Source organism: Culex quinquefasciatus, chromosome 1 (assembly GCF_015732765.1).
Source record: "Culex quinquefasciatus strain JHB chromosome 1, VPISU_Cqui_1.0_pri_paternal, whole genome shotgun sequence".
NCBI classification, from domain to species: Eukaryota; Metazoa; Arthropoda; class Insecta; order Diptera; family Culicidae; genus Culex; species Culex quinquefasciatus.
Genome location: NC_051861.1, coordinates 127,968,334 through 128,040,422, shown reverse-complemented (window position 1 = coordinate 128,040,422; position 72,089 = coordinate 127,968,334). Strand labels below are relative to the sequence as shown.

At 31.3% G+C, this 72,089-nt stretch overlaps 2 protein-coding genes across 3 annotated transcripts in view; one reads left to right on the top strand and one right to left on the bottom strand.

Moving 5' to 3' along the window:
* Nucleotides 1-26,746: 26,746 nt before the first annotated feature.
* Nucleotides 26,747-64,021, bottom strand: LOC6053145 (adenomatous polyposis coli homolog). The gene is made up of 9 exons (XM_038260985.1): nucleotides 63,680-64,021; nucleotides 56,362-57,463; nucleotides 49,147-50,511; nucleotides 43,313-44,686; nucleotides 38,901-39,899; nucleotides 34,171-35,061; nucleotides 30,411-31,244; nucleotides 29,433-30,078; nucleotides 26,747-28,341 (listed from the first exon to the last, which is right to left on the bottom strand). The coding sequence occupies exons 2-8, from the start codon at nucleotides 57,355-57,357 to the stop codon at nucleotides 29,479-29,481; spliced, it is 7,059 nt and encodes a 2,352-aa protein (XP_038116913.1). The 5' UTR covers nucleotides 57,358-57,463; nucleotides 63,680-64,021; the 3' UTR covers nucleotides 26,747-28,341; nucleotides 29,433-29,478.
* Nucleotides 64,022-67,359: 3,338 nt separating this feature from the next.
* LOC6051948 (broad-complex core protein isoforms 1/2/3/4/5) overlaps nucleotides 67,360-72,089 on the top strand; it is a 14,003-nt gene continuing 9,273 nt past the window's right edge. For both annotated transcript variants that reach the window (XM_038266933.1, XM_001868260.2), the window contains exons 1-2: nucleotides 67,360-67,523; nucleotides 67,643-68,121. In XM_038266933.1, coding sequence (XP_038122861.1) covers nucleotides 67,920-68,121 — 202 coding nt within the window. In that variant the 5' untranslated portion in view covers nucleotides 67,360-67,523; nucleotides 67,643-67,919. The remainder of the gene's footprint in view (nucleotides 67,524-67,642; nucleotides 68,122-72,089) is intronic.

Here is a 72,089-nt window from a genome sequence, read left to right as displayed (position 1 = left end):
AATTTTATTTGAATAAAAACAAACCAAATATATGCAAGTTTTTATATTATTGCAGTAATGCCATTTCAATTATTATTAAGTTTATTGCAATGTTGCCATCTAAACAAAAATAAATTTAAAAAAATGTAAACAAATACTCATTTTAAGTTACTTTTAACCCAAAAGTACCCCTTTTTCACAAAAAAAAAAACTTTCCGTTTCCAATCGAAGCAACCAACTAGCACGGCGCTGCTGCACCCGCCGTCGCCTGCTCGGTTAAAACAAAGTACACTTTGGTGGAATTTAAACCACTTAACCGAACCTCCCTGCCAACTTCCTCTCAGCTTCGTTCCCTCTTTTTTACTTTTTATTTTTGGGGAGCACATTTTCCCGCCACCAAAGGTCAACAAACACAGGGCCTGCTTCGATGCGATGGAAGCACACGCTAAAAGGAGAAGTAGGTAGAAATCTATTAGGAAATTTCCAGTGAATTTAATTTGAATATCGGGAAACGGCGAGTTTTTGAAAAGGGGAGAGGGGGGTTTCTCGATTAAATTTTCCCCATTTTCCTGTCCGCGTTTTGCCGCGTAAAGAGGCGGCTGCCATTGTGCTGAAAGAGAGAAAAGTTTAAGAGCTTGTCCTCGACGTTGTCGGCGTCGTTCGAACCAGATTGGAAAAAGAAGAAGCGTGGAGAGGAGTTCCCCCTTTTCCATTTAATGGCATATTGTGGTTTTGGGACCATTTTCTTTCAACTTGACGGTACTGAGCTCGAACCAGTCTTTAAAGGGGAGGGGGGTCGCACTCACCGGATAAAATTATCATAAAGTTAAATGGAAAGTACAAAGACTATAGCGGAAACTGCCAAATGATAGCAAACTTCAAACAAGAGAAGAGGAAAGACGTGTGGTGGTGGGTTAAAAATGGTGCGGTTTTCGGACAAGAAACGACCAGCGTGTAAATGCTTCAGTTTTCAAAAGTTTAAAGGAGCCCTGTCAGTCGGAAAATTGCTCTCGCGATATTATTAATTGGTGCTAAGTTAAAGGAAGGGCCCTCTCTCTCTCTCTCTCTCTCGGTTTGGCAGTAATTTCGTAATAGATTTTATTGTGGCCGCCGGATTCGTCGAAATTGTTGGCAGGCTGGCAGACTTTGGTTTGGAATTTTTGGCAAAAAGGGAGGGGAATGAGGCAAATATTTGCAGATTAAATAACTTGACGTTTGTGCGGTTCGGGTGACTTATGAAATTGAAATTTAACTGGAGGAATTTTTCCGGCGATTCCGAAGAAATGTTGTTGGTTCTGATTGAAATGTGATAAATATTGGGCACCAGCAAAAAAAAAACGAGACAAAATGGTGCTTGGAGTGAGTTTAACGGCCAAAATGCGCGTTTTAATTAAAGTTTTGCGCTTTCTGAGCTGGGAAAGTTACTTAAATTCATCGAATTTGGTTGTATATAATGCAGAATATGGTGGAATTTCGAGTTTTGGCAAAATATAAAGTTTTGCTCAAAGTTTAACTTGTTTTATATGCTTTTTGAAAGTTTAGACTAACTCTTCAAACTTCATCAAAAAGCTTTCTTACATCTATGAGCAATTTTTGATTGATTTTAAGTCAAATGTGACTATTAGCAGCTTTTAAAGATAATTTAGCAAATATGTTTTTGACGGTTTCAGCAAAATTATACGACAATCACAAAATATGTCTAAAACATTGAATATTTCTGTTCCTGATATTACTCATCTGTGAAAATATTGCCAAAATTGTTGTAGGAAGTGAACAAATTTCAATGTTGGCAACATATAAAGTTTTGCTCAACATTATGTATCATTTATCTACTTTTAAATAGTTTAGATTAACTCTTGAAACCTCAGAAAACCAGTTTCAGTCGCAGTTTCAGTTCAGTTAAAGTTCAGTTTACAGAAATGTGACAAAATTCATGAATTTCCACAATTCGTAAATAATAAAATTCACGAAAAAAAGAAAAAAAAATTTCGAAAACGAAATTTTCTGAGGTTTGAAGAGTTACTCTAAACTTTTCAAAAGTAGATAAATGATGTATAATGTTGAGGGAAACTTCATATGTTGCCAGAATCGAAATGTTTCCACTTCATGCAACAATTTAAACCATTTTGCTGCATACCAGTAGTATCGGTAACGGAAATATTCAATATTTTCAAAATATTTTAAGATTTTCGTGCTATTTCCATAAAAACTTCAAAAATTGCATTGCTAAATGATGTTTTCGTGTCTCATTTTACTTAATAATCAATCGAGGAATGCTCATAGATGTAAGAAAGCTTTTTAATAAAGTTTGAAGAGTTAGTCTAAACTTATAAAAAGTGTATAAAACAAGTTTAACTTTAAGCAAAACTTTATATTTTGCCAAAACTCGAAATTTCACCATATTCTACATCACATGCAATTAAATTCGATGAGTTTAGGTATTTTTTTCCTTACTCAGAAATCGAGAAACTTAAAAAAAACGCGCATTTTTGCCGTAAAACTACGTAAATTGTGCTTAATTTTTAATCTTCATTCTGAAACCTTCAAATCAAGCAAACCCCAGTCAACCAAAACTAAAATATTAAACATAACCTCATTATTCAGCCATTTATACCCCAAAATCATCCAACCAAGTTACTTCCATGCTTACAATTGCAGCATAATTTACCATAAGAGGCTCTAGCATTTGCGTCCAGTCTCAAAGCTCTAAATTTCCTTCATCCATTATGCACTTTGCTGCACCTCCCAAAACCAAACTTGGGTTAGAATATACCCCTTTGAGAGGGTAAATCATCGCCCATTTTGCACACACACACACACACACTGAATTATGTAACTTCCTCATGTTCGTTCTTTTTCTTTTTTGCTCGCACACAACAAAACTGGTGCAACTAACCTTAAAACATATACCAAAGCCAAGCAACTGCACATGAAAATTCTAGCCTGTGTTCCCTTCCCGGGGTCCGACAGCCAACGGGGTCCAAGCAAGCCCTGGAAACTTGTACGGTTAATAAATTCTGCAAGCTTGACTCTCCTCCAACGAAAACGAAAAAAAAGCAAGCGAAACGGTCAAACTAAATAAACTAAAGCTCAATCGGCCTACTGCGCCCGGCGCAAAGTGTGTCGCAAGAAGTCCAGCATTGAACAGAAATTCCCGCCAAGTTGGCCATGGCAAGTGGTGCCCCCATTATAGGCGAGCTCGTCGTCGCCTACTTGGACGTTCTGGAAAAGTCACACTACCCGCGGCCCCAAAATCGGTCAAGCTTTATATTAGTACACGTAGGAAAAGTCAAAACTTTTGCATGTTCCCCACTCCCACAATTATTTTCGCTCATTTTTTTTCAGTCCAAAAACCCCAAAGCAAACTCGTTTGTTTGTTTAGTTGTTGTGTTTTAAGGCAAAACTCGGCCCATGTACACACAACAACACCGGTGTGAGGTGTTCTGTGTTTATATTTTATTACAACGAACTTTTTTTTTTGTCTGGTTCGAGTTTTGCATTTGGAACAGTTTGTAAATCATGCTACACCGGGGCCGGAGCCCTCCCCCGCGGTGTTCACCTGTTGTCCGGCCCATAAATCACTTCACTATCGGAAAAGTTTCTGGCTACTGTCCGCCTCACGGCGTGGTTCACGGTGAAGGCACAATTTTGTGTACTGCTTCAGGTGGAAGAATTGGGGCGGTTTTTTGTTAGTGCTGGACGGTGGTTTTGAATGCCAGTGGAAGTTTGGTGAAAAAACGAGACAAAATGGTGCTTGGAGTTAGTTTAACGGCCAAAATGCGGGTTTTAATTAAAGTTTTGCGATTTTTGAGCCGGGAAAGATACTTAAATTAATCGAATTTGGTTGCATATGACGCAGAATGTGGTAAAATTTTGAATTTTGGCAAAATATAAAGTTTTGCTCAAAGTTAAACTTGTTTTATACACTTTTTAAAAGTTTAGACTTACTCTTCAAACTTTAGTAAAATGCTTTTTTACATCTATGAGCAACCCTTGGATGATTATTAGTTCAAATGTGACTATAAGCAGCTTTAAAACATTCAAAATGGTGCTTGGAGTGAGTTTAAGGGCCAAAATGCGCGTTTTAATTAATGCTTTGCGATTTCCGAACAAGGAAAGATACTTAAATTCATCGAATTTGGTTGCATCTGATGCAGTATGTGGTGAAATTTCGAGTTTTGGCAAAATATAAAGTTTTGCTTAAAGTTAAACTAGTTTTATACACTTTTTGAAAGTTTAGACTAACTCTTCAAACTATATTTAAATGATTTCTCAAATCTATGAGCAACCTTTGACTGATTATTAAGTCAGATGTGACTATAAGCAGCTTCGAAACATCATTTATCAATGACATTTTTAAAGTTTTAAGGGAAATTACACGACAATCACATTATATTTCTAAACTATAGAATATTTTCGTAACTTATATTACTCATCTACAAAAAAAAATGTCAAAATTATAGCAGGAAGTGAAACAACTTCGATTTTGGCAACATATAAAGTTTTGCTCAACATTACACATCATTTATCTACTTTAAAAAAGTTTAGAGTAACTCTTGAAACTTGAGAAAACAACGTTTTCGAGCTTAAAATTAATCTTTTTAAATCATTTTTTTAACCGCAACACAGGACTCATGACCCAGAATCAACCCACTTTAACACACTTTTCAAAAGTTTAGTACAACTCCCCATTTTAGAACTCGTCCCCTTTAATCTGCTCACAGGATCAACTGCCCGCCGGCGATTCGTGACGTTGACCACTAATGTCGAATGTCATCGCAGAGAGGTGGCGTGCGAAAGCGCGCTCTCGGTTTTAGGTGTGAAGTACATGCTCTTTATTTGATTGAAATATAATTACCGGCACCATCGCAGCCCGTTAGTTGCACTCTGGCAGTGACAGTTGTGCGACCACGGGGGGGGGATGGGCACTTAAGTGTACTAAAATTTTGAATGATTTTTAGTTTTAGTTTTACAGCCTATTAATTAATTTTGCAGCATTTTAAGAAGAGCTCCAAATTGTACTAAATGCTACACAAATTTGAAATTAATTGAGAAAATAAATAAAAACTATTTTATCACTATTTTATCGAGTTGTAATAAACTTTTAAAATGTAGATAAATGTGACTTTAAAAACATAAAAAACTTTATATGTTGTATCTGTATTGCTAGGTGAAACAAAGTTTCATAACTCATTTTTGAAAAAGAAAGTTTGATAACACTTAAGTGACTTAAATGCTTAGTGAAAGTCAAATGTTCATTCTTGTTATCGTGGTTTATTTTTGGGCTTGAATTTCGAAAGGTAAGTGTTTTTAAGAAACAATAACTAATGTAGTTTAATAAAATAACAAAATAATAAGCATCTAGCAAGTTTGCAGAGTTGTACTAAACTTTTAAATAGTAGATAAATGTGAGTCAAATCACTTAAAAACTTCATATATTGCATTTATTTTGCTTGGTGAATCACACTTTCATTACAGACACTTGCAAAAGAAAGTTTGGTAATATTTAAGTAACTTAAATTCTTGATATATGTGCAATGCCTGTTTCTAGATGATTGTGAATCACTATTAAGAATGCAATTCAACAAATGAAGTGCTTTTTATAAACGTTGTGTAACGTGAATCAATAAAACAAAGAATTTGAGCGTTTCTAACAAGTTGGCCGAGTTGTACTAAACTTTTAAAAAGCAGATAAATATATTTTGATCAATTCAAATACATTATATTTAACATTCATTCTGTTCCCCAGCTCATTCTCTTCCCTCAGACCACCGGGAAACCCAAATTCCACCCCACTTAAGTGCTTTTATTGCACATTCCTCGCGTGCAGTGCGAGCATGCCTGCCAATGATGGATTAATTGTGCTCTACCCGTCACGATTCCCACGGCTGCCCACCGTGCATGCATGCAACAATGTTGTCCAAAACGGGTTTGGGCTTTACCCAGCGCTACTCGCCTTAAAGTGCCCACCCTCGGCCGATCATGCTCTGAAACTGATGTCTTTAATAATATCTAACAGCTAAATAATCGAGAGGTAGATGCCAGCCTCCACGCAAAGTCCACTCTGCCGTAAACGCAAACAGTTTGTCTAATTAATCAGACAAGTGTCAATAGTGTGAGTGCTGCGATGTGTGTGTGGTGAGGAGATCAATTTATTGGTTTTATGTAAATTCGATGTGGCGTGACACCGGGAGCAGAAAGTGGCCTGCCAGCGGCAGTCGGTGGTGGTCCTCGACAATGTTCACTCGTGTAATTTTATGTATTTTTAGAAAGTACTAGTATAACCAGGGTGAAAATTTCATGCAAATGCGTGCGGTGGCTGGGGAGATATTTGCATTGAAAAGAGAGAGAGAGCGTGGGGCTGGCAACACTGCCCAGGCTGATTTTGGTGAGCTGATTTGCTTGTCTGAGCACTATTTATTGAGTTTCGTAACAAAATGCATTCAAAGCATTTCGTACGCAACATATAAAGCATAAAACATGCAATTTAGAGTTTTGCAAGAGTTATACTAAACTTTTCAAATGTATATAAAAGTGTCTTCGTTAAGTAAAAAACATTGTATAACTGTTGAAATTAGTTCTATAAGACCTTTTCAACATATTGCTCAAAATTGGATTGTACAAAAATAATTATATTTAGCAAAACTAGCCTTAACTACAGAAAAAGTCGTAAAATTTTGAATCATACGTTATTTATGCAGTTATCAAAAGTATTTTCAGTTGAAATAAAATTTTGATTGAAAACCACAATCAGAACACATGGTTTTAATATTGTTTTAAATTAAAATTCATTTTGAAAAGTCTACAAAAAGTATCGATAGTTGTACTAAACTTTTGGAAAGTATATAAAAGTGATTTAGTTCAACTAAAAACATTGTATAACTGTTAAAATTAGTTCTAAAAGAACTTTTCAACATATTGCTCAGGTTTGAATTGTACAAAAATAATCATATTTGGGGAAACTAGCGTTGACATTTAAAAAAGTCGTAAAATGCTAAATCATATGTTATGTATGTAGTAATCGAAAGAATTTTCAGTTCAAATAAAATTTTCATTAAAAATCACAAACAGAACACATCGTTTTAATTTTGTTTAAAATGAAAATGTATGTTAAAACAGTCTACAAAAAGTATCGATAGTTGTACTAAACTTTTGAAAAGTATATAAAAGTGATTTAGTTAAACTAAAAACATTGTATAACTGTTTAAACTAGTTCTATGAGACCTCTTCAACATATGGCTCAGGTTTGGATTGTACAAAAATAATCAAATTTGACGAAACTAGTGTTAACATTAAAATAGTCGTAAAATGTTTAACCATACGTCATATTTGTAGCAATAAAAAGTTTTTTTCAGTGCAATTCACACGTTGATTGAAAATCACATCATTTTAATTGTGTTCAAAATTAAAATTCATTTCAAAACAGTCTACAAAAAGTTTCAATAGTTGTACTAAACTTTTGAAAAGCCCATAAATGACCCAATTCCCATCGCTAAACTTTATATACCGACGGAACCCAACTCGCACGACCACACTGCGTCCCGCACACGTGCAAATATTCCGGAAACTCGCGCGAGTAAATCTCTGCGAACATCATTTTTCACTCGAGAGATTATGCATAATGCCCGGGACAACATCAATACTCCACAAATCAACACCGCCCCCCAGCCACCCAACCAGCCACTGATAAAAAAAGGGGAGTTTATGATCATAAATAAATCCCTGGCCAACCAGCCAGGGAGTGAACAAAACGGACCGAAAAAAAATAACGCGAGGAGGAGACGGGGACGACAACAACAACAGCAGAAATAATCGTAAAGCAAAGTTCATTCACAGAGCTGCTCTGCACGAGCTTTGTTGCATATGGTGCAACTTTTCCAGGCTGGCCCCACTGGTAAACAAACATGCAAAACATGGTGGCGAAAACAAGTTGGTCGGGATTAAATCACTTAGTTGTACTAAATTTTGACTAAATAGAAGAAAATCAACAAATTTGATTCAATTAGTGTACGCGAAAGAGGTCTACGAGCCTTAATTTATTTTATAATTTTATCAAAAAATCAAAGCTTTCATCAAAAATAACAAAAAAACAGTTTAACAAACTTTGCGGGTGCGGAAAATTTGCACGTTTTGTATCGGAATTTACGCTTGCACAATTTGTCCACTTTGTGGGTGCGAGAAAAGCCGGACAAATTCCGACGTGAGTGTGTCGGCGTGTTGACATCGTTGTTCTCGTGGGGATTTGACCTGATGCAGGAAAAAAAATAAACATGTCGGGATGACCACAACGGCAAACTTGCTTTCCGGGAGGCGTTGAAAGAGTGGAATGTGGTGGATTTGAAGAGTTGTACTAAAAATTTCAAAAGAGTTAAAACTGATTTTATTGGCGTCTTATTTGACATATTTGAATTAAATATCTTAAAATTTTATGATTTTTTTTAAAAATAATGTCATTAAAGTTTGCTATAAAGTGCTTTGGATGATTTGGAGAGTTGTACTAAACTTGTTAAAATTATTTAAAGCTGATTAATTCTTCGGAATAAGTTGAAATATTCTCTTAAATATAGGTAATCACAAAATTTAATTGACATTTATATGAATAAGCTTATAAGCTGGTGAATTACAGTATGCTATAAAATGCTATAAAATTTTATTTGAGTGTAATGTGAGGATAATAAATTGTCAAATGTAGTAGATTTCGATTAAGGAGCGATTCCAGCTCGAGAGAAATCTTTTACGACCAATTTTAAAAGTTTAACTAAACTTTTTAAAAGCAGTTAAAACTACATTTATTTGCATAAATACATAATATATTCAAATAATCAGAGTTTTCACCTTCTAATGCTCAGTTTAACGGTGCACATCAACCAGAGCTTTTGCACCCAGATTTTTGTTACAGACATTTAAGTATCTTTAAAATATGAATAATAAGACAACAACTTCCTTCGTTGCTGTGCACCCTTAAAGTTTGATCTATGTTTCTGAAGAGTTGTACTAAACATTCCTAAAGTGTTAAGAAAACTTATTTACTTACAGCTTGCTATAAAGTGCTTTGGATGTTTTATATAGTTGTACTAAACTTTTGGAAGGTATTAAAACTGGTTATGTTGTTGAATAATTTGACATATGAGCTAAAATATGGGTAAAAATAGTGCTATAAAGTGCTATAAAATGTTATTTGGATCTAATGTGGAATTAATGTATGGCCAAATGTGGTTGATTTCAACTAAGGATCGATACTAACTTGATAGGAATAATTTATAATCAATTTAAGAAGTTTGACGAGTTATACTAAACTTTTAAAAAGTTGTTAAAAGTACTTTAATTTGCATAAATAAATTATATATTCAAATAAACGGAATTTTCACCTCAGTTCAAAGGTTGATTTAAGTTTCTGAAGAGTTGTACTAAACATTCCTAAAGTGTTAGAAAAACTTATTTACTTACAGCTAGCTATAAAGTGCTTTGGCTGTTTTATAAAGTTGTACTAAAATTTTAAAAGGTATTAAAAACTGGTTCATGTTGTTGAATAATTTGACATATGAGCTAAAATATAGGTAATGGCAAAATTTAATTGATATTTATACCTGTTAGCTTCTTAGCTAGTGATTACATAGTGCTATAAAATGCTATAAAACGCTGTTTGGGTGTAATGTGAAGGTAATGAATGGCCAAATGAGATAAATTTCAATTTAGGATCGATACTAGCTTGATAGAAATCATTTACAATCAATTTTAGAAGTTTGACGAGTTATACTAAACTTTTGAAAAGTAGTTAAAACTACTTAAATTTGCATAAATACATTATATATTCAAATAAACATAATTTAAACCTTCTAATGCTCACTTTAAAGGTCCATCTAAGTACTCAAACCACAACTCAATAAAATTCTAGCCCAATAACAAATTATCTACCAGCCAAATCGACCCGCCACACGTCGCCCTTGGCATCCAAATACCTCGCGCGGCCTGCCTTGATCTCCACACCTTCGCTTCCTAATGATAGGCGCTTAATTAACACTCTCCGTGTCTCTCCGTGAAACGCCATCTCCGAAGAATTGCCCTCGCCCTTGCGGAATGCACCTGCGCCGCCACTTTAGTCCGTCACCATTAAACTGATTAGTGGCTAATTTGCGAAACGTAACCTAGGCCTAACCCCAAAACCAACGATTTCTGTCAGCTGAGCCCGACTGGGCGGCGATCGAAGCAGGCGCTGCTGAGTGGTGCTTGCACCCACCACAATCGGGTGGGAACTTTTGAAAAGGGCTTAACTTTTTTGTTTTTGAAGAAAATGTTATTTTATTTTGAGATTTTTATGGCTAAAAAAAAATATTTTCAAATTTATCATGTGACACAAATAAAAACGAGTTTCGATCACGAAAATTGCAGCTATCGCGCCAAGTAGGCGGGTTATAAAACTTTTCCACCTGTTGTCAGACGGCTGAAATTTCCTCGACCACGGTTTGCGGTTAACCTTTAGACTGCTAACGAACGTATGCGGCCCCACAGTGGGTGGCTTACCCTGGGATTATGGATAATTGATTCGTGTGGAATCGATGTGTGTTTTGTGCGGTTTGGTTACCGGTTGGGGTCATAACCTCACTTTCCGGGGATTTTCGGTTATGCGGACAGATTCCGGAAGCGGGAATTTGATCAATTGATGAAATATTTTAACGTCTGCCATAAAAAATATTTTCCAAGCAGAATTTAACAAGATTCATCGGCAACAGATGACAACAATGCAGGAATTCAAACCAATAAATCTCAACATTCATTTCACAAGCCATAAATCCGTTTCCGATTGTTTTGTTGAACAAGATTAGAATTCCTGTTGCTTGTGTTTCAAATAGTTTCCAAGAAGCTCTCTACGCTCTCCTTGTCCGGACAATCAATTGTAAGCTACACCAGGAGGTGCTTCTGCACAAAGTCCCTGGCCACAGGAGCTTACACCAGTCGGTATGCCAAACATTGCAAATTGTGTTGAAGAAGTGGAAAACTTCAGCTTTCGGTTAGGAAATTTCCTGCACGGAAACTAAACACCAAGAAAAGTTGGTCAGTTCCAATCGTAGTGTAGTTGACAGTTGCGCTGTCAACTTTACACGCTTGAGAAAGTTTATCCCTTTTTTTTGCCTCCAACTTTTCTTCAAATTTCTTTCTGTGTGATTTTGTCAAGCGATAAAGTCCAGAATAGAGCTGCAATTTTAAACCGAGTCGCAAAACTCCACTTGCGAAAATTTTGCATACATCTTCCCCGTTATCTTGAAAATTAAGAACATTTCTTCCCCTTAAGCTGAAGGTGCACATTTTGCGGCACATGGCATGCTATGAACAACGAAAGGCGGCTATTATCTCTACGTAGGTTCCTCCACGGCAAAGTCTGGCCCGGGTAGGTGTGTTTGTGCAAGGCAAATGAGGGAGTAAACTTCCCGGAAGTGATTTTGAGGAGCATGTGTTTTGTTTGACGTGAGTGTGTGTGGGTGAAGGATCATCATCATTGTAATTTGCACAAACACAAAAGGACGTGGGACGGAGAAGGCATAGACAAACAAATCATCTTGCAGAAATAATTTTGAGATAATTAGATTTAAGAATTTGTAGGTTTGTAAAATTCTTAAAATTCTTAAAATTCTTAAAATTCTTAAAATTCTTAAAATTCTTAAAATTCTTAAAATTCTTAAAATTCTTAAAATTCTTAAAATTCTTAAAATTCTTAAAATTCTTAAAATTCTTAAAATTCTTAAAATTCTTAAAATTCTTAAAATTCTTAAAATTCTTAAAATTCTTAAAATTCTTAAAATTTTTAAAATTTTACAATTCTTGAAATTTTAAAATTCTTAAAATTTTAAAATTCTTAAAATTCTTAAAATTCTTAAAATTCTTAAAATTCTTAAAATTCTTAAAATTCTTAAAATTTTAAAATTCTTAAAATTCTTAAAATTCTTAAAATTCTTAAAATTCTTAAAATTCTTAAAATTCTTAAAATTCTTAAAATTCTTAAAATTCTTAAAATTCTTAAAATTCTTAAAATTCTTAAAATTCTTAAAATTCTTAAAATTCTTAAAATTCTTAAAATTCTTAAAATTCTTAAAATTCTTAAAATTCTTAAAATTCTTAAAATTTAAAATTCTTAAAATTCTTAAAATTCTTAAAATTCTTAAAATTTTAAAATTCTTAAAATTTTAAAATTCTTAAAATTCTTAAAATTCTTAAAATTCTTAAAATTCTTAAAATTCTTAAAATTCTTAAAATTTTAAAATTCTTAAAATTCTTAAAATTCTTAAAATTCTTAAAATTCTTAAAATTTTAAAATTCTTAAAATTCTTAAAATTCTTAAAATTTTAAAATTCTTAAAATTCTTAAAATTCTTAAAATTTTAAAATTCTTAAAATTCTTAAAATTCTTAAAATTCTTAAAATTCTTAAAATTTTAAAATTTTAAAATTCTTAAAATTTTAAAATTCTTAAAATTCTTAAAATTCTTAAAATTCTTAAAATTCTTAAAATTCTTAAAATTCTTAAAATTCTTAAAATTCTTAAAATTTTAAAATTCTTAAAATTCTTAAAATTCTTAAAATTCTTAAAATTCTTAAAATTCTTAAAATTCTTAAAATTCTTAAAATTTTAAAATTCTTAAAATTCTTAAAATTCTTAAAATTTTTAAAATTCTTAAAATTCTTAAAATTCTTAAAATTCTTAAAATTCTTAAAATTCTTAAAATTCTTAAATTTTAAAATTCTTAAAATTTTAAAATTCTTAAAATTCTTAAAATTCTTAAAATTTTAAAATTCTTTAAATTCTTTAAATTCTTAAAATTCTTAAAATTCTTAAAATTCTTAAAATTCTTAAAATTCTTAAAATTCTTAAAATTCTTAAAATTCTTAAAATTCTTAAAATTCTTAAAATTCTTGAAATTCTTAAAATTCTTAAAATTCTTAAAATTCTTAAAATTCTTAAAATTCTTAAAATTCTTAAAATTCTTAAAATTCTTAAAATTTTAAAATTCTTAAAATTTTAAAATTCTTAAAATTCTTAAAATTTTAAAATTCTTAAAATTCTTAAAATTCTTAAAATTCCTAAAATTCTTAAAATTCTTAAAATTCTTAAAATTCTTAAAATTTTAAAATTCTTAAAATTCTTAAAATTCTTAAAATTCTTAAAATTCTTAAAATTCTTAAAATTCTTAAAATTTTAAAATTTTAAAATTCTAAAATTCTTAAAATTCTTAAAATTTTAAAATTCTTAAAATTCTTAAAATTTTAAAATTCTTAAAATTCTTAAAATTTTTAAAATTCTTAAAATTCTTAAAATTCTTAAAATTCTTAAAATTCTTAAAATTCTTAAAATTCTTAAAATTCTTAAAATTCTTAAAATTCTTAAAATTCTTAAAATTCTTAAAATTTTAAAATTCTTAAAATTCTTAAAATTCTTAAAATTCTTAAAATTCTTAAAATTCTTAAAATTCTTAAAATTCTTAAAATTCTTAAAATTCTTAAAATTCTTAAAATTTTAAAATTCTTAAAATTTTAAAATTCTTAAAATTCTTAAAATTCTTAAAATTCTTAAAATTCTTAAAATTTTAAGATTCTTAAAATTCTTAAAATTTTAAAATTTAAAATTCTTAAAATTCTTAAAATTCTTAAAATTCTTAAAATTCTTAAAATTCTTAAAATTCTTAAAATTCTTAAAATTCTTAAAATTCTTAAAATTCTTAAAATTCTTAAAATTCTTAAAATTCTTAAAATTCTTAAAATTCTTAAAATTAATAAATTTTTAGATTTTTAGATTTTAAGATTTTAAGATTTTAAGATTTTTAGATTTTTGGATTTTCAGATTTTTAGATTTTTAGATTTTTAGATTTTTAGATTTTTAGATTTTTAGATTTTTAGATTTTTAGATTTTTAGATTTTTAGATTTTTAGATTTTTAGATTTTTAGATTTTTAGATTTTTAGATTTTTAGATTTTTAGATTTTTAGATTTTTAGATTTTTAGATTTTTAGATTTTTAGATTTTTAGATTTTTAGATTTTTAGATTTTTAGATTTTTAGATTTTTAGATTTTTAGATTTTTAGATTTTTAGATTTTTAGATTTTTAGATTTTTAGATTTTTAGATTTTTAGATTTTTAGATTTTTAGATTTTTAGATTTTTAGATTTTTAGATTTTTAGATTTTTAGATTTTTAGATTTTTAGATTTTTAGATTCTTTTAATTGTCTGTGAAGCTTCCTCCACCTTCACGAAAAATGATTTATGAAGCTTCTAGCACCACAATTATGTCAGATTCCCGCAAGAGGTTCAAAACTTACCAGTCTGTGTAGACAACAGAAAATCTCCAATTTGAAACATGAGGTAGCTCGAGAAAATTTTCTTGACGTTCGCGGCAGTGTTCACCTTAACCACACACACACACACGTTTCGAATAAATTATGCAGAAAAGCTCTTTATTTGCTCAACCCCTCCCTTCTTGCTCACTTTTGTCTTGCTACAATTTGCTTCCGTTCACTTTTTTCCTCGCAGAATTCCTGCAGATAACGATCTGGTTAAAGAATTGCGCGAGCAAACAAAAAAAAAAGTTCTTCCTTTCACGTCTCTTGCGGATTTTATAGAATCGTTAACGTCAGCGCACACTGAACCAAAGCTCTGACAGTTCGCGAGTCGGGGCCAAACCTCCGCCATCTTTTTAAAGCACTCCATCGATCAAAGTGACTTATTGTGTCACTACACGGGGTATCAAGCCAAAAGGGAGAGGAAATAAGATATCTGCGTTTTTATGCGGGTTGTTTTGATCAGATTATCGGTAGGCCGCATTCAGCGTGTAAGGTGACAGCTGGGGTTGCGTTTTCAATAGGGCGTAATCTTTGTTTACTAGATCATCCTAAATAGCTTAACATTCAATTAGTTGAGAAAATCAGTTCAGACTTTGGTGAGTGAAATTTACTCAAAAATTGAAATTTATCCCACTTACTCATTTTGGAGTATGATTTGTGAAAATTTGGTTAGTCTTAAAAATAATCTTAAAAAATCCTAAATCCATTTTCTAAACCCACAATTTCTCGCATGACTACCCTCAAATTAGGGCAGCGAATGACCAAGAAGGTTAAAGCTGCCAGAAATAAATGAATTAACAACAACAACAACCCTCAAATCACACCCACACTAAACCCAACCCGAAAATCGCCACCGTCAAGTCCCATGAACGAACAAGTTCGTTAAGAAGCCATCTGACCTCCCTCTTGCGAAAATCTCGCTCGTTCGAGACATGTATGAGTGCATCGTGCAAGGTCGTCGGCCAAATGGTGCAAACAAACGGCAGTTTAAGGACTTGCTAGCACGAGAAAACATCCCCAAATTTGCTGCAAGCTTGTTTTAGCGTGTAGAGAGTTGGTTTGCTGGTGGAACATGTCAAAAAAGGGTAATTTCAATTTACGGTACAAGTTTGACAGCTGTCAAAACATTTTCGATGACAGATTACACTGCAAATCGAGTTTAATGACATTTCGCTTAAATTTGTCCCTTTCAAAGTGCCACTTTCGAGAAACTTGCCACTTTTTCGATGTTCGGAGGGCGTGTGAAACGTGATATCGAATAATTTCCGACTTTTGCAAGTGCATCTTCCGAACAAGGGCCACGTTGACGATGATGATGATGATGCTATCGTTTTCGGGCATGGTGTGCTGCGGTTGGGACTTTTCTTGGTCGTTTTTCGGGACAACTTTTTTGAGAGAGTGTATCAAAAGTGATTTCCAACGAAAATGGAGTCACAATCTTGTTTTTTTTTTCATTGGCGGTCATTCGGAAATTTGATTTTGTGTCTGGCAGTGGGTTTTCCTTTTTTTTCGGTGACGATGATGATGGTGATGGCGGAGAACGATTTGGATTGGGAGATTGGATCTAGGTTAGTGGTCTTGATTTGGCCGAAAATTAATGTTTGAGTTTAAATGTGTTTTGTGTAATAAAATTCTTATCAATTAAAGTTTATATTTAGGTTCGAAAAGTTAATTTAATTTTTCTCATCATGTTATCAACCACATGAAAATTGTGTTAATTTATACTCAACCTTAATCAAACAGAGTTATTCGTGTAAACAAGCGTACAAATGTCAAAAGTACACGCTTAATCAATTCATTTAGGTTTTGAAAAAAAATTACCCAATTTGACAATCCCATCGTAATGAAAAATACAATCAATAATAAATTTGCTTTAGTTTTTTCTTAGATAAAACAATATTGATACTGTTTATAACTCTGCCTTGAAAATAACAAAAACTTCCCAGACCCATAATTCCTGCCCGATCCATTCATAACGACAGTTCCCGAAAAAATATTGCGCACATTAACGCGAAAAAAGAGCAATCAAAATTCGAGTAGCTAATTATCGCGTAATCGCACAGCTGTTCCGCGCGTAAATCCTCAATTGACAAACCCCCCTCGGTGACGAGGGGTCTCCTTAATGTCATAATTAATTCAACTCAATAACAATATTTTTTATTGCTTCTTTTTTATTTTCGCAAACTCTCAAAAGTCACAACCAACACGTGTTCGAAACAGGCTCTTTATTGACGTTTCCTTTATGACAGTGTGTGCACCGTGAAATAAAAGTCGTTATTTTTGTGTGTGAGAAAAAAAAACAAGAGAACATCGAGGAAACCAGAGCAACATGAATAATAAAAAGACAATCGACAACCAGCCCCCGTGATAATGGCAATGAGGGCGACACGCAGAAATAAATGTGGCAAGGTCGGAAGCTGGATCGAAACTCGTTTTGACACTTGATTCGACGCACAAAGAATGAGGACAACAGTACACTGAAAATTGTTTTGAATTGTTTGATTAAAAAACTCCTAAAATAAAAATTGCTAGAATTCTTATAATTCTTAAAATTCTTAAAATTCTTAAAATTCTTAAAATTCTTAAAATTCTTAAAATTCTTAAAATTCTTAAAATTCTTAAAATTCTTAAAATTCTTAAAATTCTTAAAAATTTTAAAATTCTTAAAATTCTTAAAATTCTTAAAATTCTTAAAATTCTTAAAATTCTTAAAATTCTTAAAATTCTTAAAATTCTTAAAATTCTTAAAATTCTTAAAATTCTTAAAATTCTTAAAATTCTTAAAATTCTTAAAATTCTTAAAATTCTTAAAATTCTTAAAATTCTTAAAATTCTTAAAATTTTAAAATTCTTAAAATTCTTAAAATTCTTAAAATTCTTAAAATTCTTAAAATTCTTAAAATTCTTAAAATTCTTAAAATTCTTAAAATTCTTAAAATTCTTAAAATTCTTAAAATTCTTAAAATTCTTAAAATTCTTAAAATTCTTAAAATTCTTAAAATTCTTAAAATTCTTAAAATTCTTAAAATTCTTAAAATTCTTAAAATTCTAAAAATTCTAATAATTCTTAAAATTCTTAAAATTCTTAAAATTCCTAATATTCTTAAAATTCTTAAAATTCTTAAAATTCTTAAAATTCTTAAAATTCTTAAAATTCTTAAAATTCTTAAAATTCTTAAAATTCTAAAAATTCTAAAAATTCTAGAAATTCTAATAATTCTTAAAATTCTTAAAATTCTTAAAATTCCTAATATTCTTAAAATTCTTAAAATTCTTAAAATTCTTAAAATTCTTAAAATTCTTAAAATTCTTAAAATTCTTAAAATTCTTAAAATTCTTAAAATTCTTAAAATTCTTAAAATTCTTAAAATTCTTAAAATTCTTAAAATTTCTAAAATTCTTAAAATTCTTAAAATTCTTAAAATTCTTAAAATTCTTAAAATTCTTAAAATTCTTAAAATTCTTAAAATTCTTAAAATTCTTAAAATTCTTAAAATTCTTAAAATTCTTAAAATTCTTAAAATTCTTAAAATTCTTAATATTCTTAAAATTCAGAAAATTCTTAAAATTCTTAAAATTCTTGAACTTGAAATTGCGTCACCAAAAAATCCTTGAAAAGTTACAGTAAGTCAAAGCAACCCTTGAGCTCTTCCAACGCCGAGCATCTTCCAAGAATAGAAACCGCCTACCGTTCTGACAGCTCCGAACGCAGTGTTGCCAGAAGCTATTTTTATAAACAATGCCAGCGACAATGAAATGAATCTCAATTTCACGAGAAACGTGATTATGATCAAAACTTTGTCCCGTCCGCTCGTCCACCCTCCCAGCTCCTTTAAGGAGGGGTTGGGTAAACATAACCTCAAAATTTTCCCTCGAAGACGGGACGGGACCTGGCTTCGGTTAATTAAGAGCTAAAGCCGCGCGTCAAGGTGCAAATTTTCAGGTCGTGTTTGGTGTAAGAAAGGATTATGCCTTGCTGGAGAGAGTGCCAGGGCCAAAAGGGACGAGAATAATTTAATTACGTTCAAATTTCAATTAGATTATGCGTGCTGATGGAGTTGGAGTGCGGTCCCCGACAAGTTCTGCTTCATCGAGAAATAATAATGGGAGCTGGAAAGGGAAAGGTGCCTAGGGAATGCTGGCGGTGCAAGTTTGCCGGAGTAATTTGATTATGGAAGGAAAATATTGAGTCAATTTGTTTAAAAAGTCACGTTTAAATTCAGTTCAATCGACTGGCAGCACAGGATTGTTAAACTGTCAAAGTAATTAAGCCAAACGTCAAACCAACACGCTTATCTGAAATGCTATGCATATATTTAATATTCATACACTCCAAATTGATAGTAATGACAAAACATTAATCCTGAATCTGACAGCTAATCTCAAACGGCAATCAAGCGGCACGCTCTGACATTGAAACCCCCTCAAGATAAGCTCAACTTTCGCTTCCTTCTCGCGATAATTGTCGAGCTAATTAATCATAACCTCCCGCCGGGCGCCTCTCATAACCGGGAATCAATTCCGATACCGATCTGAGCTGCACTCCCCCACCATCGTCAATGAAGTCGCCTACTGCGCGCGCGACCCATTCTCCTGTCAAACCGCACACAATGCGTGTTTGACAGATCGGAAAACGGCACCAACGCGGCACTCCTTCATTTTCGTACACAGCGGGTCGTCCGGGCCTCATGGCCTGCTAATACTAGCTGGTAGTGCAGATCGAATTCCAACCGACCAGAAGCGTTAAAACAAATGATTTACCCATCAAGGGGTAATAAATTTTCAGCGTGTATCACTTACCCACCGAGTTTGACAGTCACGATCTAGTTGGCGCGCGTCAATCAATATCAATTAATGCGAGGCAGAGAGGGGTCCGCCAATGGCAATGTTTATTTAAATTAGCAGCCAGAAATCCAGGATCTGATAGGTGGCGCCTCTGCGGTTGTGAGGAGGAGGGGCGAGGGGACCGTTTTTGACAGGTGTGGGTGGGTGTGGCCGCAATCTCCGGTAAGCCGATGGCGAATTGAAGGTAATGCGATAAAGTTATCTAGATTGAGCGTGAATGTAGGTGTGACAGTGTAACTTCCCTGTTTTGATAGCTATTGTCGAAAAAAGGTCTTCCAATTTTCAAAAAACTAAAAATTCTTAAAAAATTTAAAATTCTTAAAATCTTTTAAAATTTTTGAAACTTCTTAAAATTCTTAAAATTCTTAAAATTATTAAAATTATTAAAATTCTTAAAATTCTTAACATTCTTAAAATTCTTAAAATTCTTATAATTCTTTCAAACAATTGAGGTTGTACCGTATATTTAGTTTGGGCATTCTTGGGGCATTCTGCGGCATTGCACACGCTAAACCCATTTGATACGATTCGGATTTTGGTTTAAAGCTTGACAGTTATCCAGCGCAAAGCCACAGAACGTGTCTTTTCGTAAACAGCCGGAAGGTGCGTTGGAATAGGTCACGATTCGTGGTGTGAAGCTTTAAATCTAATTTCGAAGTGTTTTTTTCATCAAATTAACGTGCAAAATTTGACAGTTTAACGTTAAGTGTTGCCAGCTTATTTGATATCGCTTTCCAAGTTGGTTTCGAACTGCTTTGATTGTGATATTTCAACAGATCCAGTAACTAAGCCCCATTGTTAGGTTAAAGTTTAACAAATCACCGATCTTTCCCTGCCCCGCATCAACGTCATCACCACAAGCGCCACTTCTAATTTATGGCTTTTCCGCACTTTTCACAATAGCTCGTGAACCAATTTCCAGGAGAGTTGCTGTTGATGTTGGCCAAAACTCGACCCAAAACAACCGTACAAATTTTCACACCTCGTTTCCACACCACGTTTCAACAAAGCTAACCTTAAATACCAGATTGTTGTTTGACTTTTGTGGCCGGAGAGTTGGAAACTTTTCGTTTCCCCTTTCCTAACCTCACATTTCAACGAATTTCGGGAGGAATTAAATCAGAGTCGAGGCAAATTTTCGTGCAATTTTTTCGCCCCATTCGTTTCGATCTAGGCAGGCTTGGAGGCGCTTATCAGTTTGACAGCTCGGCGTGGCTGACCCCTTGCGGCGAAACGGCCTACTACGATGACCAAAAAGAGAGAAAAAGGTGGGGGTGCTCCAATAAATCACCTCCCAGAATTGGTTGAGGTTGGGGGTGCTTTGCTCCCAGATTGGAGATTTATTGCCATTTTGGTGTAGTTTTCGTAAATGGGTTTGAATTTCTTTAGCTGTGGTCACTTTGATCAAGTTTTGGGTTAGAGAGGTTAGGTTTTCGGTGCGGTCTCGTTTGTCTTTGCGTGACGACAGTTACGCATGATTTGGGACGTTTGTCTTTGTGGTTATTCGGGTGACATTGGGTAGCCACTGAACTTGTCTTTTTTTGCCTTCATTACACTTAGAACAAAGTTGCTGAAAATATTAAAAAATTAGTTTAAAATTAATTTTAAGATTTTTTTACAAATTCAAGAATTTTAAGAATTTTAAGAATTTTAAGAATTTTAAAAATTTTAAGAACTTTAAGAACTTTAAGAATTTTAAGAGTTTTAAGAATTTTAGGAATTCAAAGAATTTTAAGAATTTAAATTTTTTAAGAATTTTAAGAATTTTAAGAATTTTAAGAATTTTAAGAATTTTAAGAATTTTAAGAATTTTAAGAATTTTAAGAATTTTAAGACTTTTAAGAATTTTAAGAATTTTAAGAATTTTAAGAATTTTAAGAATTTTAATAATTTTAAGAATTTTAAGAATTTTAAGAATTTTAAGAATTTTAAGAATTTTAAGAATTTTAAGAATTTTAAGAATTTTAAGAATTTTAAGAATTTTAAGAATTTTAAGAATTTTAAGAATTTTAAGAATTTTAAGAATTTTAAGAATTTTAAGAATTTTAAGAATTTTAAGAATTTTAAGAATTTTAAGAATTTTAAGAATTTTAAGAATTTTAAGAATTTTAAGAATTTTAAGAATTTTAAGAATTCTAAGAATTTTAATAATTTTAAGAATTTTAAGAATTTTAAGAATTTTAAGAATTTTAAGAATTTTAAGAATTTTAAGAATTTTAAGAATTTTAAGAATTTTAAGAATTTTAAGAATTTTAAAAATCTTAAGAATTTTAAAAATTTTAAGAATTTTAAGAATTTTAAGAATTTTAAGAATTCTAAGAATTTTAAGAATTTTAGGAATTTTAAGAATTTTAAGAAATTTAAGAAATTTAAGAATTTTAAGAATTTTAAGAATTTTAAAATTTTTAAGAATTTTAAGAATTTTAAAAATCTTAAGAATTTTAAAAATTTTAAGAATTTTAAGAATTTTAAGCATTTTATCATATTTTTTTTAATTTGGATTTATTCAAGAATTCAAGTTATCACTAAATGTCAACACTGTAGCATTATAAACCATAAGCAAATTTAATCAAAAACAATTTATATCCCATTAATATCACTTTCCTCGCGAAAACCAACGCCCTCAACCTGCCGCTGTCAGTGATAACAATGATTTATGGCACCCTTCACGCGTTTGGTCAATAATTCGAGCAATTAGAAAGTACTTGCCGCGAAACGAAAAACCGGACCCTATTATTCAGCCAACGCAGTAGCGGTTTTATCTCACAAGTGATTAGCAAAACCAACCAACACACTGCACGCAGGTTTATCGGAAAAGAACACCTGCATCGAAGTCTGAAGGGAGTCACAGACAAGTGGACTACTTTTTTTTAGTTTTGACTACCAACGGAAATTTTAAAATTTCTGCTTAGTTCGAAAAACTGCCACGAGAGTGGCGCTATCGCGCCAGCTGTCAAATTTAAGACCAAATTAAGCTTCTTTTTCTCCCTGGTTTCAGGACACTTTACGCAGAATGTATTTCTCACAGGCCAATTTGTAAATCAATTGCCGCCTTAGTCGACTTTTTTTTGCCGTAATTAATCCAAATTACAATATTCCGCATGCGGTAAAACAGCTTTTTTTTTTTGCTCTTCAACACCACACGCAGCAAAAAGGACTCATAAAATTAGCACTTCTTACGAGTTTTGCTGAAAGGGAGAGCGCAAGAAAAAACAGACCGCGTTGTGATTATAATAGTTGCCCGCCACACACTAATCCGGGGGTGAATAAATTAGAGGGAATGTTCTCTCTTATTTTTTTTTTGCATCTTGTTGCGATAAAATGAGTAATTGTGAATGTTGCGTTGGTGGTAAACTCGCGGCGGGAAGTTGTTGGTTAGTTGAACATGACATTGATAAAATGGTTTACTGATAGCTAATTGAAAAATAAGTTATGCTCAGAACATTGAATGATGATTTTGTTTTAACATATTTCTACTTAATATAACACAGGAATCAAGCCTTGATTTTTCAAAAAAATCTTACGCTTAAGAGTAACTTTTGCAGGAATGTTCTGATCGATTTAGTGTCTTCGGCAAAGTTGTTAGTATTGATGAAGACAATGCAGAACAAATAGACACACGGAAAATTAGTTTTTTTGCCGAATTTTAAATTAAATTTTGGCGCAAAAAAAAATTTCACAAAATCAGTACCTTTTCAACTTTTTAATTTTTTTGCAGTCGAAAAGTAATGTACGGAATTTGTGATAAAGTGCACCTTTTTCAAGATATAACCACATACAGTCTAATCTCAACTAAAAAAATACGTTTTTTAATTTTTTTTAAATTGTGTCCAAAAAAATCCGAAATTTTTAGAAAATTTCAAAAAGTATTTCCTAAAAGACAATGAAGTTTGGACCTCTGGTTGCCAAAATACAGCGCACAAAAGAAAAAAAACAAGAAAATTTCAAGTTTTTTTAAGTCTCTTTCAAACATTACCAGATTTTCTAATGTCAATATCTCAGCAACAAATGGTCAAATTAAACATTTGTGAAATTTTATGATCTCTTCGAAAAAAATATTTTGAAAATTTTGGAATCAAAACTAATATTTTAAAAGGGCCAAACATTCAATATTACGCCATTTTGAAATTTTTGGTCTTGATTACACAATTTTCAATTTTCTTGAAAATGGTGCACATTATCAAAAAATTTCACAAGTAAAAAATTGAGTTTTTGTAAACAATAGTAATAATAAAAATAGGCACTTTTTTCCGTGTACCTATTTTTTCTGAACAGTCCTCATCAAATCGATCAGAAAAAAATCCTTCAAAAGTTACAGATTTTTGCATGGACAGCTGCCAAAATTGTATGGAGCGTTAACACAAAAAGGCTTTTTTGTTCATAGGGAAGGACTTCACAAAGTTTGAAGCAATAAAAAAATATCAATAAAATCCAGTACGGATCTTATAAAAATCCAAAATGCAAAAAAAAACAATCTTAATTAAATCAAAGATGTTTGAAGATTTCAAAATCAAAAAATTCTCAAATTAAAACAATATCTAAATCAAAAAAATCAAACCATCCACATTAACGATCTCCATTGTTGTAGCGGAATACGTCCCGTAGATTGGTTCGATCCGAGTCGGAGAAGACGGAGAAGCTGAATTTGAAGGAAGGATTGAATTAAAACATGTCCTGATAAAATTGTTCAAAAATTCAAAATTATTAGAAATTTTATTTTTATTGAATTTTTTTTTAGATAAAAAAAAGTATCAATAAAGAAGATCTGCTATATTTAGGGCATTGATAATCGAATTGCTGAGAGCTGATTTCAATTTCTAAAAATTAAAAAAAAAATTAAAGAATTTTTTTAATCAAATCAAAAAAAATTATACCAAGTTTTTTTTTATTCTTTGAAATTCTTTGAAATTCTTTGAAATTCTTTGAAATTCTTTGAAATTCTTTGAAATTCTTTGAAATTCTTTGAAATTTTTTGAATTTCTTTGAAATTCTTTGAAATTCTTTGAAATTCTTTGAAATTCTTTGAAATTCTTTGAAATTCTTTGAAATTCTTTGAAATTCTTTGAGATTCTTTGAAATTCTTTGAAATTCTTTGAAATTCTTTGAAATTCTTTGAAATTCTTTGAAATTCTTTGAAATTCTTTGAAATTCTTTGAAATTCTTTGAAATTCTTTGATTTTTTTTGAAATTCTTTGAAATTTTTTGAAATTCTTCGAAATTATTTGAAATTTTTTGAAATTCTTTGAAATTTTTTGAAATTGTTTGAAAGTCTTTGAAATTCTTTGAAATTTTTTGAAATTCATTGAAATTCTTTGATACTCTTTGAAATTCTTTGAAATTCTTTGAAATTGTTTGAAATTGTTTGAAATTCTTTGAAATTCTTCGAAATTCTTTGAAATTCTTTGAAATTCTTTGAAATTCTTTGAAATTCTTTGAAATTCTTTGAAATTCTTTGAAATTCTTTGAAATTCTTTGAAATTCTTTGAAATTCTTTGAAATTCTTTGAAATTCTTTGAAATTCTTTGAAATTCTTTGAAATTCTTTGATTTTTTTTGAAATTCTTTGAATTTTTTTGAAATTCTTCGAAATTCTTTGAAATTTTTTGAAATTCTTCAAAATTCTTTGAAATTTTTAAAATATTGAAATTCTTTCAAATTTTTACAATTTTAAATTTTTAATTTTTTTAAAAATTTAAAGAAAATATATATATGAAATTGTTAACATTTTTAAAATTTATGAAATTTATAAAATTTCTAAAATTTTTAAAATTTATGAAATTTTTAAAAATTTTGAAATTTTTAAATTTTTAGAAATTTTTAGAAATTTTAGAAATTTTCAGAATTTTTTAAATTTTTAGAAATTTTAGAAATTTTAAAAAATATTAGAAATTTTTTTTAATTTGCGAAATTATTATGTTTTTAAAATTGTTTGAATTTAAAAATAATTTTTTTTTTTTAATTTTGTAATTTTTTCACAATAAAAAAAATAAAATAGATTTTATTTTAAATATTCCGTTTAAATAAACAATATTTAAAAAAAATGGTTTTGCAAATTACGATCGTAATTTCTCGATCCACGATCGAGATTTCACAACAGTAAAATTACGATCGTAATTTCTCGATGGTAAGAATTTGTCGATGGTAGATCGAGATTTGTCGATGGTAACACAGTCCAACAAGATTTTGTCTCTGAGACGAGTATATTTGTTCCTAGTAGAATTTTGCCTGCTGAATCCGAATCCGGGTCCAGAATTGCTCCAAATGGTCCCAATTTTGAGATACACCCGTTCGAAATGTTAGTTTAGGCCAAAATTAGCTACTTTGTCGACTATTTTACAAAAGAACTATTGAATAAACAACTAAACCAATACATGTATCTTATAGTTCACGTTTTCCTCTTTCTGAAACACCCCTGGTTTTTAAAATTTGATTGTTTCTACGCATATTTACAGCCATTTTAAAATTATATTTTCAGTTGGTTCTCATTCAAGTTTTTCCAACTTGCATGCAAGTAAAATTCTAATTTTAAAATGGCTATAAATATGCGTAGAAACAATCAAATTTTAAAAACCAGGGGTGTTTCAGAAAGAGGAAAACGTGAACTATAAGATACATGTATTGGTTTAGTTGTTTATTCAATAGTTCTTTTGTAAAATAGTCGACAAAGTAGCTAATTTTGGCCTAAACTAACATTTCGAACGGGTGTATCTCAAAATTGGGACCATTTGGAGCAATTCTGGACCCGGATTCGGATTCAGCAGGCAAAAATCTACTAGGAATACATATTCTCGCCTCAGAGACAAGAAATATTTGATTTTTTGTTGAACTGTGTAATTCGTAATCTTACCCAACCTGGCTTACCTTATTTAATCTATATGCCTTGCTCCATTATATGCTTTTGACAGTTGTTTTCACACACACACACACACACACACACACACACACACACACACAACCAAACATTCCGAGAGGGGCCCGCGTTCATCAACTAGATGACTCTGATGAGAAGCGATTAATGGATTTTCGATAAACATGTTCAATGATTTACGTCTGTTTGTCTGTGCTCTCGTCATCTCACCCATTTTAGTCTCATTCTCACTTATCTCACTTTCATTTTCAATCCCATGCTCACTCGTCTTACTCTCATTCTAACTCATATGATATGAATGAGAATTAGAGCCAGACGAGTGAGCATGGGAATAAAAATGAAAGTGAGATAAATGAGAATGAGAATGCGACTATTTAGAAATGAGAGTGAGTTGAGTAAAATGAGTGAGAAAGTGATATCACTCTCTTTCTCACTCATCTCACTTTCACTCAACTCACTCTTGTTTCTCACTCGTCTCATTCTCATTTCTCACTCATCTCACTCTCATTCTCACTCGTCTCACTCTCATTTCTCACACTCACCACACACTTTTAATCTCCCAGATTTTGAGGTAATCAGATTTGAGTTTGTAAGTTTTGTTGTGACATCAAGGCAACAGATTGCACTAGTTGTCATTTTTTTTCTCTTTGATTTGCGTCAATTTGTCTGTGGTGGAAACAAGGACTTCGGATATGAAAGCTGAACGCACAAGCAAAACAAACCCCGAAAACTTTTCCATGCATACATGCGGAGTAATCGCTATCATAGATATATTTCTTTAATCAGAGTAGTATCTTATTTTCGACAAACGTTTTCACTTGTTTTTCTCTCTCTTTTTCTCACAAACTTGTTGAATGCGCAAGACAAAAAAGACGACTCTCTACCTTAGTAATACGATTTGGGGAGTAATATTTTCATGTCTTCTTTTTTAACAACGCCGTAGCGCAAACATCAGGCGCGTCTTCCGTTTAAGTAGGTATATTTCATTGTTTTTGATTCGCTTCAACTTCTTTTTGATATGGAATCTACAGTCGCTAAATTGAAAGCGCGAAATGCCCACAAAATCTATGTTTGCAAATTCAGATTGAGAGTAGCACAGTTAAGCGGATGGTTTGAACAAAAAGAATAAATTAAAACATGAAACTAAAACATGGAATAAAAGCCAAACTTACAAGCGGGTTGAAAATTTGAAGGTTTGAATTTACCTCGTTTTTTTTATGTAATTTTACCTGAATTAAAACGTTAAAAAAAATTACTTGATTCTGATGTAAAATTACATACGTTTTTTTTTTCTAAAATATGTTTGTATTTTCAAAACATGTAAATTTACATGAAAATTCTGTGATTTATTTCCATGTAATTAAAGTTAAATTTATTTTGAGGTAAACTTACATGAATAAATTGGTAAATTCAAAACTTCAACTTAACGTCACTCCACTTTTTTTTTTACTGCGAGAATAAGTTAAATTTTAACAGACGATAGTAAAAGTATTCTTTTTGAAATTTTCTGAAATTGTTCGAACCGCGATACTAACCAGAGTAGCAATGATATCGATTAACTTTAAGTAGACAATATAAGCATAATAGTTTAATCATAATAATCATAATAGTATATGCGAGCCACGAATTCGGTAAGTGTTCGGTTGTGTAATCGTAGGTAGGATTAAATATTTGCTTAAATGCGCCTAAAGGTTTAGCTGATTTCGCCTAAAAGTTTAAGCAATTTAAAACGCTCGAACTTAACTAACTTTTGCATGATTATTACTCACTTCTTTCTCCTCTTAGTTTTCATCAACTCTTTTTCGGGACTAGATTTTTTCGATTTTTCCGTTTTTTTTATTTTATATGATTTTTTGTTACACAAATTTCACGTAAAGCTGGTAAAATCTCACTTCCATGCGCATCGGCACCATCCAACGACCAGTTGAGAAGTCTTTTGTTCTCAAAGCCCATTTTGTCTGTTGGAAATCTTAGGGGTGTGTTTATTTTTATGTCACTATTTATGGAGGAACTTATTCCTTTAAGGGGTGCCAAATTTGTGAAGAACATAAATAAAGTGCTTTCTTTTTGAGCAAACGCCGGTCGTTGTTTGTTTCACTCTTTTTTGCGAAGGTTGAACCTTAATAAATACACATTTGTTTGACAAAAACTAAAAAAAATCTTTCAAGTTAATTGAAATCGTTGATTGCGGGTCGTCTCCAAAGTCCGTGAAAATGTTGGTAAAATAAATAAATGGTTTTTTCACTAACAATTGAGTCGTGGAAAGGTTTTGACCTTCAGCTGATGAAATTACACAATCCGTGATGTGTGCGTGTAATGATGAAATCTGCAATAATTACAACAAGAAAAAAAATTAATTTAAAAATTTAAAATTCGAAAATTGAGTCTAGCATTATAAAAATGTCAATTCAAACATTTTAAATAAATTTAAATTCTGAATTTCTAAAATTAAAAACAAAACTAAAATAATCTTGAATTCTAAAAAGATTTTTTGATTCTAAAACGCTTAAAAAATTAAGATTCTAAAATTTTAAAGTTCCAAATTCTAAAATTCTAAATTTCTAAAATTCTAAAATTCTAAAATTTTAAAATTCTGAAATTCTAAAATTCTAAAATTCTAAAATTCTAAAAGTCTAAAAGTCTAAAATTCTAAAATTCTAAAATTCTAAAATTCTAAAATTCTAAAATTCTAAAATTCTAAAATTCTAAAATTCTAAAATTCTAAAATTCTAAAATTCTAAAATTTCTAAAAGTTCTTAAAATCTAAAATTCTAAAATTCTAAAATTCTAAAATTCTAAAATTCTAAAATTCTAAAATTCTAAAATTCTAAAAGTCTAAAATTCTAAAATTCTAAAATTCTTAAATTCTAAAATTCGAAAATTCTAAAATTCTAAAATTCTAAAATTCTAAAATTCTAAAATTCTAAAATTCTAAAATTCTAAAATTCTAAAATTCTAAAATTCTAAAATTCTAAAATTCTAAAATTCTAAAATTCTAAAATTCTAAAATTCTAAAATTCTAAAATTCTAAAATTCTAAAATTCTAAAATTCTAAAATTCTAAAATTCTAAAATTCTAAAATTCTAAAATTTTAAAATTCTAAAACTCTAAAATTCTAAAATTCTAAAATATATTTTTTTCAGAAATTTTTAAGCTCTAAAATTTTAAAATTTAGATTTGACTACTAAAATTCTAAAACCTAAAAATTCTAACTAATTCAATATTCTAAAAAAACAAAAGTCAAAAAAATTATAATTCTTAAATTCCTTAATTTTAAAATTGTTAAATTGTAAAATTTTCAATTTCTATTTTTAAAATTGTAAAATTTTAAATTTCTAAATTTGGAAAAAAATTAAATTCTGCAATTCAAAAATTGTAAAATTTTAAAAATCATCAGATCAAAAAAATATGACCTACCTCAAAAATCCTCCTCCAGAAAGCACTTCCGTTGTCCTCCATCCCCTCATCGCGACCCGGTCTTCACCCCGGACGCGGCCGTCCTCACAAACGCGTTCCGCACCCCCTCCAGCTTCCCCTTCAGCACGTCCGGATTGCTCTTCATGGTTAGGTTGGTCCGCTTGGGCAGCGCAAGCCCACTCTTCCGGCGCATCGGAATCATCGACCCGGGACTAGTGGGCGTGGCCGGAACGCTGGATCCTCCGTGACTTTCCTCAATACTGCGCACCGGAGTGCTGAGCCGCCCTCCGGTCGTGTTGGGTTTCTTGTAATCCACCAGGGAAGTCCGCGCCGACGTCAACCGGAAGCGACTGGTGAGGGGCGTGCTTTCGCCGGAAGGTGGACCGGCGGATGCGGACGTCGGAGTGCTCGGCGCCTTGCTGGCGTCCATGCTGATGCTCTTGTGGAGGACGATTCGGGATTTGGCGATTGTGGTGAGGCGGGAGGAGGACGCGGAGGAAGGGATCATGGAACCGGTGCCGGGTTTGCGGGCGGTTTTGGCAGGTGTGGAAGGAGCGGAAGTTACCACCGGGACTTCCGGGTTCGTCGGTTCGTCCTTGGTGAAGGTGCCCTGGCGGATGAGGAGCGGCTCCGGGGAGGGGGCGACCTGTGGAGGATAAGTTTTTTTTTTATTACAAGTTGTTTTGGAACTCCGGATTTACCGGACCAAACTGACCAGGTGGTCAAAACTAAACTTGCGATATCTTAAATCATTTTAAAGCATTTATTACAAGTGTTTTGATATGTCGCATGACATTTTTGACCAATTTTGAGATTTAGCCTAAATGGGAACGGAATTCCGGATTGGCCGGTTACCGATGACCAACAAGGGGACACTTCCTGACCATCCAATAAACCCTATCATGCGACATATCAAACTCCATGAAATAGAAAGTTGTGTCCGTTAAACCCCATGCCAACGCCCCTCAACTAACTCACCTTCGCCTTCGCTCCCCCAATCGCTCCGAGCGACGGCTGCCGCTCGCGTATCTTCGGAATGTCCGTGCTGCTGGTGCTGCTGATGCTGCTCCTCACGGAACCGGCGCCATTCAGCTCCAGCGAGTTCCGCTTCGATCCTATACTGGACCTCGCCCTCAACGGTTGTGGTCTCGTTCTAGTCTCCACCAACGAAGTCTGACTGCGCAGCTTCGGAGTGGCCAACGGTTCCTTTTTGGCAGCCGGAAGTGGTGCGGCCGGGGTCCGCGCGATAACCGCCGGAGCGGACACGACCGTTTTACGGTACGGGGACACGTACGCGGGTTTTTTCGTTCCGCGGACCGTTTTTACGGCGGAATCCTGCGTTGGCGTTGGCGTTGGAGGGTTGATCTTGGCCACGATCCGAGCAGGAGTTGGCATCTTGCTTGGACTGGCCAGGGGCGAGCGGACCTGCTGTGGAACCGGAGGAAGCCCCGTTGAGGAAGCGATTGTGGGAAGTTTCTGCTCGAAGGACTTTCTCCATGGGGTCGTCTCCTGGATGGTGTACGTGACCGGGTCGTCGTCCACGTCCGGATCTTCCGGTGAAAGAACCCGCTCCAGTGACATCGGTGCCGGAGATTGCAGGGTCAGCGGGGAGAAGGCCACCGGAGTGGCGATGATGGTGGCTCGTGCCGGAGGAGTTCGCGGACTGTCGGGGTCGATCGTGGGTCCGTGGTAGCCGTTGGACAGGCTTCCGGTGGTGATGACCTGCGTTTCATAGCGGGACTTGTTCTCGGCGCGGCGCTCCTTGGACGACTTCTTCGGCGAAGGAGTCGACGGAACGCTCGGGGTGGGAGTCTGGGGAAAAATAAGATTGTTTTTAGAATTTTAGAATTTTAGAATTTTAGAATTTTAGAATTTTAGAATTTTAGAATTTTAGAATTTTAGAATTTTAGAATTTTAGAATTTTAGAATTTTAGAATTTTAGAATTTTAGAATTTTAGCATTTTAGCATTTTAGAATTTTAGCATTTTAGCATTTTAGAATTTTAGAATTTTAGAATTTTAGAATTTTAGAATTTTAGAATTTTAGAATTTTAGAATTTTAGAATTTTAGAATTTTAGAATTTTAGAATTTTAGAATTTTAGAATTTTAGAATTTTAGAATTTTAGGATTTTAGAATTTTAGAATTTTAGAATTTTAGAATTTTTGAATTTTTGAATTTTTGAATTTTAGAATTTGAGTATATTAGAATTTTAGAACTTTTAGAACTTTTAGAACTTTTAGAACTTTTAGAACTTTTAGAACTTTTAGAACTTTTAGAACTTTTAGAACTTTTAGAACTTTTAGAACTTTTAGAACTTTTAGAACTTTTAGAACTTTTAGAACTTTTAGAACTTTTAGAACTTTTAGAACTTTTAGAACTTTTAGAACTTTTAGAACTTTTAGAACTTTTAGAACTTTAGAACTAGAACTTTTAGAACTTTTAGAACTTTTAGAACTTTTAGAACTTTTAGAACTTTTAGAACTTTTAGAACTTTTAGAACTTTTAGAACTTTTAGAACTTTTAGAACTTTTAGAACTTTTAGAACTTTTAGAACTTTTAGAACTTTTAGAATTTTAGAATTTTAGAATTTTAGAATTTTAGAATTTTAGAATTTTAGAATTTTAGAATTTTAGAATTTTAGAATTTTAGAATTTTAGAATTTTAGAATTTTAGAATTTTAGAATTTTTAGTACTTTTAGAACTTTTAGAACTTTTAGAACTTTTAGAATTTTAGAATTTTAGAATTTTAGAATTTTAGAATTTTAGAATTTTAGAATTTTAGAATTTTAGAATTTTAGAATTTTAGAATTTTAGAATTTTAGAATTTTAGAATTTTAGAATTTTAGAATTTTAGAATTTTAAATTTTAAATTTTAAATTTTAAATTTTAAATTTTAGAATTTTAGAATTTTAAATTTTAAATTTTAGAATTTTAGAATTTTAGAATTTTAAATTTTAAATTTTAAATTTTAGAATTTTAAATTTTAAATTTTAAATTTTAGAATTTTAGAATTTTAGAATTTTAAATTTTAAATTTTAAATTTTAGAATTTTAGAATTTTAGAATTTTAGAATTTTAAATTTTAAATTTTAGAATTTAGAATTTTAGAATTTTAGAATTTTAAATTTAGAATTTTAGATTTTAGAATTTTAGAATTTTAAATTTTAAATTTTAAAATTTTAAATTTTAGAATTTTTGAATTTTAAATTTTAGAATTTTAGAATTTTGAATTTTAGAATTTTAAATTTTAGAATTTTAGAATTTTAGAATTTTAGAATTTTAAATTTTAGAATTTTAAATTTTAAATTTTAGAATTTTAGAATTTTGAATTTTTGAATTTTTGAATTTTTGAATTTTGAATTTTAGAATTTTAGAATTTTAGAATTTTAAATTTTAAATTTTAGAATTTTAGAATTTTAGAATTTTAAATTTTAAATTTTAAATTTTAGAATTTTAGAATTTTAAATTTTAGAATTTTAAAATTTTAAAATTTTAAATTTTAAATTTTAAATTTTAGAATTTTAAATTTTAAATTTTTAGAATTTTAAATTTTAGAATTTTAGAATTTTAGAAATTTTAGAATTTTAGAATTTTAAATTTTAGAAGAATTAGAATTTTAAATTTTAGAATTTTAAATTTTAAATTTTAGAATTTTAAATTTTAGAATTTTAGATTTTAAATTTTAAATTTTAGAATTTTAGAATTTTAAATTTTAGAATTTTAAATTTTAGAATTTTAAATTTTAAATTTTAGAATTTTAGAATTTTAGAATTTTTAAATTTAAATTTTAGAATTTTAGAATTTTAGAATTTTAGAATTTTAGAATTTTAGAATTTTAGAATTTTTAAATTTTAAATTTTAGAATTTTAGAATTTTAGAATTTTAGAATTTTAGAATTTTAGAATTTTAGAATTTTAAATTTTAGAATTTTAGAATTTTAGAATTTTAGAATTTTAGAATTTTAAATTTTAGAATTTTAGAATTTTAGAATTTTAGAATTTTAAATTTTAGAATTTTAGAATTTTAGAATTTAAATTTTAGAATTTAGAATTTTAGAATTTTAGAATTTTAAATTTTAAATTTTAGAATTTTAGAATTTTAGAATTTTAAATTTTAGAATTTTAGAATTTTAAATTTTAAATTTTAGATTTTTAGAATTTTAAATTTTAGAATTTTAAATTTTAGAATTTTAAATTTTAGAATTTTAAATTTTAGAATTTTAAATTTTAAATTTTAAATTTTAAATTTTAAATTTTAGAATTTTAGAATTTTAAATTTTAGAATTTTAGAATTTAGAATTTTAAATTTAAAGAATTTTAGAATTTTAGAATTTTAGAATTTTAGAATTTTAGAATTTTAGAATTTTAGAATTTTAGAATTTTAGAATTTTAGAATTTTAGAATTTTAGAATTTTAGAATTTTAGAATTTGTAGAATTTGTAGAATTTGTAGAATTTGTAGAATTTGTAGAATTTGTAGAATTTGTTGAATTTGTAGAATTTGTAGAATTTGTAGAATTTGTAGAATTTGTAGAATTTGTAGAATTTGTAGAATTTGTAGAATTTGTAGAATTTTTAGAATTTGTAGAATTTGTAGAATTTGTAGAATTTGTAGAATTTGTAGAATTTGTAGAATTTGTAGAATTTGTAGAATTTGTAGAATTTGTAGAATTTGTAGAATTTGTAGAATTTTACAATTTTAGAATTTTAGAATTGAAAAATTTTAGAATTGAAACTCACCTTAACTTCCTCCCCACCACTTCCTCCCTCCTCCTTCTTCTGCTCCAAATCAACCAGCAATTCCGCCGCATTCGGAATCGTATAAGTCTTGTAGCGATCCTTCATGGCCTGTCTCCGCTCGGCCCTCTTCGGACTCATCGGCGTACTCTTGCAACCCATTCCCAAACCCGGACCTCCCGGAGTGACCACCATTCCGGCGTTCATCGTGGGCGAAAACTTGATCAGATTCTCCAAGCTGCTACTGTTCAGCGTCAAACTCGAATTGCCCGAAGATCCCGCCCGATCCACGTCCGCGTGACCACTGTCCAGATCCACCACCTCCGACGTAATGCTGGCCACACTGATCATCGAGTCCATCAGCTCGTCCATGATCGACGGCGGCCCGATACTGTCCAGATTGTGCAACGAGTTCATGCTATCGTTGAAGGTCGTCTGGCCGAGGGCACGCCGCGCCACCAATCCGGCCGGAAGCGTCGGAATCTTCCGCCCAGACAGCTCGTTCCGGAACGTCATCTCCGAGTCGGAACAGTCCGAAATCAGAATGCTATCCGACCCAGCAAACGGACAGTTGATCTTGCTCAAATCCACGTCGGCACTCTCGACGATCGCCATGTTCTGCAGTTGGTTCGCGACCTTGGTAGCTTCGATCGCGATGATCGTCGAGTTGGTCAACGTGGAGGCGGTGCTGAAGGAGATTCCAACGTCGGAGGGGCGGCCATGGGCGGTCAGGTGGCCACCGACCATCGGATGTTTGACCTCGCCGCCCAGCTGGAAGTGGATTTCGTCGACCTGCAGGGAGAGATCCTCGTTGCTGCCGACGAAGCCCGGCAGTGGGCGCTCCTCGTTCATCGGCGTTTGGTCCTCGAGCGCGTCCAGCGCTTTGGAGTCGATCTGGGGAAAAGAAAGTGAAAATTTTAGTATGGCGTTGTGTAAGACTAGAAATTAACTGCACTCTAATTTTTTTCACGAATATGTTTCCATTGATCAAGTTGTGTTCATTCAAATTTCTATCAACAGAATCTTCTATTCATCAAAAACATCGAAGTAGGGCTGGCCGCTTGAAACGAACTGAATTTTAATTTTTGAGAACATCAAGCCATAGCCTCGACCATAGCAGATGAACAATTTATGGTTTTTATGGATGGTTTTTTTTTTCTACAAAAGGACCTAATGCAACCTTATTTTGTTCGTTCTAAAGCAGCTTATATATCATTCTTATAATCAAATCATCATCAAAAAATACGAAGAGGCCATCGAAGAATTTTTTTTTTAAGTCTCAAGCTAAACCTGTGTTTTTTTCTTCTAAGATATCACTTGAAAGGGTTGCCAGATCATTTAACTTTATGCCTTATCAAAAAATCTATCAAATTCGATTCCAACGTAGTACAAAAACACAGTACCGGTAGATATTGTTTAACCTAAAAGTTAACATCTAGCATAGAAAAGTTCACAGAAACATTGCTAAACTGGTAAAATTTCATAACAGTGCTGCCAAATAAAATTTATTAAATACATCAAAGTGAAAAATCTATTAAAATTTATGAAGTTTATCTCAATTTATAAAATTCATCGAAATTGATAAAACTCATCAAAATTTCTAGATAGAACTTTAAATAAAATTTATGAATTTTTTTTATATATAAAATCTAACAAAAAAACTAAATTTATCAAAAATAATTTTAAAAAAATTACCAAAATTTAAATTATCTAAATTTATAAAAAAAACATTCTTTTGTAAAAACTCAATATTTTATAAATTAAAAAAACTACAAAGTTTAAAAATTATAAAATTGGAAAAAATACTAAATTTATGAAAATTTATTAAATTTATAAAAATTTATACAATTAATAAAAATTTATAACATTAAGCATAATAACATATATTACAAAAACATTTGAAAAATTAAACTTTTTTTTTATTTACACTGGTACAAATTTTATTTAAAAAAAAGTATGCCTAAAAAATCAGGGAACAAAAAAAATCAAGAAAAAAAATCGAAAAAATTTCATTGGAAGTTTAAGTGCAAACAACTGAAATCAATTTAAAATGCATTCCGCTACGTTTGAAATAGTTTTGAACATGTTTGGGGTGATTCAAATCTTTAGCATTTTTATGAATTTTCGATTTACAACAAATGAACAGTACTGCAAAAAGTTTTTTTTCCTAAAATTTTTTGTTTTCGTCAAATCTTAAATTTTTTGAAAACCAATGATTGCATATCATTTGTACGAGTATCGAATGCATTTTCCAAAGGTTATTTCATTGATAGGTTGAAATTCTGGCTTGAAATTTCAATTATTATATTTTTTATTTTAACAAAATTTATAAAAAATTATGAAATTTATCAAAATTTCTCAAATTTATAAAATTTATAAAAAAAATCAAATCCATAAACATAAACTTTAGAAATATTTGCAACGGCCTTATAAAAAAAAATCCAATTTATCATTTTTTTTTTAAATTTATCTTTTTTTTATTATCAAAATTTATAAAAGTTGTAACAATTCATCAAAATTCATAACAATTATCAAACTAATACAGAAATTTAAAAAAATATATTTAAAATTTAACAAATTTCAGAAAAATTTATAAAATTTATCAAAATTTATAAAAAAATAATCAACATTCTTATAAATTTATAAAATCATCAAAAATCCAAACATATAAAAAGAAATAAAAAAAAACTTTAACTTAAATTTATAAAGTTTATAAACAAATATATTTTTTATATAAAACAAAAAAAAACTAATTTTAATTTTTTTTTTAATTTATAGAAAAAATCGAAATGTTTACAAAATTTCAAAGTTTATAAAAAAAATATTTTTTCTGAATTAAAAAAAAACAATAGACTTTACAAAATTTATAAAATTACAAAAATAAATATAAAAATTTGTAAAAAATATAAAAAAGTATGGAATTTACTTAAATTTATAAATTCCTCAAATTGATAAAATTTATCAAAATTCGTTATTTATAAAATTTATATTTTTTAAATTTAGGCCGTTGCAAATATTTTTTGAAGTTTATGTCCCTCGACTCTGACTGGGCACAAAAATAAAAAAAGTATAAAAATTGAAATTGCGAGCCATGGTTTCAACATTTTAATGAAAAAAGTGTTTTAAAATGCATTCTACACATGTCCAGTTGTTTTGCCATCATCAGTTTCCAAAATATCTAAGTATTTACGAAAATTTTATTTTTCGGGAAAAATATTTTTTTTGCGTTGCTGTACATTGGAATTTCATAAAAATTCAAAACATTTTTAAACAAGCCCAAACATGCTAAATATGATTATCAATGCAGAAAAATGCATTTTAGATTCTTTTCAGTTGATAAGATTTCTATTTTCATGAAAATTTTAAAGTTTTTTGAAAAAATATTTTTTTGCCCCCTGATTTTTCAGACTAATTTTGAAAAATATTTGCAACGGCCTTATCAAAAAATCAAATTCATATTTTTTTTAATTTGTCAAATTTATGAAAGTTATCACAATTGTATAAAAACCATAAAAATCATCAAACGTTATAAATAAATTAAAATTAAAATAAATCAAAATTAAAAAAAAACATAAGTTTTCAAAATTTATAAAAAATGTTAAAAATGACATATCAAAATTTTAAATTTAAAAAATATTTGTTTAATCGGCCCATTTTGTTATTTTTTATTTTTAGTTTATGGAAATCCATTCCAAAACGTAATACTTTATTGTACACTATTTTTCTTTGAACAGCTGTTGTATGAAAATTTGTAACAGCAAGCCATGATGCTAACTGACCTCTTTGGAAATAGAGGAAGTATTTGGAATGTTCTGCAAATTTCACAAATTTTAATAATTTGAAGAACTTTACCAAATTTACGAGTTTTGCTAATTTTATAAAAAAGACAAAAAATTTAAACTTCTTTTAAAAGTTTATTAACAATATAAATTTACCAACTCAGCAAACAAAAATCTAAAAAAAATGCGTTTAAACATATTTGAGGTGTTTTTGTAATATTTATTAAACGTAAATTAGTTTTTTTCAATTTTTAAAAAATTTTTTAAAACAAGTTTACAATCAGTTAAAAAAAATACAATTTCTACCACTTTTAAATATTTTTTAAAAGTTAGATTTCTTCCATACAAATATATTTTTTGGAGTTAAATAATTTTACAAATATTTTTCTCTAAAAATTTCTAAATAAATTTAGCAATATTTCTAGACTTTTCTTTCAAAAAAAAAGCTCTGAAATTCCCTTTGTTTATAGGACCTTATCAAACAAACTCTTGATTCGATCAACGGTTGCCTCCAATCAAATAGTTCACAAGTATTTTTGTTTTCACTCGAATTGATTGTGTCAAAATAATTAAAAAAAAAAATGCTGGCAACGCTGCCAAAAGTTGACGACCCCCTCAAATACATTTGCAAGGGTTTTTTTTCATCAGTTTTGATAAAAATTCTTCCAAATTTTCGAACAAGAAAAAAATTGATGTTCTGGCAACCCTGCAAAAAGATATCGATAACGAGATGATAAAAGACCTTTTCGATGAGCTATAAAGTTTGATGATCTGGCAACACTGTCATAATATATCTGTGTTAAGGAATATTGAAGTGAAATCGAATTCCATCTACCTTTTTTCACATTATTGATTAGGATTTAGATTTTCCAAGAAATATGGCAACCCTGCCAAGCGATATCGTGATCCAAAATATTTTTTTAAAACTCCTCAAGGTACATCAAAAACACTCACCTCCTCACTAATCGTCGCCGTTTCGTCCTCCTCCACGCCCCCGTACGACATGGTCCCCGAGGTGACCGACGCCGTCACCGACTCCGAGTACTGGATCCGGGGCGCCTGCACGCTCAAACTCGGAAAGGACACATCGTTCGCACAGGTCACGTCCTCGTCCCAGGTGTTCCCATTGTTGGCGTTGCTGCTGCTGTTGCAGCAGTTCTCGGCCTTGGACGCCGCCGTCGAGACCAACTCCTGCGTCAACCGCTCCACCGACTTGAGCATCAGGTCCGGATCCTTATGCTTGTCGGACGTCGGAACGAGGTCCGCCGTAAACTCGTTGGACATTTGCATGCTTTCGACGAGCAGGTTCGAAGAGGTCATCATGGAAGTGGCGGGGAACTCGTTCGACCGGTCCAGCTCAGATCCACTCTGTTGAAGTAGCTGAGGCGGCTGCGACATGCCCAGGGACGGCCGTCCCGGATCGCTTCTTACCATGTTGATGGTGGTGCTGATGGTGGTGGTGGTGGTGCCGTTGACGGTGAGGATGGTGTTGTCTACTGCTGCTGCTGGTTGCACTACGCCTGCTGACGTTACGTTGCGGATGGCACCGGCATCCGGCCTCGTAACCACCACAGGCGTAGTGTCCACGTTTTTTGGAACCGACGACGACAGCGGAACGGCGGCATTGGCGTTCGTAGAAATGGCCAACCGCTGCAGGTTCTGGGTGAGCTCGAGCGTTGAAACGCCGCCACTGCCGGAGATCGTGGCCGTGGAGTTCCGGGGCATTCCCCGGGCGATGCACTCCCGCAGCAGGTCGTAATCGCGGTCCGAGTCCGGGATGCTGTCGAGATCGGTTGGCGGGGCGTGGGGAGGCGGGGGCATCGAAATTGCGGCCGGGCCTCCTCCGCGCGCCAGCTGGGCAAAGTTCATGCCGGCACGGAGTTCCGCGGTGTGCTTCTCCGCCGGCGGCTTCTTCATCCCGTTGGCGATGCACTGCTCGAGCAGGGAGTTGCCCTGTGGGAGAATGGAAAAATATGTAAAGAATGTTTAGGAATTACGTCGATATAATGCTTACTATTAATTTTATATAATTTAAAAATGAACAGAGCAAGTGAGAAATTCAAATTTTAAAATGTCAGGTTCAGGATTTTTAAATTCATAAACTAAATCCTCATGTTTGTTAATTAAAAATTCTAATATCCATATATTCTAGATTAAAAAAAATCTAAGATGCTAAAGTACTGAAAATCTAGAATTCTAAAATTTTAAAACACCCAAATTCAAATTCAAATTTAAGCTCCCAATTTTTTTAAATTTGTAAGCTACGTAAAATTGCTAAATTTAGAATTTCTAAAATATAAAATTTCAAAATTTCAAATTTTAAAATTTTTAAGTTCTGAAAATTCTTAATTTGAGAAGAATAAAACGAATTAAATTTGAAAACACTGAAATTTTAAATTTGTAAACTACGTAGAATTGCAAAATCTAGAATTTCTAAAATTAAAAAAAAAATCCAAAATTCGAAAATTCTGAAAATCTAAAATTTTAAAATAAAAATTTTAAGCTAAAACAAAAAAAAATAAATTTGAAAACACTAAAATTAGTAAATTCTTAAATTTTACATTTTTTAAACCTAAGGCCGTTGCAAATATTTTTTGAAGTTTTTTTATGTGTTTTTCGAAAAGTAAACGTCAAACTAATCCTAAACATGACAAAAAGTCAGAATCGACCAAAAATGACAAGGGAAAATTATGCGTAGAACGGCAGACTAAGCACTCAACATTTGTAAACAACGTAGAATTGCAAAATTCAGAATTTGTAAAATGCAAAATTTCTAAAATTCTAAGATTCTTAAAAATTTAAAATCCTCAATTCGAAGATTCTTAAAATCCTAAATTTGACAATACTAACAATAAATCTCTAAAATTTTAAAATTTGAAAATTTTAGAACAATTAAATTCTTAAATTCTAAAATTTTAGATTTTTTTTTAATCTAAGCACTCAAAATTTTAAAATTTCGTATGCTACGTAGAATTGCAAAATCCAGAATTTCAATAAATCTTAAATTCAAAAAAAAAATCTAAAATTCGAAAATTATATAAATCTTAAATTTGAAAATAATAAAACAATACAATTCTAAAATCAAAAGAATTCTAAAATTATGAAATTTTAGATTTTTTTTTAATTGAATGCACTCTATATTTTAAAATTTGTAAACTACGTAGAATTCCAAAATTAAGAATCTCTAAATTACAAAATTTCTAAAATTCAAAAAAAAAAATCTTAGGTTCGAAAATTTTGAAAATCTTAAATTTTAAAATACTTAACAATAAAATTCTAAAATTCTAAAAATTGACAATTTGAAAACACTAAAATTCAGAAATTTTAGATTTTTTTTAAATCTATGCACTCAAAAATTTAAAATTTGTAAACTACGTAAAATTGCAAAATTCCAAATTTCTAAAATACAAAGTTTCTAAAATTATTTAAAAAAAATCTAGAATTCGAAAATTGTAAAATCTTAAATTTTAAAATACTACACAATAAAATTATTTTTTTTAGATTTTTTTAAATCTCAACACTCAACATTTAAAAAATTGTTAACTACGTAGAATTTCAAAATGCTGAATATGTAAAATACAAAACTTTTAAAATTCTAAAAAAAAAATCTAAAATTCGAATAAATCTAAAAATTGAAATTTGCAAATACTAAAAACAATAAAATTCGAAAATAAAAAAAAAACTTAAATTCTTAGATTCTGAAATCCTTTTTTTTTAATCTAGCAACAAAAATTTGTAAACTAAGATAAACTGTAGAATTGTAAAATTGAAATAACAAAAAAAAACATAATTTGTTAAATTTGTTAAATTCTCAAAATTTGTAACACTCATAATTTTAATTAAACTCTTAATTCTTTTTTTTCGGAGCGAGGTGGGAATTTAGTTAAACTCTTAAATTTGTAAAAAATACCCATTATTGAATTTCAAAAATACTTGATATTAATAATATCTGTATTGTTTTTAGAAAAAACATTAAAAATAGCATTGGTTGCACTTGAAAGATTCTTACATTTGTAAAATTCGTAAACTGGGTAAATTTCTTGAGAGTTGTAAAATTCTTTAAATCTAAACATTAAGAAAATTTGTAAAATATAATAAAAGCTCTAAATTTCTGCAGTAACATTTTAAAAAGGCGCATAAGCATTTGGACGTCCGAAACAGTTTTGGCTACTATTTTACATAATTCGTGGTGAGAGAATTGATATAAACTTTGAAAAATATTTGCAAAGGCCTAAATTAATACAAGTTTTAAAGTCTGTAAAATTTGTTAGTAAATAAATTTGTTAAATTTTTAAATTGTTAAATTTGATAAATTTGAAAAATTTGTTAAATTTGTTAAGATTGTTAAATTTGTAAAGTTTGTTAAATTTGATAAATTTTCTAAATTTGATAAATTTGTTAAATTTGTTAAATTGTTAAACAAATTGTTTGTTACAAATTTTGAACAGTTTTAACAATTTAACAAATTAAAAAAAAATAAAAATTTTACAAATTCGACAAATTTTACAAATTTGACAAATTTGACAAATTTGACAAATTTGACAAATTTTACAAATTTCATAAATTTCACAAATTTTAAAAATTCTACAAATTTAAAAAAAAATTACAAATTTTAAATATTTTACATATTTTACAAATTTTACAAATTTTACAAGTTTTAAATTTTTTTACAAATTTTACAAATTTTACAGATTTTACAAATATTACAAGTTTTACAAATATTACAAATTTTACAAATTTGTAACAAAAAATATATAATTTGAAAAATTTGGAAAATTAGATTTTTTTTTTGATTTTTAAAAAATGTTAAATTTGTAAAGTTTTAAAAATAGGAAAAAAATGTAATATTTGAAAAAACCGTAAAAAAATTAAAAATATGTGAAATTTCTTAAATTTGTTGAATGTGCATTTTTTTATATTTCAAAAAATGTAAGATGAGCAAAACTTGTAGAACTTGAAAAATGTTAAAATAAATTTATTAAATCGGTAAAAATTTAAAATTTGTAAAATTTGTCAAAATTGTAACATTTTTATAAATTAAAAATTTGTTTAAAATAAATAGATAGGAACACCCATCTATTACAAAAAAAAACAAAAACCTTAAAGTTATTTTTTTAATTAAATAAAGTTTTTATCCTTAATTTTTTCAAAAATTCTTAAAATTTTTAAAACTTGTAAATGTTGTAAAGTTTTTATAACTCATGAAATTTTAGGAATTTGTAAAACTTGTATATTTAAAGTGTTTCGTAAAATTAATAAAATATAAAAAAACCCTTAAATTCTTAGAAATTTAAAAAATCTGATTTTTTTATAAATTCAAAATATTTGAAAAAATGTAGCCATAACTAACAGTTCTCCAAACCCACCTGCGGATCATTCGAGTCGACCGAGTCGATCGAGTCCAGCGAATCGTTCCCGTCGACGGCGGCCGCCCTCATCCGGTTCACCGGAACTGCTGCTGCCGCCACTACTCGCTTGCTGTTGGACCCAATCCCGGCGGCAATCGCCTCGTCCAACAGCCGATCGTCGGCATCGGACTCCACCGAGAGTGAGCTGAGCGATCCGTTTCGGTTTTGCGGCGGGGCCGGAATCGGCGCCCGACTTGTTCCGAGGGTTGAGATCTGTTTGCGACCTTCGGCCGCCTCGGTTGCTACGGTGAGGTCGGACAGGCCGGAGATTGTTGAGAATGCGTACGGGGAGTCTTCGAGGTAAAAGTTGTTGACCTCGTCGTTGGCGTAGAGTGGTTCTACGAGGTGGACCGGGTTCCGTCGCATCATGCCGAGCGGGTTCTCTTTGGGGGCCTTTGGTTGGGGCATTCCGCTGCGGATGCATTCTTCCAGGAGACGGTCGGATTGTTCGGCTGAAACGTTGGAGCTGTCGTCCGAGTCGTGGCCACCGGGACCGAGGTCGGTTCCGGTGTCGTTCCTCGTGTCAAACGAGAGCACGCTCAAGTCGCAGTTGCTCGGCGCTTCGGACAACCGCGCCGGAGTGTCCTCGGTACAAAACGCCCTCAACTGGTCTCGGTCCGGTTCTTCCGGTGGTTCCGGCCGCTCCTTCTTCATGCCCATGCTGACCATCGACTGCAGCAGCAGGTCGTCGTCTCCACCCGCGTCTGACTCGCCGTCGTCCGAACCCGATCCGGACACTTCCGGAATCGGTAGCACCGGCGGCCCCGTCGCCACCGTCACGACCTCCTTCGACTCCTGATCTTCCCGCTCCTCCAAGCTCAAATTGCTCAAGCTGGTCGCGCAGGAAAACGCCGCCGGAGTGTTCTCCACCTCAAACTTGGCCACCGTGTCCTCGAAGGCACTCTTGACCGGTGGCGGCACCACCACCGCAGCCACTTCCTTCCTCTTCCCAACCTGTCCCATCATGCCGCTGCTTCTCCGCGGCGAATGTGGCATGCTCTGGGTGGGCGAATCGGGAAGTTCCGACGGCGAAATGACCCCCGACGGGAACCGGCTGAACTCGCTCACAATCGAACTCTTGTCGTCGGCGCAAACCAGCGCCGGTTCCGCACTCGACAGCGAACCCATCGAGCTGGTCCGGGAGAACATGAGCGGGGTTTCCTCGGCAGTGTTCAGGAAGGAGACTTGCTTGCTGGTGTTGTGGTGGTGACCGCCGCCCGGAGTTGAGGGCGGAAGGGCGTCCTGGTCCTGGTGCAGCTCGACGGAGACTTCGACGCCGATGTCGGGTTGGTCTAGGGGCGAGATCGGCTTGGTGGAGGGCATTTTGGGGTCCTGGAATGGGGGAAAATTCGGAATAAGGATTTTGATATAGCATGAAAAATGTCAAAATTTGCAAAATTGACAAAAAATTTAAAATTGTCAAAATTGTAAAAAAAAAATGTCAAAATTGTCAAATTTGTCAAATTTGTCAAAACTGTCAAAATTGTCAAATTTGTCAAAACTGTCAAAATTGTCAAATTTGTCAAAACTGTCAAAATCGACAAAATTGTCAAAATTGACAAAATTGTTAAAATTTTTAACATTGTCAAATTTGTCAAAATTGTCAAAATTGACAAAATTGACAAAATTGTCAAAATTGTCAAAATTGTCAAAATTGTCAAAATTGTCAAAATTGTCAAAATTGTCAAAATTGTCAAAATTGTCAAAATGGTCAAAATTGTCAATTGACAAAATTGTCAAAATGGTCAAAAATGTCAAAATTGTCAAAATTGTCAATTGACAAAATTGAAACAAATTACAGAACTGACAAAATTTTCAAAATTTTCAAAATTGTCAAAATTGACAAAATTGTCACAATTGTCAAAATTGTCAAAATGGACACAATTGACAAAATTGTCAAAATTGTCAAAATTGTCAAAATTGTAAAAATTGTCAAAATTGTCAAAATTGTCAAAATTGACAAAATTGTCAAAATTGTCAAAATTGTCAAAATTGTCAAAATTGTCAAAACTGTCAAAATTGTCAAAATTGTCAAAATTGACAAAATTGACAAAATTGTCAAAATTGTCAAAATTGTCAAAATTGTCAAAATTGACAAAATTGTCAAAATTGTCAAAATTGTCAAAATTGTCAAAATTGTCAAAATTGTCAAAATTGTCAAAATGGTCAAAATTGTCAATTGACAAAATTGTCAAAATGGTCAAAAATGTCAAAATTGTCAAAATTGTCAATTGACAAAATTGAAACAAATTACAGAACTGACAAAATTTTCAAAATTTTCAAAATTTTCAAAATTTTCATAATTGTCAAAATTGACAAAATTGTCACAATTGTCAAAATTGTCAAAATGGACACAATTGACAAAATTGTCAAAATTGTCAAAATTGTCAAAATTGTAAAAATTGTCAAAATTGTCAAAATTGTCAAAATTGACAAAATTGTCAAAATTGTCAAAATTGTCAAAACTGTCAAAATTGTCAAAATTGACAAAATTGACAAAATTGTCAAAATTGACAAAATTGTTAAAATTTTTAACATTGTCAAATTTGTCAAAATTGTCAAAATTGTCAAAATTGTCAAAATTGACAAAATTGTCAAAATTGTCAAAATTGTCAAAATTGTCAAAATTGTCAAAATTGTCAAAATTGTCAAAATTGTCAAAATGGTCAAAATTGTCAATTGACAAAATTGTCAAAATGGTCAAAAATGTCAAAATTGTCAAAATTGTCAATTGACAAAATTGAAACAAATTACAGAACTGACAAAATTTTCAAAATTTTCAAAATTGTCAAAATTGACAAAATTGTCACAATTGTCAAAATTGTCAAAATGGACACAATTGACAAAATTGTCAAAATTGTCAAAATTGTCAAAATTGTAAAAATTGTCAAAATTGTCAAAATTGTCAAAATTGACAAAATTGTCAAAATTGTCAAAATTGTCAAAATTGTCAAAATTGTCAAAACTGTCAAAATTGTCAAAATTGTCAAAATTGACAAAATTGACAAAATTGTCAAAATTGTCAAAATTGTCAAAATTGTCAAAATTGACAAAATTGTCAAAATTGTCAAAATTGTCAAAATTGTCAAAATTGTCAAAATTGTCAAAATTGTCAAAATTGTCAAAATTGACAAAATTGTTAAAATTGTCAAAATGGACAAAATTTTCAAAATTTCAGTTTTGTTAAATTTGTATTTTTTTTTTAAATTTATTATTTTTGCCAATAATGTCAATTTTGGCAATTTTTTATAATTTGTTCAATTTTGCTAATTTGTTTCAATTTTGGTAAATGACAATTTTGTCAATTTGGACAATTTTGAAAATTTTGACCATTTTGACATTTTTGACAATTTTGACAATTTTGACAATTTTGACCATTTTGTCAATTTTGTAATTTTTGATAATTTGTTCAATTTTGCTTATTTTGTCAGTTTTGTAATTTGTTTCAATTTTGTCAATTGACAATTTTGACAATTGGCAAAATTATTAAAATTTACAAAATTAGTTTAAAGTCAATTTTGAAGAATAGACAAAATTTACAAAATTTTCAAAATTGAAAAAAATTGCAAACCTGACAATTTTTTGTTTTCAAAATTAACAAAAAAATAAACGAAATTGAGAGAAAAACTCACAATTTTGACAATTTTGGCAACCTTGACAATTTTGAAAATTTTGTCAATATTAAAAAAATTGACAATTTTGACAACATTAACAATTTTGAAAATTTTGACAATTTTGTAAATTTTTAAATTTTATCAATTATGTCAATTTTGACAATTTTAAATATTTTGTCAATTTTGAAAATTTAAAAAAAAATTAAATCAATTTAAAATTTTTAAAATTTTGAAACTTTTGAAAATATTGACAGTATTGGCAATTTTGGCCATTTTGACAATTGAGACAATTTTGACTTTTTTTTTCAATTTTGACAATTTTGACATTTTTGACAATATTGACAATATTGACAATTTTGAAAATTTTGAGAATTTTATCATCTTTGTCAATTTTGAAAAATTTGGAAATTTTGAAAAATTTTAAGATTTTGAAAATTATGAAAATTTAGAAAATTTAGAAAATTTAGAAAATTTAGAAAATTTAGAAAATTTTGAAAATTTTGAAAATTCTGTCAATTTTGACAACTTTGTAAATTTTGTAAATTTTGTAAATTTTGTAAATTTTGTAAATTTTGTAAATTTTGTAAATTTTGTAAATTTTGTAAATTTAAAAAAAAATTGTAAATTTTGTAAATTTTGTAAATTTTGTAAATTTTGTAAATCTTGTAAATCTTGTAAATTTTGTAAATCTTGTAAATTTTGTAAATTTTGTAAATTTTGTAAATTTTGTAAATCTTGTAATTTGTAAATTTTGTAATTTTGTAAATTTTGTAAATTTTGTAATTTTGTAATTTTGTAAATTTTGTAATTTTTGAATTTTGTAAATTTTGTAAATTTGTAAATTTGTAACTTGTACATTTTGTAAATTTTGTAACCTTTGTAAATTTTGTAATTTTGTAAATTTTGTAAATTTTGTAAATTTTGTAAATTTTGTAAATTTTGTAAATTTTGTAAATTTTGTAAATTTTGTAAATTTTGTAAATTTTGTAAATTTTGTAAATTTTGTAAATTTTGTAAACTTTGTAAATTTTGACAATTTTGCCAATTTGGCCAATTTTGTAAATCTTGTAAATTTTGTAAATCTTGTAAATTTTGTAAATTTTGTAAATTTTGTAAATTTTGTAAATTTTGTAAATTTTGTAAATTTTGTAAACTTTGTAAATTTTGACAATTTTGCCAATTTGGCCAATTTTGACAATTTTGTCAATTTTGACAATTTTGACAATTCTGTCAATTTTGACATTTTGACAATTTTGACAGTTTTGACAATTTTGACAATTTTGACAATTTTGACAATTTTGACAATTTTGACAATTTTGACAATTTTGGCAATTTTGACAATTTCAACAATTTGGACAATTTTGACAATTCTGTCAATTCTGACATTTTGACAATTTTGACAATTCTGACATTTTGACAATTTTGACAGTTTTGACAGTTTTGCCAGTTTTGACAGTTTTGACAATTTTGACAATTTTGACAATTTTGACAATTTTGTCATTTTTTTCAGTTTTGACGATTTTGACAGTTTTGACAATTTTGCCAATTTTGACAATTTTGACAATTTTGTCAATTTTGTCAATTCTGACATTTTGACAATTTTGACAGTTTTGACAATTATGACAAGTTTGACATTTTGGACAATTTTGACAATTTTGACAATTTTGACAATTTTGGCAATTTTGACAATTTTGACAATTTTGTAAATTTTGTCAATTTTGTAAATTTTGACAATTTTGACAATTTTGACAATTTTGACAATTTTGACAATTTTGACAGTATTGACAATTTTGTCAATTTTGACAATTTTGTCAGTTTTGACAATTTTGACAATTTTGACAATTTTGACAATTTTGACAATTTTGACAATTTTGACAATTTTGACAATTTTGACAATTTTGACAGTTTTGACAACTTTGACAATTTTGACAATTTTATCAATTTTGTCAATTTTATAAATTGGCAAAGTTGTCAAAATTATCGAAAATAACAAAATCGTCAAAATTGTAAAAAATGTAAAAATTTACAAAATATCAAAATTTTCAAAATTGACAAAAATTAAACAAAAAAAATGACAAAATTAGCTAAATTTACAAAATTGGTAAAATTTGCAAAATATGCGAAATATAGTTTTTGATTATAATTTTTTTTTTCAATCAAAATTCGAGAAAAACTCACCCCACTCAACTCCATCACATTCAACGACGCATCCCGGCTAAAATCCGGCGTTCCCTCCTCGCAGTAGTTGTACGGCTTGTCCGGCGTATCGCACCCTCCGGGCGTGACCGTGGCCACTCCACCCACCGTCACCGCCGCTTTCCCTCCACCACTAATCGGAATCGGCACCGACTTGGCCACCGTCACCGTCGCCGCCGTCTTAACCCCCCTCAAATCACTCATCGACGTCGCACTCGAAATGATCTGCGGCGTTCCCTCCGTGTAGTAACACCTGACCGAGTCTTCCTCCTCCGCCGCCATCAGGCCACGATTCAATCCGCCCCGCTTGTTGCCGTCCGCCTCCGTCTCCGATTCCTCCGACTGGTTCTCGGCGTACCGCAGCGAGTAGTCCGTGATCTGGTCAATGTCCGTCTCCTGGTAGTCCTGGTAGGTCACCTCGTCCTCTTTGAGGCTGTAATTTACGGGCTTTTCGGAGTCGGGCTCTTCCGGCTGGTCCGCGACTAGGCGGATGTGCACGCCGGAGTGGCTGACGACTTCGTCGTCTTCTTCGTCCTCTTCCGAGTTGCCCTCGGACTCTTCGACGTCGTCGTCTTTACGGACGGTGCAAACGTCCTTTTCGTCTGGGGACGCCTTCGGCGGGAGGAACTTTTCCTCCAACTCCTGCTCGAGGGCCTTCTTCTTGCGCGCGTTCAAGCTGGGCAGGTCGCTCGTCGGTCCGGACAGCGTGGTCGCCACGGTCAGCGGCGTCGGCGGCGCTGAAAGCTCCACCGAACTCACCGAAGCCGACGTCGCCGTTGGCTTCAGCAGATTCTTCAACGCCATACTGCTCCCGTTCGAGATCATCTTGTGCTTGCTGTAGATCAGCGACCTCAGCATCGGAATGGCACCGTTTTCCCGCAGGAACCGCTGGTCCTCGGCGCACTCCCCCGACAGCGAACCCAACGTCCCGCACGCATTACTAACAACCGTCAAGCTCGGACTCTTCAACTGCTCCAACAGTATCTTCAAACAGCTCTTCCGCCGCAAAATCCTCCGATAGTCCTCCCTCAGCGCCACGTGCGACGAAATGTTCCGCAAAATCCCACCCGCATTCTCAATCACGTGCATCGTCTTGCTCGGTGCCTCGTAGCTCAGCATGTCAATCAGAAACTCCAACGCCCCCGGAACCTCGCAAAACTCGGACCGGTTCGGCGGGCAGTGGTTCGAAAGGTTCCACAGCGCCGACAGGATCGCCTTGAGCGTGTTTTCGATCGTGCAGACCATGGCGGCGCGGGCCAGCACGGCCACGGTGCCGATTTCGCTCAGCGTTTGCTTGATGACCGCGTCGGCGCGCCAGGACAGGTTGCGCAGGACGGAGGCCGTGACCTGGAAGAGGAGAAGAGAGGGAAGGTTTGTTGAATCAAAATCATTTTAGAGAAAAACGCAAAAATGAAGAGTTATTTGCAACATAGACGGTATTGCTTCTATTCTTTGTAAGGCTAGAACTCAGCAACAAATTGTGGAAAATTTTCTCAGCTTCATTGAAAAATTGAATAGGAATTAATTTTTCAACGAATAACAAAAATCATAGGAAACAAATAAATAAAAAACAAAATGGCAAAATTTGCTGAATTTTCAAAATTGACAAAAGCTTCAAAAAAGACATATTTCACAAAATTGACAAAACTGACAACATCTATAAAATTAAAAAAAAATACAAATGACCTTTGGAAATAGTAAGTAAGAAATATGGTTAAACTTTGCTTTAAATAGACTAATTTACAAAAAAAATAAAATTGAAAATTTTACAAAATTTAAAACAATAGCAAAATTAACAAAATTGAAAAAAATACAGACTGACAAAATTTAAGAAATTACTCAATTTACAAAATTTACAAATTTACAAAAATTTTGCAAGTTTATGAAATTCGTAAAAATTACAAAATTTACAACATTTCCAAATTTGACAAAATTTACAAAATTCACAAAAATTTAAAAAAATATTAAATTAACAAAATTCATAAAAATTTACATGATTCACAAAATTCACAAAACTAAAAAAAAAATATTCAATTTACAAAATTTAGAAAATTCTTGAAATTTACCAAATTTACCAAATATTTAAAAAAAAAACCTTACAAACTTCTAAAACATGTACAACATTTACAAATTGACAAATCATACAAATTTGTCAAAATTGACAAAAATACCAAAATTGATAAAAATTAAAAATTGATAAAATTTACGAATTTGATCAAATTAACAAAAATTACTGATAAATTGACAAAATGCAACATGACAAAATTGACAAAACTGACTTTTTTTTGATTTATACAAAAATGGTATATTCTCGCTTACTTTTTCAAAAAGTCGTATATACATAGTAAATGGCACATTGATTGTTTTGAAAAAATGCTCAAAAATTTACAAAATTGTCAAAAATGAAAAAAACGCAAGTTGACAAACCATAAAATTACAAAAAAAAATACAGACTGCCATAATTGACAAAACTGCCAAATTTGAAAAAAATTACAAATTCACAAAAAATTATAAAATTTACACAATTTGCAAAATTTACAAAAAATTACAAAATTTACCAAATTAATAAATTTTACAATTTGCAAATTCGGCAAAATTGACAAAATTTACAAAATATACGAATTTTTTCAAAATTTACAAAATTTACCAAATTAACAAAATTTACCAAATTAACAAAATTTACAATATTTACAAAATTTATAAAAAAATATTTCCAAAATTTATAAAAAATATTTACAAAATTCACAAAATTTACATAAAATTAACAAATTTACAAAATTAACAAAATTTACAAAATTTACAAAATTTACAAAATTTACAAATTTTACAAATTTTACAAAATTTACAAAATTTACAAAATTTACAAAATTTACAAAATTTACAGAATTTACAAAATTCACAAAGTTGATAAAATTAACAAAATTTAAAAAATTCACAAACTTTTAAGAATTGAGAAGAAATTCACAAGTTTTTAAAAATTGAGAAAAAATTACAAAATTTACAAAATTGAGAAAAAATTACAAAATTTACAAAATTGACTAAATTTACATAATTTAAAATAAATTACAAAATTTACAAAGATTTAAAAAACAGTAAAATTAACTAAATTACAAAATTCACATTATTGACAATACTGAATAGATTTGAATTAGACTTAATTGACAAAACTGACAAAAAACATCATTAAAAAAATGATATATTCGCGCTTACTTTTTCAAAAAGTTGTATACACATTGGAAATGGTGTAGGATTGTTTTGAAAAAATTCTCAAGAATTTACAAAAATTACCAAAATTGCATGTTGACAAATCCCAAAAATTAAAAAAATAATACAAACTGACATAATTGCTAAATTTGTCAAATTTGACAAAATTTATAAAATTCACAAAAATAACAAAATTTAAAATTTGCAAAATTTACAAAAAATAAAAAAATGCAATATGACAAAAGCTAAAAAAAAAATACCAGCTGACATAGGGGAACTATACCCTTTCTCAGCCTATTTCTATTATCGGCCTATCAGCACTTTGATCATGAACTACAGCTTTCATAAAGTGTTTTTGGCTATTCCAAAGTAATAAATAGCTCAAATAAAAGTGAGCAAGCAACTCTCTATTGTTGATACATCTGAAAATGTTAATTTAATAGTGGAAAACGGCAAAAGTGATTGAAATGGGTATATTTCCCCTAATTGACAAAATTGCCAAATTTGACAAAATTTACAAAATTCACAAAATTTATAAAATTTACAAAATTTGCAAAATTTACAAAAAATTACAAAACTGGCAAAATTGACAAAATTTACCAAATTAATAAATTTTACAATTTGCAAATTTGACAAAGTTGACCAAATTTACAAATTATACAATGTTTACAAAATTTCTAAAATTTACAAAATTTACACAATTTACAGATCAAACAAATTTGTAAAAATTTACAAAATTGCAAAATTTCACAAGATTGGCAAAGATGACTTAATTGATAAAATTTACAAATTTGCTCAAATTTACAAAATGCACAAATTTGATCAAATTTACAAAATAAAAATATTTCCAATATTCACAATACTGAATAAAACTGACATTTTTTTTTTATTCAAGAATTATATATTCTTGCTTACCTTTTCAAATTCCTATGTACATAGAAAATGGCACATTGATTGTTTTGAAAAAATGCTCGGCAAGTTGACTAAACTTAAAAAAACAGAATGACAAAATTTACAAAAATGACAAAATGACAAAAATTTTAAAATAAAAAGAGAATATATATTTATATTTTAAATAGTTTACAATCGATTGTACAAATTGTTTCAACAAAAAAAAAATATTTTTTTGACTTCAGATATTTTTGAGAAATTTTAACTTAAAATAAAACTAACGTTGTCTTACCTAATCTTAATTTTGGAAAAATATCAAAATTGGCAAACAGGCTAAAATGGGGAAAAATTGTGAAAAATCATTTCAAATCATGTTTTACCAACATTATAATTTTCAGTGTATTGGATATTTTTTAATTGAATTTTTCATTATTCCGCGAAGTTAAAAAATAGTTTTTTTTTATTTTTATGTTTATACAATGTTTTATAAAATACCGCCTTTTCAAAAATAAAATTTGTGTGTGTATTTTTTTTAAATACAATTTTTTTAGTAGAAACACAAGAAACTAAAATTTTGTGAGAATCCCTTAAAAAAGGTGTTTTTTGCTATCCATATTGCGTATTATGCTTTTTTTAATTTTTGGTAGTTTCAAAAATATAATGTATTTTTGGAAACTACTTACATTTTGATAATTCGCAATATTTGTGGAGATTGCAGTAGTATTAAAAACTCTAATGTTTTAAAGGTTTGCACAAAATTATGAAAATTTTAGTACTAAAAAAACGGCATTTGTGAAAATTTTGATATTTTGTATTATCTTTATTTTGATAAAAAAATCTTCTTTTAGACCATGCGAAGTATCTTCTTTTGTTCTTATTGTTAAAATTATTAGGTAATTATTTTTGTAAATGTTAATTTTTAAATATTGTCAAATTTGAACAGTGAAAAAATCAGTTGTACAATTTATGACTTGAAAAATCATTAGAAAATAAAAAAAATCTTCCTCTTTTAATAAATATTTGTCTAATCATTATACTTCTGGCAACAAATGTGTTAGGCTCTTTTCTTAACTATTCGAATAAAATAATTTTAGAGTTACGTTATCGTGTATTTCCTCACGTTGTTTTTGATTCAAAATAAGCAAACAGCACATGACAGCGAGATCATCAAACTTTCTCTTTCTGACAAGTTCAAAAACTATATGAAATAGATTGGTACGAAAATCATTTCTACCAAATTTACAACAGCCAATCCTAAAAAAAGTTCAATTAGTCTCAATAAATTCTCAATATCTCCCGACTGTATTGCCAGTTCTTAAATTTGTCAAGATTAAGATAAGGTCTTTCAAGTACTAATGCAAAGATGCACAAAAAGTTGCTTCCGACTGTTAATGATATTTACACTAATGGTCCTTTTTTTTTTTTTTTTTTTTTCTTAACTTATTTTTATTAGGTCCTTTTAGGTGCTGTGACCAGGTTGGGACCGAGGATCAGTTAAACAATGTATAATAACAAAACAAAACTCCTTAAATTCCATACTTGGAGATCATGTAACTGACGAGGGTTACTTGGTCCAAGCGGGTCTTGCAGGTCTTGAACCTGCCGATGTACTCGGAGAAAATCCCCCACAGCTCAGCCGAACTGTAGAGTACCTCCGCGGCTTCCTTCTCCGTGGCTCCACCGTCTCGGGGGCCACCTTGGTTGCTTCCTGCGGGTCGAGGGCGATCCTTTAATTTTCCGTCCGGAACTGCGCCCGGCAGCGGAGGGAACTCCGCCGGCGTGAACGCCGGAACTGCTGGACTCTGCTTCTCCGCCTTCCTCGCCGGCGGTTTTGGTTTCGACGCCTGCTGTCGCCGCTGGATGAAATCCGCACGCTTGGGGCAGCTGCGGTCCGTAGCTTCGTGGGCACCAGAGCAGTTGGCACACCGCTTTGGCTGGGCTTCCTGGACTTCGCACTCGTCCGTCTTGTGGGGACCCCCACAGTTGTTGCACCTCCCCTTGAGGTGACAGTTCCTGGTTCCATGACCCAGCTGCAAGCAGTTCCTGCACTGGGTCACGTTCGGTCGCTTGTTCCGGTAGGCCTCCCACCGGATGTGAAATCTTCTCAAGCGCTTGATTTCACTCAGCTGCTTGAGGCTGGTGTACCTTGGGAACGTAACAATATACGGGGTTTCCTCTGACGAGGCGAACTCTCCCTTCTCTTGATGGCGTGCACCTCCACAGCATCCAGGTTTTGCGATTCCTTGAGGGTCTTCTTGACGAATTCAGGTGAAGCCGACGGAAGTCCTCGGACGACGACGCGGAGTTGCCGCTCGCTTCGTTTCTCGTGGGTGTAGAACTCCACTTTGTTCGCAATCAAGTGGGCCCGCGCGGTCTCAAAACGCTCCTCGGAGGAACACAACAATTTGATCCCAAACGGAGTTAGCTTGTAACTTGGCTTGGTTGTGCACGGCGACATTACAGTCCTCAGCTTGGCGTAGCTCGTATTCTTTACCACCAGAGGTGGTGGTTTCTTGGCCACTGGAACCACTGGAACCGGTGGGACGCTTCCTTTCCCGGCTGGGATACCATTGTTATTGTTGTTGTTGTTGTTCCCCGCCAGCGGGCTGAACTTGTTGTTGTTGAGAAGATTCTCCTCTGAGCCATCCCCGATAACGGCTCCGTTGCTGGTCTTCCTCCGCTTCCCCGTTCCATTTACGGAACGAAATTCGTCCCCGTCGGAGGATTCTTCCACCTCCATCCGTAAGCACTGTGCCGCGCCACGAAAACAGCAGAAAAAACAACCGCTGTCTCCGGCTGTCAGACGTAAACTGACTAATGGTCCTTGAGTGGTTATATAAATTTCATTAAGTGCTCATAATTTTAAGCAGTGTTGCCAGGAAAAATTAAATTTTAATTTGCTATCTATTTTTTTTTTGTTATGGCTTAGCAGATTTTACTAAAATGGGAAAATATAGCTTCTATGGTCAAAGACAGGTAATACACATTTTCAAACTCGTTGAGGTGCCATCCGAGCAACAGTGCTAAGAAGTGGACTTCAACTCTCTTCAAAAAATGTAGAAAATCACCAAAAATCTAATTTTGAAGTGTACTCATCCTCACCTGCACCAACTCGTCACTGCTCGACCCAATCTGCGCCACCAGCGCCCTCATGAAGCCCTTGTTCGAGCACAGCAGCGACTTGTTGTTCCCGTCGCCAAAGGTCAGATTAGTCAGGATCATCCCCGCGTAACGCCGCATCGTCACACACTTGGGCGCCCCGGCCGGACTCGGATTCGACCCGTGCACGGCGTGATCCAGCTGGATGAGCGTCGAAATGGTCTGCAACGCACCGAGTTGACACATGGCGTGCCGATGCTCCTCGTCGAAGCTGATCTTCATGAGGGTCGTGATGGCCGCGATCGGGTGCTTTTCCGGATCTTCCGCCGGGTCTGGTTGGGTGGTGGCGGACTCGGTTTCGCTGTAGTCGCGAAGTTGGTCCGAGTAGTCTACGAGCTGCTCGATCAGTTTGAGGACTTTGACCTCCCTCCGTCCGGCCTTGTCGTCCGGATGACATCCGATCACGTTGTTCAGCGATTGTCGCGCGTTTCTCCGCGCCGTTTCGTTCGGATCGTTGTGGATAATCTGCACCAGCAGCGGAATACACCCGGACCGTCGCAACGCACTGCACGTCTCCCGGTTCCGGCTCAACTCCATGAACTTGGCGCTCATCTCCAGCGAGTTGGTCGACCCGAGCATCGACAGCAGCGAGTACACGCACTCCATCTTCGGGCAAACCTCCGACATGTCCCCGTACATCGAGTGGTTCTGACGACCTCCGCCATTGTACTTGGCGGCAGCGCCGCCGGAAGTGGCCGCAGGCCACGTCCCCCTACCGATCACTTCCTCACTCGTCCCGTTTGAACTGGTCGCAGCGGGAGTTGGCCGCGGGAACACGACCTGGTCCTCCAGCCCCGCCGGCGGTTTGTTGTCGTAGTCCAGAAAGTGGGGCTTCCGGTTGGCGGACCGCGCGCCCGTGCCGACTTCGTCTTCGTCCTCCAGCAGGGCGTCGTCCTCGAGCTCGAGCGAGGAATCGGCGCCGGATTGGGCTGATTGCATTGTTGTTTCGTTTTGTTTAAAGATTTTGTGATTAAAGGTGTTTCAGCGATGCGCTGCGTGTGATGATTACGATGAGGTGACGAACGCTCCGTCGGTCGTCATTTATCTGAAAGTAAACGGAGAAAAGGACGGGAAGTGGATTAGGTCAGATATCAAATGAATGAAGTGTGACTAATTTTATTTAAATGATAAATGAATGACAATTTTGTAAATTTTGTAAAATTGTGTCAATTTCATCAAATTTTATCAAATTTTATCAAATTTTGACAATTTTGTCAATTTTGTTAATTTTGTTAATTTTATCAAATTTTGTCAATTTTGACAATTTTGACCATGTTGACAATTTTGACAATTTTGACAATTTTGACAGTTTTGACAATTTTGACAGTTTTGACAATTTTGACAATTTTGACAATTTTGACAATTTTGACAATTTTGACAATTTTGACAATTTTGACAGTTTTTGACAGTTTTTGACAATTTTGACAATTTTGACAATTTTGACAATTTTGACAATTTTGACAATTTTGACAATTTTGACAATTTTGACAATTTTGACAATTTTGACAGTTTTGACAATTTTGACAATTTTGACAATTTTGACAATTTTGACAATTTCGACAATTTTGACAATTTTGACAATTTTGACAATTTTGACAGTTTTGACAATTTTGACAATTTTGACAATTTTGACAATATTGACAATTTCGACAATTTTGACAATTTTGACAAATTTGACAATTTTGACAATTTTGACAATTTTGACAATTTTGACAATTTTGACAATTTTGACAATTTTGACAATTTTGACAATTTTGACAATTTTGACAATTTTGACAATTTTGACAATTTTGACAATTTTGACAATTTTGACAATTTTGACAATTTTGACAATTTTGACAATTTTGACAATTTTGACAATTTTGACAATTTTGACAATTTTGACAATTTTGACAATTTTGACAATTTTGACAATTTTGACAATTTTGACAGTTTTGACAATTTTGACAATTTTGACAATTTTGACAATTTTGACAGTTTTTGACAATTTTGACAATTTTGACAATTTTGACAATTTTGACAATTTTGACAATTTTGACAATTTTGACAATTTGTTCTTTTTGTCTTTTTTTTGTATTTTGGTATTTTTGTATTTTTGTATTTTTGTATTTTTGTATTTTTGTATTTTTGTATTTTTGTATTTTTGTATTTTTGTATTTTTGTATTTTTGTATTTTGGTATTTTTGTATTTTTGTATTTTTGTATTTTTGTATTTTTGTATTTTTGTATTTTTGTATTTTTGTATTTTTGTATTTTTGTATTTTTGTATTTTTGTATTTTTGTATTTTTGTATTTTGTATTTTTGTATTTTTGTATTTTTGTATTTTTGTATTTTTGTATTTTTGTATTTTGTATTTTTGTATTTTTGTATTTTGTATTTTTGTATTTTTGTATTTTTGTATTTTTGTATTTTGTATTTTGTATTTTTGTATTTTGTATTTTTGTATTTTGTATTTTGTATTTTGTATTTTTGTATTTTTGTATTTTGTTTTATTTTTGTATTTTTGTATTTTTATTTTTGTATTTTGTATTTTTGTATTTTGTATTTTTGTATTTTGTATTTTTGTATTTTTGTATTTTTGTATTTTTGTATTTTTGTATTTTTGTATTTGTATTTTGTATTTTTGTATTTTTGTATTTTTGTATTTTGTATTTTGTATTTTTGTATTTTTGTATTTTTGTATTTTGTATTTTTGTATTTTTGTATTTTTGTATTTTTGTATTTTTGTATTTTTGTATTTTTGTATTTTTGTATTTTTGTATTTTTGTATTTTTGTTTTTTTGTATTTTTGTATTTTTGTATTTTTGTATTTTTGTATTTTTGTTTTTTTGCAAGTTTGTTTTTTTTTGCAAGTTTGTATTTTTGTAAGTTTGTATTTTTGTATTTTTGTCTTTTTTGTCTTTTTTGTCTTTTTTGTCTTTTTTGTCTTTTTTGTCTTTTTTGTCTTTTTTGTCTTTTTTGTCTTTTTTGTCTTTTTTGTCTTTTTTGTCTTTTTTGTCTTTTTTGTCTTTTTTGTCTTTTTTGTATTTTTGTCTTTTTTGTATTTTGAAATTTAAAAAAAAGTCAAACCACAAGAAAAGGCAAATCCTCCCTGTGTCATAAATCATCGAAATTTAAGCATGACAAGTGCCTGCCAAAGCTGTTGCTTTTGTTTGTTTTCCTCACACTCAAGACCCACCACAATTCCAAGAAATTCCGAGAGACACGAAAAGATTGAAGTTGGAACGCCACAAACACCACTTTAAGATTACTCGCAACAGTAGAGAGTTCTAGGATTTTAAAAATAACTCCCGTTTTGTCTTGCTTTGTATCATCTCTTAAAATGTGTTAGTAGCTTCCGTATCATTCTTGACAGTGAATAGAAGACATTTTAATCATTTTGTGTTAAAAATTGTTTGATCAAATATTTTTTAAATTTAAAAATGGACAATCTTTTTTCCATAATTAATTTTGCAAAGCAAATTTTATTAAAATGATGATGCTAATTTTCCATCAACGTGCACTTGATCTGTCAAAATAGTTTCAAATTTGGCCACCAGATCGCGCTAGCAGTTTGCAAAACAAAATAAACAAAAAAAAAGTTTCTCACCCACTTATCTGTGGCACTCACTTCTATCGCGTTGTCTAGACACAGAAAGTGTGAATGAAAATAGGGAAAAGTGAAAAATATATATTTTCATGATGGAAACACAATCCCATCAATTCACGTCGTCGTTAAGGGGACTTTCCCAACAAAAATAAGAATGAACCAACGAAAAAAAAAATCCCTGACTAGAGAGGTTGACACACGGAATGTAGATACATCTTTCCATCAATTTAGTGATTGCTAGAGAGCGACATTAGTGTCAAGATTTAGCTTCTCTATGCGATCACGTAAGAAAGGGAGGCCACTCCTATTAATGTTGAGGTGCGGCGAGAATGATGACATTCCATGTGACAACTTTAATTCTGTGTGGTGAGAAATTTGTGAAATATTTGATTTGTTCTTTTTATGTTTGTATTTTTTTTGTTTTTGTATTTTGTTATAATCGACTGTGGTAATCATATCGCAACGAATTTCGTCTACGTTTACCTATCAAATGCATTATAGGGAGTATATTTTGAAATTCTTTTCGACGCGCAAAAAAACTTAAATCTGGCAGCCCTGTCATAAGACATCGCCACTAATAACATTTATTATCGCATTTCTGCACATATTTTGAAACATATTTCAGTTTTTTTTAAGAAAAAAAAATAAACTTGTAGGAACTGGCAACCCTGGCTCTCAATATCGCCACTTAGAAAAAACGAATAAATCGATTATTTACCTACAAGTTAAAATTTTTTTTTTATTTAAATTGATCTTCAAAAAGTAGTTGAAATACAAACATTCTGGCATTTTGGGAACACTGCTGAAATGAATCGATATTTTTGGAATTACTTTATCTTATAAATGATCATGAGGGTTATTCACAATTCAATTAAAAAATTATTCCCGGATTAACTGGGAAGGCAATTTTTTTTTTTCAAAAAATTCACTCGAAGATATTTACAGACAAGGTCATGATTTAAGAATGTTAAGCGTCCAAGGTCGTCGGTCTTAGAGTATGCAAAAACTCACAGACATTATTTGTTGATAAACATTTTTTTAATGTGTGAAATACTACAAAAATACACTAAAACTATGTCTTTCAAAAAATCACAAAATAACCGATAAAAGAAGAAGAGTCAAGCCGAAAAAATAGTTTTAAAAATAATGTTTTTTTAAGTGCTCAATTTTGACCATAAAGAAAGCTAATTGATTTTTTATAGGTCAGCTCATTTAAAACAAAAAATCACATTCTAGAAATTAGAATTATCGCGTTAAACAACGCCAAATTTTTCATAATTTTTGCAAATTACCGTATTTTTTTTTTATTATATTTCAAATTTTCATTATAAGCAATCTGAATGTCAAGCGGCACCTAATTTGGAATAGAATTTATTATTTTTTTAAAAGTAATTTCACAAATCATGTTATTTTTTTAATACTAAAATTTTTATAATTCACAATATGGATATCAAACGATGCCAAATTGTTGATAAAATTTAATTAAATTATACTTTTTTTTTTATATCAAACGCATATTTTTTTTATGTTCTCAATTTAAATTTGTATTGTGAAAAACTATTTTTTTCAAATTACCATATATTTTTAAAGTACTCAAATTTTCATACATATCAAACGACCGACGCCAAATTGTGAATGGCATTTCATTACATTAGAGTTTTTAATGAATCTCATAAAAAAAATCCCAAATTATCTTATATTTTTTAAATTTCTAAATTTTTCATAATTTTCATAAATCCAAGTATTTTTTTAAAAAAGACTTTTGTTTTCATAATTTACAATATGAATGGCAAAATGACCGCAGATTTCGAATAAAATGTTACTACAAACAGTTTTTAGCGTTAAAACTAAAATTTTCATGAATTACCGTAAAATTTTATCAAATTTTCGTATATTTTTTTTAAATACTCAAATTTTCATAATTGACAATATGGATGTCAAACGACGCCAAAATTCAAATGGAATTTCATTACATTAAAGTTAAATTGTAAAATACATGAGTGTTCACAAATTATTTTTAAAAAATAAAAAATACTGCAACTGAAGAATTCTAATTTGATGTTTAAAATAAAAAAAAATAAAAAAAAATTTTTCATGATATGATATGATATGAAGTCCCACATAAACCTTCTGATAATCGAACTTCGGACAATCGAGTCGAGTTGGTGAAAAACATTATTTTTTTGCAAATTATTGTATATTTTTTAAATGCTATTTTTTTTGTAAATCCTAAAAATTTCACAAATGATTGAATATCTTCTAAAATACTCTAATTTTCATTATTTGTCAAAAATTTAATGAAATTTCATAACATTTTTTATTGGGTAATGCTAAAAATTTTCACAAATTACCATATATTTTATAAGGCCTTCAAATTTTCGTGATTTGTAATATAAATAGACGCCAAACGACGCAATTTTTTAAAATAAAATTTCATTACATTACAGTTTCTTATGTAAAACGAGATATGTTTCACAAATTGTTGTAATTTTTTTAGATGCTCAGATTTTGTTTTGCTTGTTTTTTTTTTGAACATTAAAATTTTCACAAATTATCGTATATTTTCTAAAATATATATTTTTTTATAATTTTATAATGTTTATTATGGATGTCAAAAGACACCCAATTTTTAATGAAATACATTGCATTAGAGTTTTTAATGTACAATGTTCACAAATTACTGTATATTTTTTAAATACTCAAATTTCCTCATTTGCAGTATGTCAATCGAAATTTTATACTTCTTTCAAAGATAGAAAGATATCGTATTTTTTATATGTTTCAGAAATTTACTTATGGTTTAAAATTTATTGAAAATATCAAAAAATCTTTTTTTTTTGCTTTTAAATAAGCCACATCTTATTAATTTTTATAAAAATATGAGTGGAAAAGTAATTTTGACCCAGTTTCTTGAAGATTATCGAGCCGCATTTTATAGCTAAAATAGTATTGTTTGCCAACGTTGCAATTTCGCGAGACTAATCCGAATATTTAGCACATCATAACTCAAGCATTATTTGCTAATCCAGCCCAGAGTTGGCACTACTTCCGAAAACAAGAAACAAACTCCACCAACACAGAAACCCGCACAGGCCAGACAAGTATAAAATCGATTTTGATATGCAATTAATTCCGCAGAAGAGGAAGAAACCCAATGCCAATTTGTTTCTCTCCCCAGCCGCAAAACGGTTCCGAAGCTCGGACATGAGCGTCACACACCTCCCCCGCAGTGAATTTCTGTGTGTTTTGTTACAAATCTTCTTCCTGCGCCACTTTAAGTGCGTAAATTTGAAGAAGCAAAGTCTGTTGGCCATCAAGATTAATGGACTCTTTCGGTTCCAAGTGAGTCAGTTGCCTTTTTTTCTCCTGCTCAAGTTTGTTATGGCTTAGTCGGAGCGACTTAGAAGTGCGGAATCCGGGCAGGGTGGGGCACCTCTTCGTCTTTCTTCTTGTTGACAGCTGGTTTCCCCAAATTCTTCCCCTCTAGGAGGAGTTTTTGGACGAAACAGATTCCATCTGCGATGGTCAAGCTACCCGACAGATTAAGTGACCAGCCCCACCGGTAACTGGCAGCTCCGCAAATAGAATCCCGTTTCAACCTTCTCCCCTTCCGGAACAAGGAACCCGTTTCGGCCATCTTTTTCTACTCTCACTTTTCAAGGGATTCTTACTTGCGCTCCGCTGACGACGGTGCTGTGGTTCCGGATCGGGCCGGATTGGCCGCGGCCATCGCTGCTGCTAATCCCAAAGCTAGTCACTTGCCGCAAAGGGGAACCGTGGTCCGAAATTGTCCAAATCTCTTCCTCAAAATTTTTCTTCCACCTCCGTCGACAAGAGTCGGATCAATTTTTTCACACGAAAACAGTAAAAAACGGAGCTTCTGCGCACACGCACCCCCACAACTACGAGTGAAGAGACGACGACGACACGCGCGAGAGAACCGAGAAGAACGATGGCAATTTGGGCACTAATTTTGAATTCGACGGCCGTTCCGCGTTCCGGCGATGGTTCTTCTTTGCTTGCTTCAAAAGCAAACGTCAAAAAGATAGAGAGAAAACTTTGAAACGGACGTACTGGTGAAAATTGCGTTTTCATTTAATATTCAATAATCAATTATTAAGCTGTTAAAATTGTGTGTTTTATTCGCATGTTTTAGGAATGCTTTCAAAAAACTAATAAAAAAAGTTTTAGCTTCAAACCAGCTTCAAACTACTCAAAATACAATTATCGCAAAAAAAAAACATTCACTGATACGACCGTTTCAAACCACTGCGAAGGGTTCGTCGAGCAAAGGAAAACACAAACACAAATAAACAACTGGAACTGTCAAATGATGCACCCCGAGCAGAAAAGATTGACAAGCGAAAGGCGCCGCCAGAGCACAAAACGACGTATGCGACAAGGAAATCGTCCAAAGAAAAAAAAATCGAATTAAAAACACGTAGAACGTTAAAATTTTTGATTTAAATCAGCTGTCGGTCTTAAGTTTGCCATGGATTCGCTAGTTCAAATCCAGAGTTTTTTTTTTGAAATGGTCCTAAAAACATATGAAAGACAATATTATCGCGGGCGTTAATAATTAGAGTTCATGCGCGCTGATATGACCGCAGAAGAATGGCCGCATGACAGCCGCAGAACAAATTTTTGGCTGTTGTCAAAGGTTGCCTTGAGTTTTCTGCTGACTTTTTGGAAAATATTCAAAACAAATCAGGTTGACAGCCAAATCAACGCTGAATTTCAGTTCAACCTGCTGATTTTTACACAGCGGTAGTTCGGCGGCTGTAACCACCTGTCAGTCACAGCGGAGGAGAAAAGTGATTTTATCTCGCAATAAGCAATATTTTATAGGACCTTGAAAAAAAACTCTGGAAATGCAGTTCAATCGAATTTAACAAGCGAATTCAAACTTATTTAAGGAGGAAGACACCAATCACTGAAGCGGTTTAAGTAAAGTTTTCGAAGTTTAAATCCCTCAGCTTTGACCTACATTCGAATGAAAAAAAGTTTTTTTTAAAAGCATTCTACACCAGTTTTGACACCAGTCCAGTTGTTTGCAATAATAATTTTTTTAAACATCAAAGTATTCACGAAACAATTTTATTTTGGCGAGTAATCGGAATTTTACCAAAACATCAAATACTTCTTAACAAGTCCAAACCGAGGCCCAAACATTTGAAATATGATTGTAAACGAAGAGAAAAAATATTTCTATTTGTTTCTGTTGTTTATACTTTTGTTATGATTTTTATATTTTTTTTGTCTCCTGATTAATTGTAGCCTTTTTTATATTATTAATAAAATAAATGCTTTTCATTGAAAAATAATAATTTTGTACCACCGGCCTTAAAAATACGGTTAAACAATAGGGAACCCCATCAGAGTAAGCAAAACTATAATATTTTATGATTTAACTTTTTTTTCATTACACTCGTTCAAATGGGACGAAAGACCGTAAGAGCAATGTCGTATCGCCCCTTTGAAATGATTTTTAGATTTTCAGATTTTTAGATTTTTTGATTTTTTGATTTTTAGATTTTTAGATTTTTAGATTTTTAGATTTTTAGATTTTTAGATTTTTAGATTTTTAGGTTTTTAAGATTTTTAGATTTTTAGATTTTTAGATTTTAAGATTTTAAGATTTTAAGATTTTAAGATTTTTAGATTTTTAGATTTTTAGATTTTTAGATTTTTAGATTTCTAGATTTTTAGATTTTTAGATTTTAAGATTTTCAGATTTTTAGATTTTTAGATTTTTAGATTTTTAGATTTTTAGATTTTTAGATTTTGAGATTTTTAGATTTTTCGATTTTTAGATTTTTAGATTTTTAGATTTTTAGATTTTTAGATTTTTAGATTTTTAGATTTTTAGATTTTTAGATTTTTAGATTTTCAGATTTTAAGATTTTAAGATTTTTAGATTTTTAGATTTTTAGATTTTTAGATTTTTAGATTTTTAGATTTTTAGATTTTTAGATTTTTAGATTTTTAGATTTTTAGATTTTTAGATTTTTAGATTTTAAGATTTTAAGATTTTTAGATTTTTAGATTTTTAGATTTTTAGATTTTAGATTTTTAGATTTTTAGATTTTTAGATTATTAGATTTTTAGATTTTTAGATTTTTAGATTTTTAGATTTTTAGATTTTTAGATTTTTAGATTTTTAGATTTTAGATTTTAGATTTTTAGATTTTTAGATTTTTAGATTTTTAGATTTTAGATTTTTAGATTTTTAGATTTTTAGATTTTTAGATTTTTAGATTTTAGATTTTTAGATTTTTAGATTTTTAGATTTTAGATTTTTAGATTTTTAGATTTTAGATTTTTAGATTTTTAGATTTTTAGATTTTTAGATTTTAGATTTTTAGATTTTTAGATTTTAGATTTTTAGATTTTTAGATTTTTAGATTTTAGATTTTTAGATTTTTAGATTTTTAGATTTTTAGATTTTAGATTTTTAGATTTTTAGATTTTTAGATTTTTAGATTTTTAGATTTTTAGATTTTTAGATTTTTAGATTTTTAGATTTTTAGATTTTTAGATTTTTAGATTTTAGATTTTTAGATTTTTAGATTTTTAGATTTTTAGATTTTTAGATTTTTAGATTTTTAGATTTTTAGATTTTTAGATTTTTAGATTTTTAGATTTTAGATTTTTAGATTTTTAGATTTTTAGATTTCTAGATTTTAGATTTTTAGATTTTTAGATTTTTAGATTTTTAGATTTTAAGATTTTTAGATTTTTAGATTTTTAGATTTTAAGATTTTAAGATTTTTAGATTTTTAGATTTTTAGATTTTTAGATTTTTAGATTTTTGGATTTTTAGATTTTTAGATTTTTAGATTTTTAGATTTTTAGATTTTTAGATTTTAAGATTTTAAGATTTTAAGATTTTAAGATTTTTATGTTTTTAGATTTTTAGAGTTTTAGATTTTTATTTTTTTTATTTTTTTTAGAATTTTGGACTTAAAGATTTTTGGAATTTTAGATTTTTTGAAATTTAGGTTTTTTTTTTCGATATATTGCTGAAAAATTGAACTTTTTTGCACTGTTATTTTTGGTATGATCCAATTCGTCATTCTTGACCAGGAAAAGTTAGTATTTTTTTTATTTTGACTTTAAAATCATAACAAATGTTTGGAAAAATAAACGTTAAGTTCAACTTCATAAATCATGATTTCTATTTGTTTTTGTGTGATCGATCCGATTCGAGCGCAAACCTCCCTCATTCTAGTACTTCCCCTTCCAACACAAACCTCCGCGCTCACTAAACGCACCCCGCCCAAAAGAGACGAATCGAAAACAAAAACCAAACTTCGACTCTGCGCCGCGCTGACGTTTCTGCTCGTGTGTGCGTTTGATTGTTTTTGTTTTTCCTTCTTCCCACCTCGCTTCGTGCGGTGCTTATCACTGCACTTTGCCTGTTTCTTCCCAACAAAATCTTGGCCGCTGCTGCTGCTGGGTTGGCCTGGTGGCCGCGGTTCGTCCCCAGCTGGCAAAAAGGATAACCCGAGAGAGGTAAATAAGGCGATGTTACTCATCCTTGCTGTGAGCGTGTGTGTGGTGTCGAATTACCATATGGCTTAAGCCAGGATCGGCTTATCTTAATTGCTTGGTTCGTTCTCGTCTTCTCGCAGCACTTTTTGAACTGGAGGAAGCGACTAAGGACCCGGAGAAATCCGACTCGACTCTCTCCCGCTCTCTCTCTCTCTTGGACACGATGTTGATAACGACTGATAAGGATTCGTCGGTGCCGAGCAGAATTCCCAACCAGCTTAGCTCGTTCACTTAAGTCGTCGGGATCAGTCTTGAGCGGTGCCCCGGCGGAAGTGGACGTGAATCGTCAGTCCTAATATTTGTGTGTGCTTGTGTGATAAAAACCAGAAGAAGGATTTTTACATCCTCACGGGAAAAATGGACGAATTTGCGCTCTGTTGGAACAACTTTGCGGACAATATCGCGAGCGGGTTCCAGAGTCTGTACGACCGGGGCGACCTGGTCGATGTGACGATCGCGTGCGATGGGAAGCTCCTCAAGGCGCACAAGATCGTGCTGGCCATTTGCAGTCCGTACTTTCAGGAGATGTTCCTGGAAAATCCGTGCAAACATCCAATCAGTAAGTAATTTCATGGGTTTTTCCTTTTATTTTTTCTTTGGGAGTAAATCTAATTATGATTTGTGTGCGGAATGTGGCAGCGTGGCGCTAATCGATTGATTTTCATGTTGTCGACCTTTGGTGAATTAAAAATTACATTTCATCGAAAATACTTCTCTCAAGCCTTAACATAAGTTCAAAATTGAAATAAAATGCGATATCTTGTTGTCCGTAAACCGATATCTACCGGCCAATCTTTAGCCAATTGAATTGCCGGCGTGATAAGCGCGCGCCAAGTGATTAATTTTACCGTCGATTTATCGGTTCAAGATAAAAAAAACTGTTTTTCAACTCTTGACAAAAAACAATCGTTTGAATTATTTAAAAAAAACTTCAATTTTTTATTTATTTAAAAATAATATTTTTTAGCGGAATTCTTGAATGACCCCTGAAATCCAAAAATATCTAACTGACAGCATAATAAATTAGCGAGACTTGTCAAATTTCCCAGTGCGTAAAATGTCGTGCCGATTTGAGTTGACAATAAAATGCTGTCAGATCCAAAAAGCATTTCTGGTAAAAGTGATTATTCATTACAGTTTTGAACTTGTTTTGAATTGAATTGCAGCCACGGTGAATTTGATTTTCGATTTTCAAATTCCCGGTTTGGCCCGGGACCTAAAATTTTTTTATACATTTTAAAAGTATAAAAAAATCACTATTTCAAAACCCTTTGTACAAAACAATAAAATCTTTTGAACAATTCTGACTATTTGTTTCATCAGTTATTTGTTTTTGAGCAGAAAAATAGCCATCTGAAAATAAAGTGTTTTTTGCCTGTCCAACCTCTTTTCCTATAGTAGACCCGGGTCCACTATAATCAAATCTGTTGTTTTTATATCAAATTTAACAGATTTTTGATGTTTTGATGCATGGCGTTGGTCTAATGATAGATATAAAGAATAAAGGAGGGCATTTGCTAACTTTTCATTGTAAACAAATATTTTTTTAACAGATATGGCTTAAAACAACATAAAAACCTAGCTGACTGTTAAACACATTTATTTCCGAAAAATATCTAAGAAAACGGTTCAAAAACCACTGTAAACATAAAAATGATTAAAAAAAATTTGATGTAAATTTTTACATATTAATTACTTAAATAGTTGACCTAAACCAAACAATAGATTTGTTTACAGTTGCTGATAAACCACGCATGTTTATTTTCAAAAAAAAATGTATTGTTATTGATTTATTAGGCCGTTGCAAATATTTTTCAAAGTTTATGTCACCCCCCTTCAAAATTGCTCTGAAAAATCAGGGGGCAAAAAACTTCAAAATTTCCATGAAAATAGAAGTCTAATCAACTGAAAACAATCTAAAATGCATTTTTCTGCATTGATAATCATATTTAGCATGTTTGGGCTTGTTTAAAAATGTTTTGAATTTTTATGAAATTTCAATGTAAAGCAACGCAAAAATTTTATTTTTCGCAAAAAATAAAATTTTCGTCAATACTTAGATATTTTGGAAACTAATGATGGCAAAACAACTGGACAGGTGTATAATGCATTTTAAAACACTTTTTTCATCAAAATGTAGAAACCTCGTAATTTGAATTTTTATACTTTTTTATTTTTTGCAATTAGATAGATTACAAGATTACAACAAGCATTTATGAAAAACTTTTGCTTAAAACACACAGTTTCCCTAATTTTTGTAGGTTAAATTAACAGGGGTCCACTTTTGAAAAAGTTAGGATTTTCGTTATCCTATTTTGGACACCCTTAATTTTGCTCGAAACTAAGCAGTTCTTCGCATTTACTTAGTAAAGTTCCTTAAACTTACACTATTTCGACTTACTGAAGTGAAATAATCAGTCAAAAAATGATTGGATAATTAATTCAATCATAAAATATAAATGCAGTTTTCTTGTGAAAATGCTAGTTGGCCATTTTGCTGATTTCAGATGTCGAACTCAAAATATTTTTTTTTGCGAGAAGGTCAATTCAATGACAGTTAACATTGTTTTAACCCTTCCAGGCCTGAATTTTCAAAAAAATATTTTTTTATCTGATGATGGGAAAATGATTTTGAGAACCATGCAAAAATTATAGGCTAGTTTAAAAAAAATGATTTTTGGGTCATGATGCTGATGCTGAACATGTCGAATAAAAGATTTATAGACAAAAACACGCTTGAAATTGTGATTTTATTGAATTTTTCATCGAATAATTATAAATATTTATCTATTTAAAAAAAAACAATGACTATTTTTTTTTATATATTTTGTTGATGGTTAAATATTCAAACAAGTTAAAAAATCTCATATTCATCAAGAGTTCAAGCTTTACAAACTTTTATTTCTTCCTCAAGATTCCAGTTACAGAATCTAAGGAAAAATGCGCATTCATTGTAGATTTGGGTGAAAATTTGAGCAATCGTGGAAATTGTGATCGAAGTCTGTGTTGTGTATTGGATTTTCTCGCTGAATTTGAGTCTGCAGAATTAGTAAACAAATTTAGAGTTTTTTATTCAAGGGCCTAAAAGTTATGCGGTAATAGAACCTATCCGAAGGAAAAACTCAGGAAAAGATTTTGTTATCCTTTGAAAACGTTTATATTTAAAGTATTAAATGAAAAAGAGAGTTACAAATTTGAAAGATTTTTTTTATTATTGTTGTTTTTGCCTTAATCACTGAAGAAGCTCTAAAATCTTTGTGTTTTCCGGTAGGCATTTGTTTTTTTTTCGATGTAAAATGTGAGAAACCCGTTGCAAAATGAACTCAATATGTATTAAGAATATATAAGATAAGTTTTCAAAAAGTCTGCATATGTTTTTTAAGTGGTGTTTGGGTTCATGAATGTCGCTTATGCTCTTATTTCCATTTTTTACATAGTTTGTTGTTTTTGAGTGGTCCAGAACTTAATTTCTTATAACTTCCATATCAAATTAAACTGATAATGTAAAAAAAATTAAAATTATGTTCCAATCCCATTCGAAAATATATTCAGAACATAATTTCCCTTCTTCCTAAAATACCATCGTTTGAAATTGTAAAAGACAATCAACCTAGATGAGATTAACACCCGGGCGCATGCTTGTCGATACTCAAAATTCGAGCTGATAGCACTGTTACAACAACCTTCTTCTCAGTGACTCACACATTTCTCGGTGGCCAAATTATAGCAGATATAGTTATCTCAACCCAGCGGAGCAGGAAAAGTTCAAGATGAATTCCAACACAACACAAAGTATACAAGGTGTCGTTTGTCACACAAAAAGTGCTCTCTTCGACAGGGGCTTAACTCATTTCCGATATCGCCACTAGAGTCGAGCAAGTAGATAAAACCAATAATTCCAACCAACCAACTTGAAGTGGGAACGATAGATAGGGCCGAAGAAAAAGATACGGTTGTCTAGAGAGAGAGAGGAGCAGGTAGTTGGACAAGTGGTAAATAACCGAGCACTGTTGTCGAACACGATGTCGAAGTCTTTATCGCGTACTCTTGTTTTCAGTTGTTCAGATAAATTACGTTCGACGTGGAAATATCGTCGTGACAATCGTTTGACAACCCTCTGGTTTACCCAAATCGTTTCGCATTCTCAGATTCCCGCGCGCGCGTTTATCTAATCACGTCACTTATCGGCTCGATACTCGAGTATTGTACGACCGATATCGAGAGCACGGCTCAATTTCACCGAACACGCATTTACGACGCCCTGTGGCACCTATACGTTACCATTGATCATGATGGAACCGGACCGATAAATATGTCTCTAAACGATAATAATTCGGGTGGGCTATTGTTAATTGTACCTCGTCGGAACGGACGCGAGGCCTGTTATCTCAGCTTGTGGGCGCGCACTCGATAGCCGGCCACGTGGTCACACCTCGAAACATGGGCGGGGATTTCTTAACATTTTAAACAGAAGTTTGGAGTTTGAATTAAACAAAAATCTCATTTATATGATTTTTGTTCATTGAC

Coding starts and splice junctions, on each gene's coding strand:
- LOC6053145 (XM_038260985.1), bottom strand. CDS start 57,357: ATGCAATCAGCCCAATCCGGCGCCGATTCCTCGCTCGAGCTCGAGGAC. Junction 44,687..49,146: donor ATGTGATGGAGTTGAGTGGG/GTGAGTTTTTCT, acceptor CCCCCATTCCAG/GACCCCAAAATGCCCTCCAC. Junction 30,079..30,410: donor TTGGGGGAGCGAAGGCGAAG/GTGAGTTAGTTG, acceptor TATCCTCCACAG/GTCGCCCCCTCCCCGGAGCC.